This window comes from Medicago truncatula, chromosome 4 (genome assembly GCF_003473485.1).
Source record: "Medicago truncatula cultivar Jemalong A17 chromosome 4, MtrunA17r5.0-ANR, whole genome shotgun sequence".
In the NCBI taxonomy this organism is placed as follows: domain Eukaryota; kingdom Viridiplantae; phylum Streptophyta; class Magnoliopsida; order Fabales; family Fabaceae; genus Medicago; species Medicago truncatula.
The window spans coordinates 61,491,981-61,557,522 of NC_053045.1; the positions used below are offsets into that span (position 1 = coordinate 61,491,981).

At 31.9% G+C, this 65,542-nt stretch overlaps 5 protein-coding genes across 7 annotated transcripts; 2 read left to right on the forward strand and 3 right to left on the reverse strand.

Annotated features, from left to right (window-relative positions):
- The first annotated feature begins 802 nt into the window (after positions 1–802).
- Positions 803–2,553, forward strand: LOC11446041 (uncharacterized). The gene is made up of 5 exons (XM_039832833.1): positions 803–947; positions 1,227–1,420; positions 1,554–1,651; positions 1,747–1,964; positions 2,215–2,553. The coding sequence occupies exons 1-5, from the start codon at positions 803–805 to the stop codon at positions 2,478–2,480; spliced, it is 921 nt and encodes a 306-aa protein (XP_039688767.1). The 3' UTR covers positions 2,481–2,553.
- Positions 2,554–13,116: 10,563 nt separating this feature from the next.
- On the reverse strand, positions 13,117–15,549 carry LOC11441773 (uncharacterized). The gene has a single exon (XM_003610077.4). The coding sequence runs from the start codon at positions 15,223–15,225 to the stop codon at positions 13,318–13,320; it is 1,908 nt and encodes a 635-aa protein (XP_003610125.1). The 5' UTR covers positions 15,226–15,549; the 3' UTR covers positions 13,117–13,317.
- Positions 15,550–16,942: 1,393 nt separating this feature from the next.
- Positions 16,943–20,673, reverse strand: LOC11424727 (uncharacterized). Of its 3 annotated transcripts, none has more exons than XM_024782049.2 (6): positions 20,353–20,673; positions 19,761–19,875; positions 18,922–19,608; positions 18,660–18,771; positions 17,694–17,810; positions 16,943–17,329 (listed from the first exon to the last, which is right to left on the reverse strand). In XM_024782049.2, exons 1-6 carry the CDS (start codon positions 20,433–20,435, stop codon positions 17,313–17,315), a joined length of 1,131 nt encoding a protein of 376 aa, XP_024637817.1. In that variant the 5' UTR covers positions 20,436–20,673; the 3' UTR covers positions 16,943–17,312. The 3 variants fall into 3 exon arrangements, with proteins under 3 accessions (XP_024637817.1, XP_003610127.2, XP_003610126.1); XM_003610079.4 differs by lacking the exon at positions 17,694–17,810 and adding an exon at positions 17,996–18,055 and having other exon boundaries at positions 20,353–20,669; XM_003610078.4 differs by lacking the exon at positions 17,694–17,810 and having other exon boundaries at positions 20,353–20,666.
- A 4,389-nt stretch (positions 20,674–25,062) lies between these two features.
- On the reverse strand, positions 25,063–36,113 carry LOC11428366 (uncharacterized). The gene is made up of 12 exons (XM_024782566.2): positions 35,885–36,113; positions 35,201–35,274; positions 34,664–34,792; positions 34,110–34,404; positions 33,865–33,983; positions 33,183–33,315; positions 30,660–30,736; positions 27,463–27,660; positions 26,575–26,764; positions 26,256–26,434; positions 25,825–25,925; positions 25,063–25,424 (listed from the first exon to the last, which is right to left on the reverse strand). The coding sequence occupies exons 2-12, from the start codon at positions 35,270–35,272 to the stop codon at positions 25,274–25,276; spliced, it is 1,644 nt and encodes a 547-aa protein (XP_024638334.1). The 5' UTR covers positions 35,273–35,274; positions 35,885–36,113; the 3' UTR covers positions 25,063–25,273.
- Positions 36,114–46,496: 10,383 nt separating this feature from the next.
- Positions 46,497–48,514, forward strand: LOC11431063 (AAA-ATPase At5g57480). The gene has a single exon (XM_003610084.4). The coding sequence runs from the start codon at positions 46,784–46,786 to the stop codon at positions 48,347–48,349; it is 1,566 nt and encodes a 521-aa protein (XP_003610132.1). The 5' UTR covers positions 46,497–46,783; the 3' UTR covers positions 48,350–48,514.
- The last annotated feature ends 17,028 nt before the right edge of the window (positions 48,515–65,542 follow it).

A 65,542-nucleotide genomic window follows, 5' to 3' on the forward strand; every position in this document is an offset into this window, starting at 1 on the left:
AATAAAAAGTGGTGGGGTAGGGTGTTGAATGAAAAATCATTGGAGAGGGTAAAAGTTAAATGACTGTTGAATAAAGAGAGAGAAAATGATGTGAAATGTTGATAATTGAAAAAGTGGATGTTAGAAAGGTATTGAAAGAAAAGAAAAAAAAAACTATTGGGGATGGTCTTAGGAACATGTAGAAGGAGTGAGTGTTACACTTTCATAGTTTAACCAACAAACGGTTCGTTTACATCATACAGTATATGTTGGTCCGCTTGTACGATACTAGGACAATCACAAAGAGCCAATAATATGATGCTAGGACAATCATAAAGAGACAATAATTTTATCAAACAATTGAGTTCAAGTGATTAATGAATTCCACCAACGATAGATTATTCACAAGAACCTAAGTTTAATTAATGATGAAATAATTCTTGATCATACTTTATGCCGAGCTTCGGATTATCGGACCGTTTTTCCCAAGATCCATAGGGTTAAAAAAAAAAAAAAGAAGACAATGATTTAAAATAGCTATAGTGAGCTTAGATTTTGTCAAAAGAAACATTAGAATTTCAGCTATTGAAAGCCAAACATTAATCTTTTTTTTAATTAGGGGAACATTTTAGTACACATACTAATCACTAAAAGTGATTACTTGGGATATACCTGATGTATTCAAGAAATGCCATTTTGGAATATTATATCCGGCACTGTCATTCTTCACATATTAATTGTCTTGAACTGCTAATGTTTAGTATTAGAAAAAGTGGAGTTTGTTATTTTGGTAGGGAAGTGTTTCCCATCATTCACAATTTACATGGTACTTCAGAGTGTGGTTGTGATCCATGATGCATCTAGAGAAATCAATTCCAAAGTTTTTCATTGGGCTCCTAATGGATTATCACTCAACTCAGGAGATAACCTCACTCTAGTTGTAGTTCTTCACCAAGTTACCGCTCCTTGTACGTATATAACCTTCCTTTAATTATATTATTAATTTAATTTGTGTACAATATATGTATAAAACATTTTTATACATCTATCCAATCAAATTTTACTATTTGTGAAAATATTTTAAGAACTCTCGTATTACACTGCACAAAATTAATCTCTTACATTATACCGTCAAAAACATACTACAGTGGTAATCAAATTAAAGTCTAACTTGGACACGTGAAATCGGCTATATGGATCAAACCATACCATAAAATTTAGATATGCATTTATGTATGGATAGACAGTATACTTATGTGTCTCTTTTGATTATTTATCATCAATTTTTCTTCTGGAAGTGGGATACAAAATTAGTGTTGACAATAGATTAGCATTTGGAGCAAATCAGAATATCATTGAGGCAGAAGTTGCAAAAAAGAAGGAAGAGTATATGAAAAATGAGGAGCTTGCTCATATTTATAAACTGTATAAATCAATGAAGGTAATATGAATACTTTCTCTATTTGGATTTGGATATAGCAGGGTAACATTAAAATTTGAAGAAAATGTCACATGTTAACTATATTTACTGTAGCTACTAGCTAATGATACAATATTGTGCGACATTTTTTCAGATTGGATTTAATATAGAAATAGCCATGGGATCTTCACCTAAGACTGTTGCATTAAAATCAGCCACAAAGTTAAAGGCTACTTGGTTGATACTAGACAGGTAAGATGAAATCAAACTCATCAATCAAATTACTTTTATTCTTAAATATGAAGTTATGCATTTGTTGATTTACAATGTACCTTAAATGGTCACAGGAAAATGAAAAATGATGAGGATTACTTCCTTCATAAGCTTTCTTGTGGCATATCAAGAATAAGGAGTTCCAATAGAATTATACGTATAAGAGGACCAATAGACACTCCCCAACAACAAAGAAGATCATATAGAAGTTCTGAAACATATGCTAGCAGTATACAATCACATGACTTGTCAACTGATTTAGACCTTTTAACCATTGACATTTTCTCCAATAGTAAGTCCTTGAATGCTTTTTGATTTCATCTCATGCCATTTAGTAATTGTTATCAATTAAAACGACATTATTGACCATTTTATAAATGCTTATGGTGAAATTTGAACTACGTTTCTTGAGATTATAAGGCTAAACTCTTACAGTTGATCTACCACCGGACAAAAGATATTTTGATAATAACAATAATAATAATAATATTAATAATATCGAATATGTTATTAGTTAGAATCTGCTTACATTGTATTGATAGGTCATGTAAACTATCAAATGTATCATGATCAAGGACTGAGACAAAAGATAGCCCTTGAAGAAAACAGACACAACGAGCAGAGGAGGGACTCAAAACAGAAACAAGAGTTCAAAGAGAACAATAGCAAAATGCAAGAACATGAAAGTTTAACCTCAAAGGTGTATCAGAAAAGTGACAGATACTTGTACTCTGGTGGAGCTAGGAACTTTTTCCTTGGAGGGGCTGAAAAATATACAATATGTGAACAATTTTTCAAATTTGAGTAATTTGCATATAGTAAATTAATTTCAATCACTTCCTCCACTTGGGGGGAAAAAAGGCTTTTAAAATTTATTTTGTTGTATGCTTCTATGGATCATTTAATACATCAGTTTTGTCACACTCTGTCCTGTATAGTTACCTCCAAAATAATGTTAGAAGGATAACCATGATTTTCCTCTCAGCCACAGTTCTAAGACCAAAAAGAGTAATCACTCACATTTAATAAGCAATAACGTGAAGGAGAAAAAAAAACTGGCATATTGCATAAAGTAGAATCAACTTAATAGATTTGTCAAATAAATTCATACAGCAACTCAATTCTCAGAAAGAAAAAACTAAATACTGAAAAGTTGCGACGCAAACACCGTAAGCTTTTTACATCGTGTGGGAGCTTGTCATGCAAGTTACTGTTATCATCGTTGTAAAATCAACTGAAGTCAATCAAAAGACACGGATCCATCAAGTCATCAAGGTTTGCTTCAACATCGTCCTTCAAAGAAATTGGCTTCTTTCCTTTTTCATCAACCAAATTTAGCTCAGAGGAGTGCACACGACTAGCATCGAAGCCTTCCCAATTCTCTTGTCTATAAAACATAGACTTCAATGAACCACTTTTATATGGAGAACTTGATTCTGACATCTGATATTGAGTCTCCATAGGTGGTGGAATTTGAGGATACTCACCAAGCATCTTACGTGAAGGAAATGGAAGGTATGAACATTGTGGGGGTGGAGGCAGATCTGATACCATAGCCATAGGTAAATTTCACTTGCGGTATATTAAATTCATCATCTTGTGAATCCTTAACTTGTTGGCTATTTGAACCACTTTTATTCAACTCATCATTCAGTTCCATCTTGTCAGGAAAGGGTGACATACGCTTTTCAAGTTTTCTTTTTCTTGCATTCCAAAAATTCTTGATGTCATTATCGCTTCTTCCAGGCAACTATCACAAAAGAAAGAATACAAATTAACGATCAAGAAAATACAATAACATGTAAAGCTAGATTTTCCAGAAGCTCTCTTAACCTTATACACATGCAACTTAAAACAATCAATCTCTACTAAACAACTTATAGACATGGTAATTGATAAACTCCGTGGCTTCAAACTCATAGCACAAATTGGTAACTAACAAATCTGTTTCAGTATGTTATTGTAAAAGACGTGGTAAATATGTGAGTCTCCTAAGAACAAATACAAATTAATGACATGATCACCAAAATAATCAACAAGGTATAACACAAGTGGTAAACCCTAAATTGCACAATGTGTGATCTAACGAATATGGTTGCAATTGTAGAAGGATAGATAAATATTTCAAATAAAACAAAAAGAAAAGAAGTAAAGCATGAAGATAAAACCTCTTGAGCCAGCTTAGACCATTTGAATTCACCAAAGTTGTTAAAGAACCGAAAGACTTTGGTTTTTTCTTCTTCACTAAACGGCCCCTTCTTCACATCTGGTCGAAGGTGATTATACCATCTTAGACGACAACTTTTACCGCAACGTATAAGCCCCGCATTTCTTGATACCTCGTTCCATTCCAATTTCTGGTTCCATGTTTTTCCACATATGCTTTTAACATTTCATCCTCTTCTTTTGACCATTTTCCTTTTTTCAACCCTTTGTTAGTATCCGATGATGAAGACATTGTGATGATAAGTAATAAGAACGCTTAAACTTTGAGAAGAAATATATGAAACTATGTAAGCAGTTCAAGTTTATATATATTGCACTTTTAGAAGAAATACAATGAAACTGTATTTCCGCAATACCAGGAAAATGAGAGAGTTTTAACTAATGATTAACTATAATACGAACTAAACCTATGATTTAACTAATGATTAACTGTGATTCAAGTAAGGCAATATATTTTATCCTATACGTGATTGAATTAACTACAGTTTCTTCTTTAGGCAGATATAGTTGTTAGTTAACTTTTCACATGAAAATTCTTAGATAAGCAATATAACTTGTCCCATCCCATCCCATTTTATATGAGTAATGATACATAGACACCCTTTATTTTCATACACCCTTGTACACCTAGGAAGAGAGAAGAGGAGAGAAAAGAGAAAGTATGCTTGTGCGGGGTCCACTTAACTACGTGTCAGATTTTTGTGTAGGTGTTAAAGAATGTATTGCACCTAAGGGTGTCTATGTATCATATAAGGCATATAACTTATCCCAATTATATTACCATGTATATCGCACAAACCTACCTTCAAACCTAAATAATTAAAAAAAAAAAATTACTTTATAAATTTGTTTGTTACAATCATATCTTTTAAATTTGAAAATTATATGAATTTTTTTTAGATTTGTTTGTTACAATAATATCTTTTAAATTTGAAAATTATATGATTATTTTTAGGGAAAAAACTTATTTGAATATTATTTAATTGTTTATAACATAATTCAATTTTAATTTAAAATGTTGATTTCCACTATTATTTTTCATTTCAAAATTTAATTAATATTTATTTGAATTATTTATTTATAACTAGCAAAAAGATGGGCACTCACGTGTCCATCTTTCCGCTTTTTTTATTGCTCTAAGGCCCCGTTTGGATTGGCTTATTTTGAGCTTAATTATATGGGCTTATCTACTCCCATATGTCTTTTTAAAGGTGTTTGGGTAAATAAATAAAAATAGCTTATCATAGTTTCATAAGCTGCTTATGCCATATTTTAATATATAAGCCTAAATTTTCAGCTTACCCTCCGGCTTAACAAGGAGCTTATGGATTTATGTAACCTCCTTCGATTCTCTCTAAATCCACTTTTTCAAAACATATATTTTAATTTTTTTGTTTTTGTTTTTAGAAACAAACATATATTTTAATTATAATGTTAGTTGTCTTTGGCGTGCATGAGTAACAAAATTGCTATATTATCTTACCAAAGTAAGACACATAACTAAGATTTTTTTTTTTAAGGAAGATTTTTATTATTTTTTTGTTACGTAACAAAATGAAACTGAATAAATAAAACAAACTTAACTTGTCTTTTTTTGGTAACAAACTGTACAATATTATCTTTGATTTTTGTGGTTTGATTCTTTGATTTTTTTGTTAAATTAAAAATATTTAAAATTTCGATAATTGCTTATTTAATGTCAGATCCAAACACTTCAATTTATATAAGTACTTTTTAGTGTACATATCCAAACATAAATATGTTATTAAGTATAAGAGCTTATGACGTAAGCTCTAATGTTATAAGCCCTAATGCCATAAGCATCTATATAAGCTGTTTATCCAAACAGGGTCTGTCTAACGCGTGTAGAGTATCAACGATATTTAATAAAAAAAAAATTGCATGTAAATTACAGACGATATTTTATATAAAAAAATTATATAGATTAAAATTATAAGTATAGATATTTGTGAATTTCAAATGTAACAAATTCCACAAACTATAATTATCTTTTTCAAAGATAACAATTGTATAACAAATATAACAAAAATTATTTTATTTTATTTTATAGAAATTTTGCATGTAAATTACAAACGATATTTTATATAATTTTTTTTTATAGATTATAAATATAGATATTTGTGAATTTCAAATGCAACAAACTCACAAAACCATATTTATCTTTTTCAATGACAACAATTATATAACAAATATAACAAAAATTCTTATCTTTTTTAATAACATCAACAATTATAGGAAAATTTGTTTAAGGGTATAATTGGAGGAAAAAAAGTCAGTCCAAAACCCATCAAAAATCTCCTATTCTCTTTATTTATTTATTTTGAAGAGAAAAATTTGATGTCGTTTCCTATTTATTTAGTATATATTGACTAATATAAATTATTTTAAATTTAATAACATCACTATCACGACTATATTAATATTAATGGGATGACGGATGCCAATGTATTTGTCATTATGCTTTTCTATTGTGTTTAGTGGTATATCGATATTATCACATCTCGTTGTGATTTTTTTAGTTTAGGTTATATAACTAGAGATTCATATTTTCGAGTTGGCAGTTTTAACCTAAAATTAAAACTGAAGAGAGTAATGGACTTTAAAATTAAAATAGACAACACTCATGAGAACAACACTTAACCAGTGCGCATGCCTCTACGCATAAATCGGATTAGTCGTTCATCTTTGATGGGTCGGAAATCGATGAAAAAATTAAAAAAAAAAAAAAAAAACAATGAGAAATAGTTTCATCATTTCCAACGCAGAAAGGGAATGTAGGAGAAATACAGTATTAAATTAAAACCCTGATGTGATGTTACAAACTTGGTTGGAAGAGAGTTATGACAAATCTGTCAAATAAAAAATTGAATACTTGCACTAAACTCAGAGTGAACGAATGCCTAACTGCCAAATTGTGCATAAAAAAACATCAGTCCATAACTTATGCGTAATTTATTTTTCTTTTGACACCATAAGTCCATAACTATGCTTAAATAAAAAAAAAAAAATTTGTCAGGTAGCCTAGTGGTTAGAAATTCATTTTTAAAGTAAATAAGTGGGGTGTCCGGGGTTCGAACCCCGGCCCCTGCATTGTCCCTACCAACTGAGCTATGCTCACGGGGACTGCTTAAATAATGTTTTTACCATGAAAAATGATTTTTTTTTGACTTAAATATGTAAATTGTCCCTGTAATTTGGTGTGTTTTTTGTTTTTGTCTCTGTATTTTTTTTTGTGTTCTAAAACAACCCCTGTAAGTTAATAACTTTTTGATTTTCGTCCCTCCCGTCAACTGCCGTTACAAAAACGCACATGTGGCAAACGGAGGATGATGTGGCAGTGCATGACGTGGCAAACTTATTGATGAGTCACACAGTGAGAGGGACCAAAACCAAAAAATGAAATTTGTAGAGGGACCAAAGCCAAAAAAACAAAATTCGTAAAGGGACCAAAACCAAAAAGCGAGAAAAAAATAGCTTTCTTCATCTTCTTCCTTCCACCTCTTTTACATCTTCATCATTGTCTTCATAAATTCATCAAAAAACCAAGGAAAAAATACTCAGAAAAGAGATAAAAAAAAACTCAAAATCATCATCTCACTCTCAATAGACAACTTCTCACAAACCCAAACAAAATCCCCATTGACAATGGTCAGATTGACATCTCAACACTAAAATCCACAATGTTCATAGTCCCAACTAAACTTTTATTGATAATATCGAAATCAAATTATAACAACAAAATCCTCATTGTGAATGCTCGAATTCCCAATATTGAAAAAATTCACAAAATTCTCAAATTGAAAAACCTAAAGAATGATTTTTTTCATTACCAACTCTCGTCTCATCATTGATCTCGCATCTCTGCTGTTTCTTGGTCACTCCAAATGCTTTCTTCGTCAATTCTTTGAACTCTAATATCATCATTTTTGTTTCGAACATTTGGATCGTGTTCTTTATTTTCGGTTGATTTGGAAGATTGTTGTGTGAAATTGGATTATAAGAGAAAGGTTTAAGTTTGATATGAATATTCTTTTCACATGAAGTTCTAGAGGGATAATAAATATAATTGAAAAATATGTTGGAATGTTGAATTGAGATAAGTTTTATTTTAAAGTGTGTGAAATTGGATTGCACGTTGAAGAGTGGGTATATTGAGATAAGTTCTAGAAGGTATATTGCACACAAAATTACAGAGACGATTTACATATTTAAGCTTTTTTTTTTAAATAAAGCATGAGTATGAATTTGCATCAAAGTGGCAAAAGACATTCTATCTAGGTGCACCTTTAGAACCACAAATCTCTTATCAAAAAATTATTATTAGAATAAAAGTCAAGAGTAAAATAGAACGCAAGAACATAATAAAGAAGTAAGGGAACCGGGAATTGAGCAACTCTAAACGCAAGAACATAAATGAATTTAACTTTTTTTTAGGGGACAAATGAATTTAACTTATTATCAACGACAAAAATTTGTCTTATTTAAGAATTTATAGTAAATTATAATTATCAATGACAAATATGTCTTGTAATTTTGTAAGTTTCAACGTCAAATATATGTTTAGTGTTTTTTTTTTTTTATATTTATCAATGACAAATGTTTATCCAACTTTTTATGTATTTGTAAATAAAAAAATTGTCTCTTGTTTTTTTTTTTATATTTATCACTGACAATCATTTGTCCTGTTGTTTAAAAAAAACTATTTGTCTCATTTTTGATGTATCAGTGACAAAAAATTGTTGCGTGTTTTTTATTTATTTATTAGTGAGAAATGTTCATCTTATTTTCTTATACATCATTGACTAACATTTGTCGCATACTTTTTATTTATTTATCGCTGACAAATTCTCATCTTGTGTTGTTACGTATCAGTGACAGACATTTGTCCCTTGTTTTTTTTAGTTGTCAACGACATATTTATTGTGTATTTTTCAATGTGACAAATATTTGTTCCATATTTCTTTTTTCTATGAGTAAAAGAGAGTAAGTGAAAACAAAAATGTTTACCGCAAAAACAGAGTAGAATCTAAATAGAGTAGTGATATATGTACAACTCTTTGGTACAACTTCTATGACAACTTTGATTGTCTCTCATTTGATTGGTCAAAAATAATAGAGAGAAAAAAAGGAGGAGAGAGAATAAAAAGATAATGTGAGTATGAGAGAGAAAGTTGTCAAAAAATTGTTAGAAAATAGTTATACAAATATCATTTCTCATCTAAATAAGGATAAGATTTCGCTTGTTTAATAGAATAAAAAGAGGAAGTCTAGCTTTAAATCAGTTATTTTGACAAAATTGCCCTAATTTTGCTTATGTATTATCAAACTAACCCAATTTAATCAGTCAAATGAGTCTATTGTTTTCTAGCTAATGAGACACATTTGGATCCTTTGGAGCTCAAGGAGATAATCTAGAATCAACCGGTTCCTTTGAAAATCTCTATTTCATATCTATGAAATAGAATCCTTACTGTATTAGTTTCTGTAAAATCCTGTGTTCAATCAAATATAAATTATATAAACACCAACTTGAGTGTTATCATTCTATGATTATGGTCAAACGAGCCACATACATACAAAGGATGTTGTGGCCAGCAAATTAGTCATTTCAACATGACTAGGGTGACTAAACCTATGCATTTGTTGGAGGCAAACATTGAAGAGTTGGAGGCCAGAATTGAGGCTCAAATTGGGGAAGAAATAAAAAAAGACGGAAAGTATAGAAATTTCTATGACCGAGAGGCTGTAACCGAAATGAAGACGGTGCTAACGTGTGGAAGAAGACCATGAACATATTCTAACCATAAGAGAAAAAATCTTACAGGAAATGGGATTGATTCAGATCATCATCAGAAGGCAGTCAAAAAGGTGTAACTGACTGTCTTTGATGGAGAAGACACCATTAGAGAATGGATTACCAGTGTTGTGACATTATGGAAGTGCAAAACATTTCAGAGGAAGTGAAATTAGGTTGACTAAACCATATAAAGAAGGATCAATTGATCTCACTTGAGAGAAATTGAAGAGGACGATGATAGAGCAGAATTTGAAAATCCATATCGAGAATTATCTTAATAAACAAATAAATTAGGAATAGTAGGAATATACTGAAGCTTTTGAGTTTTTTTCTCTTCACAGGTTAATAGGCTGCCTGAAGTGCAATATCCAGGAGTATGTTTTCCGGGTTTCAGGCCTTAATCTCATCTTCAAGCCATGCACTTAGCTGAACGTATCAAGGCAGGGAAAATTGCATTATCCTATGGTCATGGAAGTTATATATGGCAAACAAGGAATTAAAGTGAAGAAAGTTTTGAAAGACCAGGAAAGGCAGCGCAAGGGTGAGAATGGGACAGCATAACTCTAGCTACATCCACCTTAACAAACAAAACCAATAACAGATCATGAGCAGTAGACAAAACTAAATGAAAGCGATCCAGCCTCTTCTATGGTGTCATGACCGAGGTCAGAAGAAACAGGACATGATTCTACTACCTGAAACAACTGACAAATATGAAACTAATTGAGAGAGAAAGCATTCCACCCATTAATCATTATATCAGTGCAGAAACAATTAGTATTGGTGATTTTGGGAGTTTCTGAAACACTAAACAGTGGGTAAATTATTTTGGTATGACTTGCATACTTGCATTTAGATGTGCCATATTTGCTCTGGTCAGCAATAATCTTTCAAATATTCTCGAGTTATCTTATAAAGTAAAAGTGCATGATTTCATGGCAGAATTAAGTGTGCAAATGGTTTTCAGCATTTCTGCCCACCGCGACCCTAGATATGCTGACTGATCAATAATGCGTGCATGTCACTACTTCTAAACTTCTTTAGCACAAAGTCACGCCTCACTAAATACAAAGCTACCTATGTTGGAACACCCCTCAAAGGGCATGATGCAAGCTTTACCAGCATAATACTCCTAGTAACTTTAAAAATCGAAATTTGCTCGTGCCTCCTGAAGTGGTAAAAGTAGGAGTGTCAATATTTTGTACAAATCCCTAACTCATTAGCCAAAAAATCCAACCCTTTAAGCCAACTTCGCTGACTTTATTACATTAAAAGAGCATGATTGTCCATGTAGCAAATACATCATTCTAGACAGTAAAATGAGCTTGATGTCCTCTCCTTTTAACCATGCCTTTCCGCAACCCATTGACATAAACATTATATTAAGAAATTTTTGAAGCGTAACTATCTTTTTGATGAAAGAAAACAACGAAATCCATAACCATCGGTGAAATCGTAAATTATCATTTTTCCTTTCAATGCTAACAATCAATTACTTGCTTGTAAATCATCATTTTGCCTCTCAATGCTGACAACAAATGACTTGCTCATAAGTAGAATATTGCCTGTTTTCAGTTTACGGTCTGTTGAAGTTGCTGTTTATTCAGTTTTGCGGTTGAAGTTGCTTCCCATTTCAGATCCCGATATGATTACATCAAAAACTTCACTATGAAGGGAAGATTTGCTCTCTTGTAAAAGCATAACATTTATAAAAGATCTATAATCTAAACAGATTACCTACAAAAATCTAAACCATTGGAATTTTAATCAATAAATCAACGATGTTGCTTATTATCAAACCACTAGTCGCATTTGTGTGTGGCTGCTATATTTGCTAGGGAGGTAGTTAAATTGGGATGGAATTGCAATCCATCTGCAATGATCATGATCCTCAGTTTGAGAGAAACTTATGGCAGACGTTCAAAATACAGGACACTCTTTAAGAATGCCCTCTTCTTAGTTCTTATCATTCAGAAAGTGGTGGCCAAACTAAAGCAGTCAACTGGTGTTTAGAAATTTGTTTAAAGAAAAACCTAAAACTCTGGTCTTACTGCGATGAAACTTTGGACAATACTCCATTCGGTCACATTTATAAGCAACATTTGCGTTTTCAGATTCATTAAATAATTGATGTAAGTGAAATATAATATAGTCCAGATACATCATTTCTTTAATGAATCTGAAAAAACAAAAGTTGAAATGTGACCTGACGGAATAGTAATTTATAGGTACACATAACTCTTAAAGCGGTACTCTGGAAGACCAAATCTGTAACATCTAGGAAGATGCCTGGTACTAGGGACGAAGATAAATTTTGAAAGAAAAAAAAAATTGATAGAATTTGAATACTTTTCAAACCTTCAATATGGTCCCTAGTACCAGACATCTTCCTAGATGTTACAACATCCTACTGTTGTTTGATTTGTGGTAGGTGAGACAAGGCGGAAGCTGTGGCATGGGAGTTACAAAAAACTGAAGAAAAGATTAAGCCTTCACTCAATTGAAATACATTTATCCAAGCCAAAAAGCAGATGAAATTTTATGCAAATGAACAAATAAACGATCACTAGTTTTCAGTGGGAAATTGGGTTTTCTAAAAGCCAAAAGGATCAACCAGAGATTAGCCTCATGCTAATATGGACCATTTCAGATTGTACAGAAGTATGGGAAGGTGTCCAACAAGTTTCTGTTAGCAGCTTAGATGAGCACTCTAACTTATTTGAGGAGTACTTTGTGTGTCCTACAAGTTTCTGCTAGCAGCTTAAATGAGCACTCTAACTTATTTGAGGAGTACTTTGTGTGTGTCAGTAAGGGGAATACCCTTGCAAGAGGAAGAGGAGTGTTCTTCTGTCGTTTAACACCAAATGACTATTATAGCATAATTTATATCCCATGGTTCACTTCAATTTCTGTGATGATCACAAATATTTACAATCTCTTTGTCACTATTCACTCATTGTCAAATTGGAGACGATAAGTACAATATTTTTCTTGAATAATTATTTGGATGGGTGCAACATGTTCAACTCTCCAAAAGCTATGGAGAATGATGTAATATGTGGAGAAGTAAATGTGTAGTTTATTATTGTTCTAATTAAGAAATATTATGTTATCATTCAAAATTTAGGACAAAAAGTTCTTAGAAAAAGTAGTACTGTAATTCAGGCTTTTGGTCTAATTAACAATTAATGAAACTCGAGTAGCAGTTTAGGTTTATCAGGACTGTACTCAAGCACAAAAGGAGTACTATTGGTTTATTTAGTGTGGGAGTACTCTCTCAAAAGGAAGAACAGTACTCCTGTATTGTTCTGCATTGATGACAATTGTAGCATCAAATAAACTTAATGGACAAAAGACTTCCCTAAACTGAGAGAGTAAGAGAATTTCTAATAAATAAGAAATTGCGAAGACCAAATACAATCCATTGATGAAGACCACATACAATCCATTGATGAAAATTAATAGCCGAAACACACAAACAAATTTTCACAACTCAAAGGTACATGCTAAATATCCAAGAATGTTATAAACAACCAAACCATACAATCTCTGAACACAAAATGAAAAACTACAGATCCTAATAATCATCTATGATTACAAATCAGTTACACATGTAAACCCCACTCTCAAGTTTGTGACTAACCTCATAGAAGTCTGTCTTTCCCTCCGAAGCCGGCCGTATAGAAACTCCGGACAACGTCTCAGTTGTTTGTACAGAAAATTTCACATAACCAACTACCTCAATTTCTTCATCATCATCTTCGTTAGAATCCACTGGCATCCTTACTCTCAACCTTCCAGGAGAGCCCTTCAACGGAATCGCTGGCACAATCCATTTAATTTCTTTATCAACCCTATTCAAAACAGCTTTTGGAGAAACCTTCAAAAGAGTTGGGTCAACTGGTAGTTTCAAAATGAATGTAACATCAGTCAATGGAGCAAGCAAATCAGGGTTTGAAACATATTGTATCATAACAGAAATGAAACTCCCCGTGTGTCGTTTTATAAGTCGAACCCTCAAAGGCAAAGGTGTTAACTTCGGAAGTAAACTAAATTTCATAATTGGTATAGGCTCCTCTGACGCTGCTGTCCTAACATGAAACATCCCATTCTCAAGGCTACTAACACGAGAACTCTGCAAAGCAAATCGTTTAACAGCTTTTGTTCCCTCAACTCGGAATGAGAATTCAGTTTCTTTATCACCATCGGAACTTTGAGGTGGCAAAGTTTTGATGTAAACAACACCCATAAATCCAACCCTTGCAAGCAGTGATTCCCTGAACTCTACACTAATTTCTTCCGAGATATACATCTCAGGACCCTTCATTTCGGTTTTCTTCACCAAATTCTCAAGTGCATCACCTTCCCCAGCTGTTCCCTTAGGTGCAACATCTGGCCCTGTCTGCAAGAGCTCAACTCCACCAAGACCTTGAGGTTTTGGTGCCTTGGTTGGACCCACAAACTCCGAAGCATCGAGTCCACCACCCCAAGCATCATTGAAACCTTCAAAAGCTTCACCAATTGAAGCTTGTTCCATTCCAAACTCAACTCCACCATAATTCCCTTCAAATCCCTCCACATTTATATGAGTCGATTGTGTTGCCTCTGGAGGCGGCAATGTAGTAACATCAAGACCTTCCAAAGCTGTAGCCAAATCATTGGAAGAACCATCCTTAGTCTTCTTAAACCCACTCACAAGCTCTTGAGGTTTGTTAATGGCATCACTAGCCGCAAATGGATCCTTTTCCACTTCAACCTCTTCCTGTTTCTGCTTCTGTTGAATCTCTTCATTCTGTTCACTGGTCACCGGAGCAGCAAGGCTAGCCACCACTTCATCACCGGCTTCAAGCGTCTCCTGAGGCAATTCAAATCTCGCATTTGCAAATGCATCAATGCTCGCTTGATGTTCGACGGAATGCACCTCCGCGGAAGACCAATTATCCGCACCACGGATCTTATTCTCTGTATCAATTGCAGAATGCACCATCTTAGCAATACTATCACCGTGCATTGTGGCAAGCATCGCGGCAAGACGGATATTGCTAACACCACGAAGAACAATATCAAGTGCCATATAGATCTCGGCGTATTTCCGGCCGAGCTTCTCCGGCGTGACGTCAACGCCACGGCAAGCGGTGACGACGACACTAACAGCTTGATTAACAATATGAATGCATTCGAAAACATTGACGGAGTTATCGTGATCGGCGACGGTTATTCCAAGGACGTAGATTCCGTTAACTAAACGATAAACGATGCGGTAACGGCTTTCGACTCCGACGATGACTTGACCACTGGAAGCGGCGAGGGGATCGTCACCGATGGATTCGGCGGCGTAGGCGTCTTCGGGGGCGTTGATTTTGTTGTTCTTGGTTGCGGCGAATGCGCGGCGCGTGTGACGGAAAGCGGAAAGAGCGCCGAGGGCGCGTGAGGGTGGGAACCACTCGCGGGTTTGAAGAAGGATATCGGATCCATTGGTTGGTTGTAGAGAGAGTGCTAAACAAGACATTGTAATGAATGATTCGGATCGGGATTTTGGTTAGGGTTTTCTGATTGAGGGAGGTGTAAGGAAAATGAAATTGAGTTGTGAAGAAAAATGGTTTCGTTTGTTTCAGATTTGAATTTTGGTGAGTTGAAATTTTGAATTTGAGATATAGAAAATTGAAATTGGATGTTGAAAATTGAAGGATGGAAAAAGGAATAGAATCGGAAAAAGAGTTGCAGATCGGAGTGTGGTGGTGATGGTGGTGGTGGAAGAGGACTGATTAGACTCGCTATCACACCAATCGGAAATTTTGTTTTCTTTTTCAGTAAAGTAATTGGGCCAAACGATCTAGATATGAGCCCATCACCTATAAGTTACGAGGGAAAACACTTTTTTATTTTATTTTATTTTAGGGACGGAAAATTATTTGTGAAATTAAGTTTGATGACTTTGATGTATTTTGATAAAAAAAGATCGATAGATAAATAATTAAAATAAATTATTTTGATGAGAAAGAATAATTGGTTTAAAAAGATACAAACAAAGTCACCAAAGCTCAAAGTTGCACAAGTGAAACTCAATTATAACCCGTTAGTTTCAATGATATAGTATTAAGTTCCATCGACAAAATACAAATATACAAAAGAATGTATATAGCAATCACGTTAGGAGCGGGAGTTGAATTAACATATGTTATTGATTTGTCACTTTATACATTAAATTTAAAATTCAGTTATTACCTCACAGGGGAACAGTGAAATTACATGTAACCATTCTATCAATTATTAATTTGTCACTTTATACATTAAATTAAAATTCAGTTATTACCTAAAAAAAACAGTGAAATTACATGTAATCATTCTATCAAAGAGTGAAATTACAATACATCTATAAACTCAAAAAATTAAAATTTTAAAATTACTTTTTGGTAAAAAAAAAAAAGAATTCAGTAATTACTTCCAATTTATAGGAAAACACTTGACCACAGTTCCTCTTTGCTTATAAATGGATGTATACATAAGTGGGTTTGGTGAGAAATCATGATGGAATTTTAAAATTTGGCTTATATTACAGTGAGTTTGTCCAATGTGCTTCATGTAGAGGTGTAGACCATTTCAGTTGATATTAACTTGTGTTTGAAGGCTCAAAAAAATAAAAACTTGTGTTTGAAGGCTGGATTTAAAGTACCGTGTTTCTCATACGCCATCCATGTGGTTAACTTGATGATAAGGGTTAATCCCCTTTAACAGAGCTATGTGGTTAATTTGTTTGAGGTCATTTGAGATTATATGGCAAAGGATTGGAAAACAGCTCTCCATCATCATACTCTCTTGTTGAGGGGAATGCTTATGCAATTATGCATGCAAAACCGAGAGATAATGGTTTGAAACCTCTACTTATGGTTCATGAGCATCTTTCCAGATTGTACTCCACTCAGTTAGCAGAGTTTTGATGTTTCATTTGTTTTTTGGTTTCTGTTTCTGATGTAACAGAAAAAGTAACACTTGAGTTTGTAAGTTATAGATTTATTTTTTCATCGTTTTTCTGAAAGCAAAAGTTCCTTAAATGTTGAAGTGGGAGTTAGAGGGTGTTAGATTAACGAAGGAGACTAAATTCATTACAACAGCTAGGGAAGGAAAGGGGCCAGAGGTGAAGACAGATAAGCGATATCATTACAATTTGTTAAGGTGCAGCAGTCCACCTAAAAAATAAAGTATTCACTATAAATAAATACCGAATCTTGACACATAAACAACTTGAAATTTAAGCTTGCATTATCTTGCAACCAATGCAAATAGTAGTATAGTGGAAGTTGCATTAAACAATATTTTACGATGAATGTATATACACTTAGTAACAGACCCATGAAACTAAAGTAGACATACACCTATCCTATTCCCATCGTTTTAGAAAGGAGGTTGGTAATGTGTTATGATGTCGGCTTCCACACACTACACATGTGGGAGTGAATTCATTCATCTTAATCTTATAATAATAACAACCACTAAATACAAGAATGTGACACTGATTGGTTGGTTGCCCTTGACTGACTCATTTTTCCAGCACATGCAGATATATCAAACACCCATTTGACCTTTTATCAATCACCATCAGAACAAGGAAAGCCCTGCAAAACCACAACATTCATTCATACTCATCCATTTATTTATTGCCTTCAAATAAAAGTCTAGGTTCTAAAAAGAATGATTTCATTGTCCAATTTATTTAAGTTTTCTACATCCTAGATATATAATATCAAAACAATATTTTTTAAGTTGCTGAAATAAATTGAACAGATTTTAATTGAGATTTTGACTTTGCTTTTGAAAACTCAATGTAAATGTTTTATACATATATACTAATTTAATAAGATTGTTTATCCCTTAAAAAATAATAAACAACCATGTTGTAAGAAAAGATATATAATAAGATTTTCAATAATCTTCAAACACAGATGATGTTATAAATTATTTGTGATGTCCCTATCTTACAGCCCCAAAAGTCAAGATTTGGCTTGAATGAAGAGCTTCTACTTTCGGGCAGCAGATGAAGGAAACGTGAATAAACTATTTTGCTGGTAAACCAAACCACAGTCCACAACAATCCATCTGAGGAAAAAGGAAAAGCAATCTTTCATAGTTTCCAAACATGTTTTAAGGAAAAAGGAATTATCTGTATGTTAGCTTACACCATAAACATTCTTGACAGTTGCCACAATTTTCAGATTTATTTTATTTTTATTCATTACAAGAATACAAAAACATAATCCGGGCTTCGGACCTCTATGTAATACCTCTTTAACTGATTGAGTGAAGAAGCCATTTAGCTCAAGTTGAATAAAATACAAAGGGTACTACATACAATGGAAAGTAAATATTCATAATTAGCGATGCTTAATACAGTAATTAAGAAAGAAAAGGTTTAATAAAAGAAGTATGAAAAAGCTGAGAAAACCAAAATGATTAATCTATTGCCAAAACATGATTGGCAGCATGCAACATGAAAAAATCAGAATTAATCCAGCTAGCTAAAAATATTCCCTCAATCATGCAAACGCAAACCGAATATATAAAAAAGATCTCGCCTCCATGTGAACAGGTACAGATAAAATATTGGGGGCATAATGTGTTGTAAAATTTTCTGTACGGTGAAGAAGATTTTGCCTCTATTTTGTAATTTGGACATTATGCGTAAAAGAAACACGCACAAGAGGGCCTTGGTCACCAAATTTCTAAAGGAGACGCAACAAAATGAAATGATTGATTGTTTTCAAAACCATAACGATTATAATTTTAAACCAAAACTAGTTACTCGAATATTCTTCCCTAGACAATGCCATGCTTTTTATTTGATTTGTTGATATGAACATGAGAATAAAGCAGAAACAAGCACAGATTGATACGTATGGAATTTCCGGCTGTTAAGAATCTTTTAGGAGAAGGAAACTGAAAGCTTACCAAGTAGAAAAATGATCATCATTAGAGCAAGTGTAACTTTAAGAGAACGACCATGTCGCAAATGCAAAGGACTTCGAAGCTGTCGTTGGCATAGACCGATGCGACCAAAAACCTGCAGAGTGCAAAAACTCATAAGCTTCGCCTTGTAAGGCATGATATTTGTCGGGACACGTTTCATAAATCATGATTGTAAGCAAAGTAGAAGGAAAAAAGTTCCTATCTTTTATATGTCTCTTTCTCAAAATTTATACATAGATCTAACCTGATTGAACATATGAACAGCTCGCATGGCCTGAGGATATTCTTCGAATTTTTGTTTCCAGAAGAGAGGTTTGGATCCTTTCTCTTTAGGGGTGGCATCAACGGTCCGTGTAAGTTGATTTCCCTGCTCATCTTCATCAGCAATTACAATTCTTAAAGCAGCATAATTAGGTGGAGGACTCCATGTCTTCCTTGTACTAGTTGTTGTATCTGTTTGATAAACTACATCATCACTATTTCTAGAATCGGCATCTGCTTTTATTTCTATTGCGTAATCTCTGTCTTTGTTAACGGCAACAGCATCCACAGAAGCCTTTTCATTAGTAGAACCATCCCAACGGTAAAAAGCATTTACATTTACATTTACATTTTCATCTTCTTTGCTAACTTGTTTCTCCCGAATTGAGGATTTCATCAAAGGAGAAACATCCACACATTCATCTTTAGTGCTTTGCACAGTCTCACAGGTTCCAGATAGAAACGCAGCAAAATCATCTCGCTCTTCTTCGTCCAAATTTACCCACCGAAGGGGTTGCTTACCTTCCTCGATATTAGATTCTCTCAGATCTGCTTCAACCTGGGAAATTTGGCTTTCAATGGCAGATATAAACTGCCTGTGCCTAGTGGCTCGGTTGTCATCACCAAGATGTCGGTAGCTTAGCCTAATAGCTTTTTCCAATTCTTCCAACTGTTTTAAAACAGAAAATTAGCAGTTGAAAAGTTGACTTATCTAAGAATCTACAATAAGAAAAATAAGAAAACTTAAGAAATTTGGGAGAAAGTCAAAATTTTATAAAGAAATATATCGACACGCGGAAATGAATTCTCTAGCTTTTATACCTGCCATTTAGCAGTACCTAAAGCAGTTTGAAGCTCCCTGCATAATTCATTTAATTCCTCAGGATTTGACCTTTCTCTCCTCTCTCTTAACCATGCCCTGTATGCTGATTCCATTCTGTATAAAAAAATAAATGAAAATTATTGTACTAAGACAGAAATTTAATTCATTTAATGAATAGGCACTGTTGACATGATCACTCTACCTCCTAATTGCACAATCACTCAAGCAATATGAATACTCTTCATGTGATATCATTAAAAGTGTGAACTTACCAATAGTTCAAACTTTCGAGATATAGCCGAAAAACATAATTAAAATTTCATAGTTCTTAGTCCCCTTTTATCTATTGTTCCATTTAACTACCACAAATTAAAGCAAGTAATAGCTTAAACAAATTATGAATTTGAAGTTGAAACCCAAATTCACTACCATGAGTGTTCAAAAAATAGTTAATAATTGTTTTCGCAGAACAGAACCATTGATGCAAACATAGACAAGATCAATTCAATCCCACAATATAACACGAAATTAATCGAATTTTGTATAAATAAATAAAAGAAAGTGAAGAGGGTTTGAAGAGAGGAAGCGTACATATCAGCGGATTCCTGAACCTCCTCGGCTGCAGAGAAGAAAGCATCTTTTCGCCATAGATCGAAACTATTAGCTACCAACATCTTCAAAAGGAAAATAACAAAAAAGAAAGAAACTTCGAATATGGTTCCAAGATCAAAGGAAACTCGCTATAACACATGAAAAACAACGAGAGTAGTTGCTTGTGTGTATATGGTTTCTTCTCTCTCCCTATACTTCTCTTCAGCGAATCAAAGCAAAAGAAGAAGAAGAAGAATGAAGAGAGAGAAAGAAACCTTCAGAAAGAAACGTTTAAGCGAACCCTTTCTCTCTTTTATGCAAAACCAGTTCTCCTTTTTCGGTTTGGGTTTTCATAACCTACGGTACTCTTCACAATATCTTAAATACTTGAACCATATGTTATTTGACACGTGTAACCATATTTTTAGATTGGTGTTTGAGAGCTAGGGTCGGCTTGCGATAGACTTGAGATCTTAGAATATACTTCTATGAAAGTTTTAATTTTAGGTGCACTTCTATAAAGTTTGAGTACTCATTGCTCTAGATCATGTCTTGGGTTAGGTCCGTCTATATGGAATTAGTTTCAGTTTCGATTGAATGTGTTTCTATCAAAATTGCAAGGTCATGTGGTGGGTTGGGTTAGTTTATATGTGCTTCTATCAAAATTTCAGTTCTGGTTGATGTTGGATTAGGTCTAGGGTTGGAAATGAGTCGAGTCGAACCGAATCTGCCTGAGTTCGGCTCAACTCGATAAGAATTGGTTCGGCTCGAAACTCGGCTCGAGTTCGACACGAACTATTTTTTCAGCTCGAGTTCGGCTCGTTTAAAGTTCACGAACTGTTCGGTTCGGCTCGTTAGGTTCAGTTCGGTTGCTCAACTCGTCCAAAAAAATTATAAAAAAAAAAAAGTTAAATTATAGATCTTTGATATTATATATATATATATATATATATATATATATATATATATATATATATATATTTTAAAATTAAATATTGAATTAAAATAAAAGTTCCCACAAGCATGCATATAATAGACATAAATTATATAAAGTTAAAGGTTGCATAAATACGAAAAAAAATATCTGATACAAGTAACAGAGACAAAAAAATCCAACAAAATTCAATTAGCTGTGAACAAAATTCATAATATTCTTTTACTTTTAAACTCCAACTGCTCTTCCTTTCAAGACAAAATTGTATTCAACCACATTTGCCACATTTGAATTAATTTTTTTTAAAAACTAACTCAAATTGATTTATATATATAATCGATAATCGAGCCATCTCATGAACCTAACGAGTCGAACTATATGTAGCTCAAGTTCAGCTCATTTAATTAACGAACTTAATTTTCAGCTCAAGTCCAGCTCAAATTATCGATTATTCAACCACATTTGCCACATTTGAATTAAAATTTTTTAAAAACTAACTCAAATTGATTTATATATATAATCGATAATCGAGCCATCTCATGAACCTAACGAGTCGAACTATATGTAGCTCAAGTTCAGCTCATTTAATTAACGAACTTAATTTTCAGCTCAAGTCCAGCTCGTTAGGTTCATGAACCAAGTTCAACGGATTAAATATCGAGTTGAATGTCGAACTATAATCGAGTTGGTTCGGTTCATTGCCAGCCCTAATTAGGTCATTACATATGGAATTTTGATACTCACTCATTCCTTTTAAATGTCGTTTTTGAATATTAACACAAAAATAATAAAGTGTATTTTTGCACCTTTTATTCCTATTATACCATCATTCTAATCAACCAATATATTCATAAATTTGCACAAATTTTCTCTTTTCAATAAATTTAATATGTTATATTTCTCTCGTAATAAACATTTGTTAGTTACTATCTATTATTTTACTCTGCACTTGAAATTTTTAACGATGACTACTTATCTTATTTATAGAATTTTAACTATTCAAGTAACCATTATTATAGGTAACAAACTTTTGTTTAAATTTTAAGATAATAAGAAACAAACTTTGTTTTAAACAAACAAACAAACTTTGTTTTAAACAAACAAACAAACTTTGTTTTAAAAAAAAAAAACTTTAGTTTTCAAAATATATAGCATTAACTAGATTTATTGAAAAAGATAAAGAGCAATTGATAAATCATAGTCTTAAAATACCAAAACGGATAAATAGGAACGTTCCTTCAAAAAGAAAAATAGAAACGTCAGATTCGCATTAGAACGACACTTGAAAGAAACAAAGAGAATATATTTTTAATTGGATCCCGTTTATGATCCTTAGATCGGATATTGGATTTTTTTAATTGAAAAAGTACTTTAAATATGACGTGTTTGGTTTTGATTGGAGGGTGTATGGTAAAGATTATGTCGATGTTTGTAGAGGAGTGGGAAGTGGAGGACTAAGAATGATGATGAGGGGAGATAAGAGAAGCGTCGGCGGTTGGAGAGAGAAAAGGACAAGAAGAGGCCAGTGCGTATATGGTTGTTGCCTCATAGGATTACCAATGCATTTCTAATGCTTTATTTTTTTGGGGCCCTTATTCCAATTACTGCTGTATTTTGTTTTATTATTGTCTAAATACTGGTATATGGTACCAAATATATCCTTCTTATTGGCTGTTTCGAAACATGATTTGGCTAGTATGATAATGCCATTATGCCAGTTCGTGTTTTTATTTTAAGGAATAATATTAAGAATTAAAGTTCGTGTTTTTCTTTTATTTTTTTACTTATTATCTTTCCCCAATAATCTACCAAACTTTATCAATTAATGTTGTTACTATATACTTTATCAATTAATGTTGTTACTATATTATATAAATAATTTTTTAAATTAAGAAAATTTATGAGATTTTTTTTTTTGCATGCATCTATCATCAAACGAAAATAACTATCAAGGTATTTTGATATATAATTCATTATGATCAATGATAAATAAATTAAAGTAATTTTTTTTGATGAAGTCATTATATATATATATATATATATATATAATAAAATAACAAATTATTCTGGGCAAGTAATGTTGTTATGATGGGCAAGTACTTGTCATACTCTAGAGTTTATATCTGCTCCAGTGCTTATATGCTCCGTTTTTCCGATTCGATTCATCGATGCGTGACACGTGGCGAATCAAAAATCAACGGTTGAGATTAAAAATAATAAAATCAACATTCCACTACTCCTTCATCTTCTCCACGAATTTTTCATCTCTTTTACTCCTCCGCCGCCACCTATCTCACGACTACCTCCTCCCCACTCCGACCACACCCAAATCATGGTTGTTCAAATCAATTATATTGAAAGAGGAAATCGCAAATAGTAATGATGATGGACAAGAACAATATGAATAAAAAGAAGAACCTTGCCATTAATTTGAACATATTCCGACGAGACGAAACAGAGAAGGAATAGAGAGAATCACAGGTGGAGAGAAGAGAAATAGTTGGATATGGTTGGGGTCAGCGATGGAGAATGGAGAAGAGGAGTAGTTGCTGTGATTGGAGGTCAGGGATGGAATTGATTCTCTATGGCTTTCATCAATTGATGTGTTTAATCCTAGCCATCTGATTTTTAGTTGCCACGTGTCATCCATCAGTGAAGAGAACCGGGTAAATGGACAGCTGCATAAATGGAGCAGATCTGCACTCCATACTCTATGGGTGTGGTGAAGCAAAGAATTATCCTGAAATTTGGCAACATTCGCATCCTCCTTGGGTAACAATTGCGGATTATATTAAGACTTACACAATGACAATGAGATCCGCTGAAGTTGGGTGCAATGGTGTAAGTTGCGGATTATATTAAAACTTTACATAGGAAAATCCAAATTTAAGGTTGAAACTCTCATCAAGTGGAGTTTTCCTATGTAAAGTTGGGTGCATTGGTGTATAGATGAATCATGCAAAGATGAAAATCGAGACGATTGTGGTGGGATTAATTAAAGGGAGTAGTGGAGAGTGGCTTGGAGGATTTCCCAAATATGTGGGGGTTGCAGCGCTTGTGCAACGGTTGTGATTTGTTAGATGTTTTAGAAGGTTTATATAATGCTAAAGGCCTTGAATTTTAATACGGGGAGCTTTATATTTACTTTTAAACCATGGTTAAGATGTTGACGAGTGATGAGAAGTTGAATCATTCTTGTCAAAGCTTGATTCAAAGGATTCATTGTCACATCTAGTTGGTTTGGAAAGTTATTGTTCATTTAAGCTAACATGGGGCCAACTATTGCACTAACTTAGGTGCTCCTTTGATTTTTTGAGTCGTATCCGACTTCTATTTATTTTGGAAACCAAAAATAATAGTTTAAAATTGAAAACAATTTTTTTTAACTTTTAAAAAATTAAATTTACTTCTTTTCAATACAATTCTTCCAAAAAAAAAAAAACACTTTACAATATAATAATTTTATTTTGGTTTTTTTAACTCATGCCCTAGCGACGCCATTTCGCATTTTTCCATATATAATATAATAATATTTTGGATGTTGCCTAGTCAATTCTTAAAATCTTAAAACGTGATTTTTTTTCCAATAAAAAAAATGTTTTTTTTTGTTAAGCATGATCCATATATTAGGACACTCGTGACCATGCATTTCAAAGGTAATGCAATGAACATGCTTTTTTCGCTAGGCAAATCGCAAGCATTTTAGATGGTAGTATGTCTACACGTACTAATCTACACAGTAAATGCTTTTCAAAAGAATTTGTGGCGTCAATAGCTACAGCAAGCAACTATTTCTTACCGGAAAAGAAAATTCTGGAACCAAATATTTTTTAACCTAAAGAAAAAATTCCAAGCTTCGCTGTATCATATGGTCGAGGCAGCTAAGCTCCACCATATAGCAATGACGGCAAAACATTATTCCGACTTTTACCATCAATATGTCAAAATCCAAACTAAGGTCCAAATTAAATCTGCCGCGTGGATCGATTAACCTACAATATCCTCAGCCAAACAATTGTGCAGTTCATTCTTCAACATGTTGATCCCAGTACAGCAAGAAGTTGAAACAGAATGTGCTATTCGTCTTTGTAGATTTTTACAATCCACAGCCAATTTTTCATCCCAGGTATAGCTTTCTCTGAGAAGCAAAAAGATATCATGTCAACAGAAGATTACATGATTTGTTTCAGTAAAGGACCAACTAATAGCCCGTTTCGGTAACAGCTGAACGCTGAGTTAGAGTTCCATTAGAGTCTACTAAAATCAATTATTGCAGTAACTTGGTTGCTTGGATATTTGGTGGATATGTGACTAGAATTGATTTTAAGAGAAGTAAATTTTTTTACCTTTTATGTGAGTAGAATTGATTCTTCTAGACCCGATTTTTCATTTTTAGACCTCAAAAGTGTTTATCCAAACAGTATCAAATATTAAAATAATTCTTTTAACCTCCACTTTTTTAAAAATCAATTATTTTAGCATCAATTCTTTCAAAATCAGTTCAATTAAAACTAAAGCATGAACTCTAGGGCCTTCACCTGTTATCAAGATCGACTTCACCCATACTGTCCATCATGTCGTCAAAGATGTCTTTGAGATCTCCAAGAACTTCTAGCTCATTTTCCAAGTTTCCTTGCAACTGTGGAAGAAAAATATTTGGAAGATTAAAAATTCAGCTGTAAAATTCGGTGAAGTGTGTTTAACTTTATGTAGAAAAAAATAACATTTAAACTGTAGTAGGAATTTTGCCTAATATGCATTCAAGTAAGCATTTAATTCAATTTAATTAATATTTTATTTCTCTGCAGAAGGTCAAACAAATTAAACTATGCAATGCATAGAAAACTTTCGGATTGAAAACAAAATAAAAGAAAAAACTTGAGGGAAATTTCACAACAACAGAATGCGGGATAATACATGAAATACAAGTCTGAAAACAAATTAAGAGTCGAGGGAGAAAGAACAGTACGAAAGTCTTTGTTTGCATCACAGTACTTCGAGATCTCCGAAGATGATCCAATAATGGAGAGGGAAGACCATAATAGAATATGCTGTGATTGTTGGAGAGCCAGGTACCACGCACCATGTGAGTCGTCCAGTTGGACACAGGTTTATCCTCAATAGAATCAACATCAGAACTATCGATGTCTGCAAATGACAATTAGGATATCTATTGACAGACAGCACCAGCTCAGCAAACTTACAACAAAGAACCATTAAATTCTAAAAGGGGTGTTACTTAAGAATTGAGATACGTATAGATAGAAGGAATAGGGAAATAATATTACCTAAAGGAATGACATCATACGGGTTGTCTCCTTGAGGTAAGAAGCCATAAAATGTAATAAAATGAGAGCTGGAGAAGTTCCCATAGCTTAAGCAGCATTCTTCTCCAGATCGGCATGATCTTGATAGACAAAATTTCAATGAATTTGTTGAAGGATCTACTTTGCCATAGTGTGTAATATGTGGGCACAGCTGTTGTCACAAACCAAAAGTGAATTAAGAAAAATAATATATTGAGGTCTCAAACATTGCTAGGTTACAGTGCAAATTATCAGGCAACAATATTATAAACCACAGAAATTGTCTTTAAATTTTAGGGTCTTGTTAACCGGTGCCCCCGGGGCACTAGTTAACAAACTAAAAGTGGAAATAAAAGTAAAATTTTGCATTTAAAAAAACACTTTTTCAACTTTTAAAAAGTAGAATACACAATTTCCAAGAGAATATTTCCTTTTATATTCCCTTAACAAGTGCCCCGGGGGCACTTGTTAACATTTCCCTAAATTTTATAATCCAGGCAATTCGCAAGCAAGTAAACAATTGTAAAACATAATCGCTTAATATCACAGAACAGCTCCCACCAGTACAGAAATTAACAAATGGTACTTAAATCTCACCAATCATGGGTGCCATCTACTTGCATTAATGATCTAAATTCTAAATATGCAGAAAAACAAATAATGGGAGCCCAGTCCTAGAAGAATGTGCTATTCTTGAAAAGGTAATTAACAGCCATTTTATTTTGAAATTCCATCATCTTTTGCTTCCTTATTGAAAGTGATAAATTACTATTCTAAAACACTTTTACCTAGATATTCAAAACCAATGATGGAGGAAGAAGAAAAAAATTACAGACAACAATATCAATAGAAAAATGAAAATTTACATACTGAATGATTAAGAAAGCCAGCAAGAGGTATCAAACATGTCCTCAGTTTTCCATCCGAATACATTATCTTCATGCTATTGGAATACCAAAGTTCACAAGCCCATAAAAAATTCTCCCAAGTGTAAATCTCTGGAGGAAATATATCAGGAAAACCATTGCACAAAGCAGGAACCAACTCATCATACTGAGCATGCAAGTGCTGCCACAAAAAAGAAAGAACAACATAAACGTCATCATTCATTAAATGCAGGTAGGGGCTGGAGAGGTTTTCCAAAATCCATACCAAATCCATCTTCTATCCATTTATGGATTGGATATTAAATCTAACAACTTTTTTCTCTTTGGACCGAGTTCCATGAATGGGTTTAGAAACATTTAAGGATAAAACCAAATTTAAAAATGGCTGTGTGGAAATGTTAGAACTCCAAGGATTTTAGTAAGCTCCAAAATTTACCTACTAGAGGAAGGTACTGTACTTCTCTCCATCCACATGGCAGATGATCAAACATGTCAGTGAAGCATCGAAAAGAACAGCACACAAACACTTTTATCATTATGTTTCCACATCCAACCGAGTTATTTTTTTGACTTTATTAATTTGTCACGTAAAAATTTAACTAAACGCAACACCTGTGTCACTTACTTCTCCCACACATAGGCACATAAGAATTAATCATATGTCAATTTCAGCATCACTGGCATCACATCACATTATCAAGAACCAAACTAAGCATTAATCATGAGAAAAAAATTAGAACCACACTATAGGTCTGTCCTCGTGGCATCACATACTCGCAAGTAGAATATATTTTTTAACCTTACCATTTTTTAATAGCATGTATCTTGTTTCATTTTTAAGTCTTGACATGATGTAATAATGTCATTCAAAATGGAAAATGATTCAAATCCTATTATCCTTTAAAATAAGGGTTTTTTTATCATGTGAAAATTTGCACATGTTAAGAAGTTTAAAATAAGAAGTTTGTATTAAAACCTGTGCATTTTATATTAAATTATATAACTTTTTAATAAATGATTGTTGTTTTTCAATAAAAAAAAAGAAGCTATTTTTAGTTCTTTTAACATGTGCAATATTGCACATCTTAGACAAATCCTTAAAATAATTAGGGTTGTTCATTTTTTTTTGGTCAAGTAGTCTAGTAGCTAGAGCTCACACGATTTAATTGTGGAGAAGTGGAGTGTCCGGGGTTCGAACCCCGGCCCTTGCATATAACATGCAATATCCCTACCAATTGAGCTAAGCTCGCGGGGATATTAGGGTTGTTCATTTTAACCAGATAAAAGTAAATATGTTTATAATCCAATCCATATCAGGCTCTGGCCGGATACACATATCCAAGTACCTAGATATCCAAAACCAAAAAGAGGAACCAGACGGTAATTTTGACTTTCTCCATTGCTGACCCTAATTCTTTTGCTCGACGCTCGATTGGGTACGGTGGATTCATTTGTTTCCTGCTGCTGCTAAACACCAGTTTTACTACTACTGCCTGCAATCTTTCCTAGAGTAATAATATTATAATATGTCTCTGTTCTTCAGCCTTTAGCTCTATAAATAAGTACAAGTTATCAGTAATAAACATGCACAAAGATGAGATGATTGTCATTTCTGAGTGATCGATGTTTTATGAAAGAATAATAGATAGGAGCACAGGTGCTGCTAGATATTATCCATTAGGATAAATCACATTCCCCTTTCCTTGGGTGAAGTCTAAATTACATGCTCATTCCCTAACGGATTAATATATGCTCTGTTTTAATGTGAATAAGCCTCTCCCACGAAGCTTTTATCTTTTAGAAACTCTCGGCATCATTAGTAGTTATAGTTTTAAACTTCATCTATTTTGGAACTTTAGAAGGTGGAACAAATTTTTTGATACAGACCCAAAACTGATAGCAAGGGTGATCAAAACTTTATTTCACTTTCTAAAGTTTCAATTTCCAAAGTTGAGGAAGGAACAGAAAATTAGCAACAGGTGACATTGAGTAATTAAGACAGAGAGAGAACCATGCTAGGCGCGAGATATAGGTAGCTCTTCTAACTAAGCCGTGGACCTTGGGTCTGGAAGACCAATATCAAAAGAAATATTTAAGGAAAAGGGCACGGGTAGAGGGTAAAATGGGAGGTAGCCATGTAAATTATTGAACCCACATGTATCAACATTATCAGGGAAATGATAAGTGGAGAGCGTACTTTTCAAGTTTTTGCTTTCCCTTAGTCGTGTTGAGGAGCATTGCCCTGGGGTGTTGCAGGGTCATCTGCTGTAATACATTAGCTTCTTCAATAATGCAGTTTCTACTCTAATTTTAATTTTAATTTTGAATTCTAAAAAATTGTCTTTAGGAAGCTAATTCATGGTTACTCATCGCTTCGAAATTCATTTATACTAAAATAGACATAAGTGTAACACATTATCCTCTCTGTAGTAAGGAAAGTGTAATTTTTCAAAATAAAGGAGGACATTTGTAATTTAAGAATGTTTTTGGGAAAGGATGTATTTGACGTTATCTATTACACTTTAACAATTTTTCTAAGAACAATAAGCTTCTTGGCAGATTTAAGATTTGCATAATAGTTTAGATTAATGACTTTGAGACAAGTCACCCAAGCAAATGATGCAAAGACATTAGGAGATTATTTTGAAAATGATGGATTTCGGTATCAGCAAAAAGAGTCAAGCAGCAGGAAAGACCCTTAATTGAACCATCATTTAAACAAGCTATATGCATTAGTGCACATATTGTTTAAATTATTAAATTAAATTCGTAGTTATCAGGGGCAGGTGTACATTGTGTTAGGATAAAGAATAAAGGGGGATTAGATTAGTTAGAATTACTTAGAATAGATGGTAAGTTAGAAGGGATATCATGTATAAATAGAAAAATAAGAATAGAAGGGAGTTCTACACATTTAATAGCTCGTGGGTAAAGGGAAAATCCTCAGAAGAGAGACTTCTATTGCATTAAATACAATAGTTCTCTATCTCTCTTTTCATTGTTTCTATTCATTTCAATCTCCCCGGGTTCCTTACACATTGCCACTTAAAATTAACAAGATCAATAACCTAAATACTGAATAAACAAATTGGTGAAGTTTAATGGGTTTACGACATCTCAAAGAAAGGCAGAACCTTCAATGTAAAAACAATAGAAGGTCAGAACCTGGGCATAATTTACCTGTCTTGATTGCATTATCTCTTCAAACAGCAAGGTTCCATCTAGCATTGTAATCGCTTCAATCCCAAAACTCAATCCTGCAAATTAAATATCAAAGATATTTGAAAACATGGGAAAGAAAATATAATAAAGGTAACAGTGAACAGTGATTTCATAAAAATACGATATATCCTTTACTGTTTACACCTTTATTTACCTTAGCCTAGGTACCTGGTTAACCTTGCTCTTGATATATCATTTCGTGCAGTCAATGATTGCAATACAGTCAACCATAGATTTCAGAACAGACAAGAGATAATGAACAAATAGTTCATTAATGTCATTTAACAGTAAGAAATGAGCTTATTGATAACTGTAATTATAATAAAGGGAAATGCTAACAAGGGCACTTGTTAAGAAGTCTAACGAGGAAACTTTTATCTTGGGAATTGCGCATTCAATACATTGAAACTTTAAAAATTGACTTTTGTTTAACTCATCAATTATTTCATTTATCTTCTTAACAAGTCGAGCACTTGTTAGCATGACCCTTATAATAATACATCAAGAGGAAGAACATGTCAAACAATCAGATCTCTCCAAGAAAGACTAGCTAATAGACACATACCATCTGATGTACAAATCTCAACCTCATCATACACTGGCACTTAAGTTCAATTATCACATAGTTCTTCCATTTTGTAGATGTCATATATAATTCAGTAATTTCCATAGTTAAAACTTACCTTATCAAACAACCACAACCCCTTTTTTTGATCTGTTAATCCTGATCCCTTAGGATTGAAAGAATTTCAATAATCATGAGATAATCGAGTTGTTTTTGTTACAATATCTTTCAAAGTGCGTCAAGTTTCTTTTGCAATAAGCCAATAATGTGTGATTGTATAAACCATCATGTAAAACTTGTATGGATCACTAGCAGCTAAAAAAGAATTTAATCATGTATAGTGAAACAAGCAAAGCGTGTATGTCACAAGTCTCCTATATCAGGAAGCAAGCAATTTCCCAAGAATGATATCCCTCAACTGAAACCAACAAATAATGACAATGATGATGGTCTATTGGTCTCCACTTCCTCATGCTTAACAGTAGAGCCATACCACTCCAGTGTGTAAGGGCAAAAAAAAACTACACCAACGCATAAAATTGTACTTCACGCGTAACTCTTGCTTCAACTATATAGAAACATCACTAACTCTTCCATCACAAAAAAAAAAAAGTTCAGTACTCAACAGTTCAGCAACCCTCGCCTCTCACAATAACTTCCCTACACAGAACTTAAATAGATCTTGTAGTTCCTTTCTGGATTAAATTATCCAAATGGTCGGTTTTCTTGAAGTTGGACCTAGCTATTAGTTCTCTTCCAGTTCCAACACAGCAAAGTTATGGGATATATCAGTGTCAGTGACTAAGTTATAGGCCTACAGATATTAAATTCAATAAACCAACAAGTGGTAGATTGATACAACTGGTTTACACATAAATTGGTACATTTTGAATTAATGAAATTGATTATTTATGGGTGTGTTGATGGGTGTGGATTTGTGTTTAGATTAAAATAAATAAAAAGTAGATGCAATATGTTATGCCTCTATGCCGGCACATAACAACCAGATCAATTTTAGGAGGTCCAAAGCATTATTACACCATGATTCCTCTAGTATTTCCACTAGAAAGAAGGTAGAAACAAGTCAGATACTTAAAACCCCAAAATATTGAGTTTATAGTCCATTTACCCTTATAATTCAATCAACTATCATATTTGCCAAGTTTTTCCCCTAACAATTAAAACAAGGAAAGCAAACACCAAATTAACCATTTTTCATAAACCATTAAAAGGACATGAATAATAAGAAGTATCGCCTATGATTCCCACTGCTTTCTAGAGAGGGAAAATCGGCATGCAGATGTTAATCATAGAGATCATCAAACGAACAAAAGTAACAGGCCTAGAGTTAAAAGGGGGGATTTTTAGATGAAGAAAAAAAGGGACACCGAGTCATAAAGGTATCTTGCTCTAGCAAAGCTATTACTTAAAACAGTTCCATACGGTTGATGACGAAACAGACAATAGAGAAATTTGAGATACAGAAAGAGTAATTACCCAAGGAACCTATATAATAGGTCGTCCTTTGAATTTAGAGCTAATTTAGTATTTTCTTTGGTTGATACATAATTTCGAGTTACTTTAGTATGTTCAAAGCCCTATGAAGCACAATCAAGCAATTGGCCTCAAGTGGTTAATGAGCTCCACCAAGGACAAACCTAAGTTCGATTCCTAGGTGGAACAATTCTTGGCCAGGCTTTACTTACCTCCCGGCCAAACTACGGATTACCAGGCCCTTTTCCCCTAAGAACCGGAGGGTTAACACTAAAAAAAAGGCCTAGGAAGCGCCAAATAAATTCTTCAAGTATAAAGATTGTGTTGTGCATCGCAGTGACTTGCAATACTGGTGATTTGTATAAAACTTAAATCTATGTATGTGCGGCATATGCATAAAGCATGTCGTAAAGTAAGCTAACCTGTATTAAATTTTTCTGGAAGTGTGTCAAAGTAAATTTTGAATTTTGAATCACAGTTGTACTTCTCTTTCATACTCCACAACAACAATATTGTCTCAGATGATATGCCATCAACCTCTTTCAAGAGACGATACTGAATTGGATAAGGACAATTATCAGTTATTAAGAACACAATGTGTTTTAAAAAAAAAGTTATTAAGAACACAGTGGAGTGAACGTATGATAGTTGTCTTATTCAATTTATTTTAAGAAATAAAGTTGCTTAGGATGTATATGTTGTAATTCAATTATGTTGTAAGGGGTGAATATTCAATTATGTTGGAATTCGTCCCAACCTATGAAGCACGGACACTCCTCGGATTAGGTGTGTCCCGGTGTCGGATACGCGTCAGTGTCCGACACCGACACGACGCCTATAATTACACTGAATTCATTTTCTTAAATTATTATCGGTGTCGGCGTGTGGGTGTCTGTGCTTCATAGGTCCCAATAAAGAAAGAGTGGTTGCTCCTATTCGGTAAGGATGGACATTATAACTTGCATCCTATGTGACATTTATATTTGAAATGCAGAAGATAAGTAAGGTGCAGTAACAAAAAGTTTTTATATTCAATTCAACTCGGAAGCAATATAGCACCATTTTAAATAAAATACTTTCTCATTTTTTAATAAGGGCGCATACCATATCAGTTTCAAGCACAAGCTCCTCGGAAATGATAAGGGACACGGGAATCTCTATAGCAATATCTCCAACTTTTAGATCTTTCCCTGCTATCATTCCACGACCTGCTCCTTCAACATCTGTGTAGATTAAGGGGAGAAGAAATCTGTATCACACATCTTAAAGATAATACCTGTGCAAAGGAAAGGAAATTGTTCTCAAATGAGAAAGCAATTGAAAAGACACAAAATTACGATGAAACCCACAAGCTATCTTTAATCCTGTCTTTACGCCATGGCTTTTACCCCACTCGATCAGGTGTTCTTCTCTCTCACAACTGTGGTGCTTTTCAAGTACTCCCTTCATATTGCTTTGGTCCCCAAAATCAGAAATTAAATCAAGAATCTTTTGTTGTAACCCTTGCAGGACGTTTGTATGGAAATGTGGACAACTAGAAAGTGATTTGTCGGTGAGCGAAACAATTGAATTGAGAGCCTCCAACTCATTCCTGGAGCTGTAAAACTCCACCGAGGCATCGTCTTCAGCAAAATAGAGTTCCAGCTGAAGCTCAGTAAATCAATTAATTCATGAGTACTAGATGTCCCAAACGAGAGAGAGTGCAGTGCATTTCAGTTTTCTACTTGTTAAATACATAAGAAAATACTTTGATTGCATATTATTTGAAGAGTAAAAAGAATTTTTTAACAAGATGAGTGAGGAATCCAAAGAAGACTAACAGAACCCTCTAACTATAGTTTCTTCTTAGAGTTATACTGTGTATCTGAGTATGTCAAAGTCAGAGAGAAGAGAAGAAAGTAACCTCATTTAACTGTATGATTTTTGCAATCTGAAGTAAGATCTTTACGGTATCATTCATCCAAGAAGGTGCTGAGGAGCACTTGAGATGTATCCGTTCCTTGGGACCAAACCCCTTACATCGTAGTAATTTCTGATAAAACAAACAATCCAGATTAGTCAACAGTATAAATGGCTTTGGACTTGGTTCAATAAAACCATAAGCAGTTAAGGAAATCTCCAAGAGAGAAAAACCAACCAGAGACAGATATTATCGTAGCTAAGTCATTGTGAAATTATATTGCCTTGAATAACGTTGTAGTAGTTTGCTACCCTTAGCCGTTTAATTTTTCTCAAATTTGAAACAATTACAGAATTTTTTCTCATGAACATATATTTTGTTGAATCATACCATATGGAAGACTTACATCATTTTTTAGTGATTAAGGAAATTTATAACAAACACAAATTTGCTGTAAACTATAAAGTTCAGACACAAAAAAAAAAAAAAAAAAAAAAAACTTAAACAACATTTATAAAAACTCAATTATCTTATATTTACCTTCTTTTCATCAAAGAAAGGATCATTTTCAGATAACTCAAGAACAAGTGAGCACTCCTCATCACTATCCATGGCTGCAAATGCATTCAACAATTTTAAGTAAGACAATAATCATAAGTCAATAGTATAAGCATATACAACCATAATAATTCAAAATCAGAACATAAGCAGGATTTTCACATCAATACTTAATCACTGATTTATCATTACCAGCTATAATACAAAATCAGTAATATCAACGTATGAGGTAAACCGTATCTTAATCAAATAATTCCAAAATCAGTAATATAAGTTATTCCGTAAATATTTTTTAAATTCATTAAAAAAATGAAGATGCTAACAATACAATAAAAAATGAATGCAATAGAAAATGAAATTTAATAAAAAAATGAAGATGCATTTCTGGTAATTTATATAATTATATCATGTACAAACCCTAGGGAATGGCATTCTAATACGTAATTAACACAATCACGAAGAATTGAATATCATCTTCAAATCAAATTCATAAATGCGCGAAGCAATGTACAAATTGAATATCCAAGATCGTTGTGAACAGCGTTACTCGTTAGAAATTCGAAACATACAATAAAATGATTGAGCATTTTCTCGGATTGTTTTTCTGAGCAAACAAAAACGAAGACGAAATGAGAATAGAATTGAAGAAGAAGAAGAAGAAAGTACCACAACACGGTAGGTTCTAGAAGAAGTCGCGATTGCTTCGGAGATGCTTCGAATAGAGCAAAGTTCAGAGAAGCCCTCAGCTGAAGCCGCCACCAGTGAATGAAGTAAGAAAGAGTTTGAGCGGCAAAAAAAGAGTTATGTACTGTATTTGTTAAAGCTTTAAAGATCGAACGGCTATGCAGTTGCCATCATGATGGTCCATTGTACTCTATCAGTTATTCTACCCGCTTTATCGATGCAACGGGGTATCGTCTACACTTTATTCACCTTTTGATCTAACTTCAGATTACTACGCACCACGACCTTTCATCTAAGGATCAGATGATTAAAGAAAGAGCAATAATATTTGTACATCCATTTTATGATAACTTTAGTGACAATTTGTTTTTCTCTCTTCTTATTGGTCAAAAACAATGGAGAGAGGATAAGACCATCGTATGAGAGTATAAGAGAGAAAATTGTACAAAAGTTATTACAAATTGATTGTACAAATATCATTTCTCTTAAAGAAAATGTAGTGGGGGTGCGGTGAACAAGTTTTAGATGGACCTTTTTTTCTTCCGATATACTACTACTATCCAAATTCCAAACATATATTTCCACATGGAAATTTTACCATAGACATAGACCCCTGCACTTATACCTTCACCCCCTGCATGTTATAAAATATTCCAATATTGCCCTTTTTGTCATTTAACTTTTTATACAATTATGTTTCACCCCCACTTCCAACATTTCCGAATGCAGATGAGTTCACCTACAAGAAGAGTACGTGTATAAATTTTCGGAGACGTTTCTTCAACATTTCCGAAATTTATTTAAGTTTTTCTGAACGCATTGAAAATGATTTCAGAAATTTGCTGTATTATCGTATAGGCTTTACTAAGGAATCAACAAATAAATTCAATCTAAAAGTCCACGTAAATTACCATATAAGATAATAACATCCATGTCTGGGAAATCATTTTGAAGGAAATCTAGAACGTTATGCACCCCTTTGTAGACCATGTTGATACCCATCCCCATGGCATCATCGGTAGGTAAATCTCATATAAACATTCTTCCCAACCATAGCATACTGAACTAGAAAACATGATTTCCGGTGAGGGTGAATGTTGTAAACCGGAAAGATTGAGAAGTCTCTTCTGAAAATCTTATCTCAACCCAGCAAAATACAAATCGAATACACCCATAAATCTAATTCATGATTAACGAATACATAGTCTAAATGATAACCGCAACCAGAAATCAATCAGATCTCAACCCAGCAACCGATGATGATGATGCAACCTAGAAACGGTCGATATGCGCAAGCATAAAATGATGACCGCAATGGGAGAGGAACTTGATGAAAACCCAGGTACACGGTTAAGTGACAAATGAAAAAGAAAAAAATGAAATGTTTTAATATAAAGGGTAAAATAGGAAGTTCATACAAAATGTAAGGGTGAGAGTATAGATGTAGGGGTATAAGGTAAAATTTCCTTTCCACGTACCCTTGATTATAAAAAATTTAAAATATTTTATTCTTTCAAAAATCACATAAGCTGGACCAAAATATTTGGGATAAAAAGTAAAATTTTGAAAATACAACCATATTACCCACTTTTTATTGATGGGTAAATAAAAATCTGTCAAATTTTTTAATTATCAAAAGTGTCTAAATTAAAAAAGTTGTTATAAATATTTATTCAAAAGTCTTGTTTTCGAAAAAATCTTGTACAGATGTTTTTTTTTTTTTTTTACAAGAATCTTGTACAAATGTTATACTTAACATTTTGATTAGTAAAAAAAATTGAGTTTAACAATCTTGTCGTGTAGAATCCCTATATAATACAGGTTTGATTGAATATTAATACATTGGAAATCAATTCAACCTCAACACCGAACTGAACTGTATGTAATTTTATCTTTAAATCAAATGAGTTTTTACATCAAAACCGATTCAAACTGGACCGCGAACACCCCTAACGCTAGGCATGTTTTGTTATTTTATGCATCTTCAAAATTTCACCCAACAATACTCATTTTAAGAAACACTTTCGACAAAGAAAATTACTACAATTTCTTCACTAATTGAAACCACATCAATCACCTTCCAACTGATACATTAAGTAAAACATTGGGATGTTCAACCGGTATGAGAGTGAATAGATGAAACTCTTAATTTTGTTTTCGAGTTTGGAGGGGAGAGGATGGTTTTATTGTTGAAATTTGAGGTCTAACTCATCCTTACAAAACCGACTTGTAAGGTGAGGAATGTCTCCTCTTTATAAACTCTTAGTTTTTCCCAATGCACCCTCTCACGCCCAGTAATTTTTGGGCTTGGTGCGTGAATATGCAGGTGACCCTTGAATTCAACAAGCTCTGATACCATGTTAGATAATGGAATGATTACTTTTCTCATCCATGTGAATAGAATATATACAACTACTATGTAACGTTTGGTCAACTATCTAGTTATGATACAATATAATTACATGAAACTAATTACAGCCAATTATAACAAAATATTATACTCTATCATTTATGCGAGGGAAAGAAGAGAAAATAAGAGATAATTATTCTATTTTATTTGAGAGAATGGTTTTATAAAGAATGATTTTGAAAGTATTATTATGTGAAAGAGATTTGAAATATTTGTCTAAGTCTTCCTTCAGGGAACTTGTAACGCCCCTATTTTATTTAATTATTTTTAGTTGATTTAAAGTATTTTATATGATTTTTAAATCATTTATGTTGATTTGCGGTGTGGTGTATTTTATTAAATGGCTATTTTTAGTATTTAATAGAATAAGTGAGAATTATGATTTATTTTGGAGTTTGGGGATTAAATTAGAATTTAATAGAATTAAGAGGAGTTAAGGAATATTGAGAGGTTATATTTATTAAGAAATAGAAAATAGAAGGGAGACAGTTTTTCACGTACAACAGAGAAAAGGGAGAAAAAACCTTAGAAGGGAGAAGACCAAGAGAGGGCTGCAACTTCGATTATCTAAGGTAAGGGTGAGGCTAACTTGCAATGATTTTAGTTATATAATTCTGATTCTGTTTGGCAAAAGTTATGAATAAATTTGGTGAATTGGGAATTGGGGGTTAGGTTTTGGGAGTATGATTCTTGGATTGAAAAGTGTAGAAACCATGGCAATTGTGTTAAGAATTGATGTTCAGGTGGTAGAATAATCATAGGTTAAGTTTCCTATCAAATTTGGGGTTTGGGTAGATGAAAATTGGTTTTTCTGGGTGAAAATTGTGCAGAAATCGTAACAGTAAGGGAAAAACTCGCTAGGAGTTCGCTATTAGCGAAACTCCCTGTAACTATTTCGCTATTCGCTCAGTTTTCGCCATTAGCGAAATTGTCCAGTGACAACATTCCCTGTTTTATGTTCTTGCGTCTGTTTCACGTGTTTCTGCTTTGAACTGGGTTTTGGTGTAAACATGAAAGTTGTAGATAATTTTGTTAGCTTTCCAATGGATTTGGTTTGACGTGAAAATGATTTTTGGTTTTTGAGTTATCATGAAAATACTCCAAGGAGGTCTTACTGAAATCTTATGAAAATTCAGCATAACCCTTTTTAAGTTAATCCAAAACTTATGGGATAATTCCAAGACTCAAAATTAGAAGTAATATGAGTTCAATTAAGGTGTCTAAGAGTATTTAACCCATGTTATGAGTAGACCCTTGAGGTAGGAGAGAAGTTATTCTTGATTATACAGAGATTCGGAGAGAATGTTTATAATGTTTAATGACGTCGACTTAGGTTGATGAACAAATGAGGAGATAGTTATATAATATGAAAGATGTTGATATGAGTCCTACTTGTTGTATATGATGGTTATTATTATTGTTGTCTCGCTGCTTGTTATTATATGTTGCTGTTGATTGAATATGATTTGCTACTGATTGTTGGTGTATGCATGCATGCATTCAATTGGATTATACAAGATGTTGGTTCAGGTTGTAAGGTTGCAAGTTGTCGTTCTAAGTAACGGAGTCAGAGGATGTTGATGTTGGCCAAGTTGGGGAGTGAGTCATAAGTTATTATGCACAGTCGATGTCGTTGCCTATGTTGTCGTTGTCGTAGTTGAGTTGTATGTTGATATACACAAGTTGAGTCCTTTCATGATTAGGAAACCGTTGAGGGCTCATGCCCTGGAATGCTTTGTCATTCAAACTGTTGAGGGCTCATGCCCTGGAATGCCTTGTCGTTCAAATTGTTGGGGGCTTATGCCCCGGAATGCTTAGTCATTCAACACGATGGAAATGGTGTTACCTCGATGTTGTTGTTGTCGTTGTTGTTGATGGAGAATTTTTCGTCGTTGTCGTTGATTGTATTGTTGTCGTTGTTGTAGAGGGAGTTGTTGTAATTGTTGTTGTCGTTGAGTGAGTTATTGTTGTGGTCGTTGATTGAGTTGTTGTTGTCGTCGTTGGTTGATTTAGTAAGTGTTTTTAAAGATGAAGAAGTATGAATATTATTGTTGAATATATGCTGCTAATTATGTTATTTAATTAAGTTGATGATTTATATAACTATTATTATTGTTTATGAATCTCACCCCTTCTGCTTGGAATTGTTGCCCTTCGTATGGGTAACTTGCAGGTATTAAAGCTTATTAGAAGTGGTGGCTCAAGTGTCTTTGGGCTCTGATACGTAACGGGATGGGAAATTGTTGTCGTGTTTTCATTCCTTATGTATCATTATGAAACTGTTGATGTTGAATTTAATCTTTACATATATTTTGTTGAGGCCGTGTGCCAAGGTTTTATTGGAAGTTGTTTAATGTTGAAAAATACTTTCCGCTGCAATGAACTGATATTTTATCAAAGTTGATTTTAATAAATAGTACTTTATTCTATTTATGGATTTTTGAAAAGCAGTGTAACATGTCTGTTAGGTGTTAAACTCTGATTTACTTTTATATTTATGTTGTTGGGAAAACGGGATGTTACAGAACTTCTATGGTACATCTGCAAATTAAGGTGTACCGGTACTCTCGTTTACATTTTTATAAATTAACCATCATTTTTTTATGAAAGAAATAGGTGTTTGTTGACATATATATTTTAGAAAATATCATTTTATAAGAAAAAACATCATTTCATTTTTTAGAAAAATCATACTAAATTTTTCTACATTTTATTGTAAAAAATAATCAAAATTCTCTATTATGAGTAATAGGAATTCAGAAAAATCAAATTTTATTGTGTTGACGTTTTTGATAAATAAGATTTAGTTATTATAATTATAGATGATAGAAAATATTTTTTTTCCTACAAAAAATAACTCATTTAACTATTAATTTAAAGATTTAGTGTACCGATACACTCAAATTGTTTGATGTACCATAGAATTTGCCCTTCAAAAATACTTCGTTGATAAATTTGTTTTATTTTTTTTTTTGAGTAAATTTGTTGATAAATTTGTTGAGATCCCCATCCCCATATTAATAAAATTCTTATATTATGAAGAAAAATCAATCATTTCGTCATATTAGGTTACGATCTTTTCTCTTTCTCTTTATTTGTTTATTAATCTTTCCTCTCTTTTTTTTTTTTTTTCAAAGTCAGCATTTGTCTCTAACACTCAAACAGAACCTTAGAATTGTTGTGCATCCAACTCTGGGCCATACAAATTGCCTCATTTGCTACTTTGTAAAACTCTTCATCTTTTTGTTGAAAAACAATTTAATTTCTTTCACATCGGCCTGTTCAAAAAAAAAAATTCTTTCACATCGACTAAAGACAACTACACAATTGCTCATAAAATATTCTCCCACTTAGATTTGGTTCATAACCAATAAAAATCAACATACAAAACATGAGAGTAAAATTGACCATAAAAAAAAGATGGAAAATAGTTTCATTTTTTTTATCAACTACATATTAGCTATATTCATACTATTTATGTGTAGTGAAATGAATAATCTCAAATTCAAACTCAAACCATACATATCAACATTTTTACATCTATTAACTTAGTTGTACCTTTCCTAAAAATTAAAATCAGGTGTACTTACAAGTTACTCCTTCCTTCCGTCCCTACATATAACCACCATTTTTCTCTAATAAAAGGGTGCTTAGATATAGAAACAAAGAGAATACAAGGCAAAACAATTTCATGTTTTTCGCAACCAAAAGAACAAGTAGACATATCCTATATTTAATTAATGAGTGTTGTTTACGAGTGTCTTTGGAACACTCTTTAAGGATCTCAAATTAAAAATTATTTTTTAAAAAAAATTTAATTAAGGAGTATCTTTAGAACACTCTTTAAAGATCTCAAACTAAAAATTATTCTTTAAAAAAGTCAAATATCTTAATTTCAAATATACTCTTTCGCCGCCAATTATAAGCAAATTACATGGTTGAAAAATCTTACAAAAGAATGTCCTGCAACATAATGATCTTACCCAACCTTCCATGATTATTTGAATGCCTCGTTAAGAATTGATCTCATTTATCCAACTTCAATCACTCATAACATTATAAAATTATGACTAATAAAAAAAAGAGAAGAAAGAAGTGTATGGGCACTTTTTTGAAAGGAGAAGTGTATAGACACTTGACATGCCTGTGAGAACACCAGATTAAAATAATTCTCCCTAGTTTCTCTCTTTTTATTCAGACAGAAAATAATTCCCAGTTTTATGCTCCTAAAAATGGCTTCGAATCTGATAGAAGGAGAGGTGGCCAACGAATCCCACCATCTTGATTCTCTCAAATAATAATTTACTTCCTCAATCTTTTATCAACTGACAAGCAAGCCATATTATGTCCAGTAAGAAAGATTTGGACAATGATAATGAAAAGAAATGATTCAGAGATAAAATAATTAGAAAAATGTGTATACATGTGAGGTTAGGGTGGTGGGGGTCACATTCCCCTTCCAACTCCAATCAATTCTTAGGTTTCATGGGGCCCAATTTTTATATGCCTCTGTTAGCTAGCCCTCTGTTAACGTGGCAATGATAAGTACTAAAACATCAAAGCCAAGTCACAAACACATAGTATAGATTAAGTACCTAATTAAGTAATTAAAGGAGTTGAAAATAAAACTCCACACTTACAAAGTGCATGAATTCCACCAAGAGTGACATAATTAAAGTGCCAAGTACTCTCCACTCATTCTCTAAAGAACGTCATTATATCCAAAATCCAATAGCATATGATTTTCTCAGGTATATAACTAACTCCTGCAAAACTCACATGCATATTGTACAACCCTATCAGCATTTTTTTTTTTAAGGAATAACCCTATCAGCACTTAAAAAAAAACATTTCTGATTTCAACCATTATGTATTAGAGAAATGTTAATAAGTGTCTTTGGGCACTCTTTAAGTATCTTTAATAGTAAACTCTTATAAAAATATGTGCAATCAATGCATTGAAATTTGTAACATTTGACTTCTTTTAAGAATATTTTCTAAATTTAGTATTCTTAAAGAGTGCGTCTGAATGCGCCAGGAGCATTTGTTAACAAGACCCTATGTATTATGAAAAACAGATCCTGTCAAGTTTTTATCATTATTGTTTATCATGTGTTATTAATCTAAGATAAGGTTTTAATATAAAATATAAGAGTAAAAAGATTAAGATTTAGGAGCAATTCTTGTGTGGTCATAACTACGAATACATTTGGTTTAGACGCACATACAATGGAAATAAGTGAAAAGAAAAAAATCAATTTATTGTTATTATTATTAAAAACATTGATTAATGTGTATTATTGTGTCGGTGCCTAAATGATTTGGATTTGTGTTTCTAACTATATTAGAATTTCCCAAGTTTTAGTTGTGAGACTAATAATACATAAAAACATGAAAGAACAAAACTTAGAATCCATTATTGTACATTTTTTGAAGGGAGGGAATCCATTATTGTACTTGTATATTTAAGTTTCAAAAAATAAGAATAAAATTCATCCCTCCCTCAATAACCATTAAATTTCACTATAACGCTCGATGCTAACGAGGTCGGGAATGATCAACGATGCACATCAGAATGAGAGAGATCTTGAAGTTGTAAGAGTATGAGACTGCATGGTTGAAGAAATGCTTATAAAAATTGTTTGATACCATCTATATCAACAAGATACATATTTTTTTCGGTAGTTCAGACCATAAGGATAAAACAAGTTGATAAACTCGTGCGGGTCTGTCGGATCAATCGACAATCCTAAAAGTAGTATGAGATGTAACATACCATTTTAGACAAATTAAAATTATGATAAATAAGAGAAATAGGATTATAATTTTTTTAAGACTGACGATATGATCACACAAATGGAGAAATTATAGAGATTAAACTAATAAAAAAAATTGACAAAAATTGAACTAGAACTTGTCTTCAAAGAGAACTATAATTTTATTAAATTACTTTTACCAACCATTTACCAGATTCTTATGTTTTAGTTTTCTTTGATTTTTTTTTCTTATAATTTGGAACGGAGGGAGTATTTACTAGTATTTGATTTATGATTCTTAATATATTTAATTAGTAAGTTGATGATCTTGAAACTTTAAATTTTTATTATTAAATGTATTGAAAATTGAAGTGTTTGAATTTTTTAGTGAATAGTTTCCTAATTTAAAATCCTTAAAGAATGCTAGCAAGAACGTTGATTAAATGATAAAATTGAGGGGGGGAAAACTAAATTCAAAATAGTACTCCTTCCGTTCCTTTTTAAGTGTTTTTTATGGTGAATTTTTCGTTCCTATTTAACTGTCTTTTTGGTAGGGGTGTAACACGGTTTGGATCGGTTTTTGGTCAAAAAAATGTCCGAACGTATGAAATCTTCATCGGTTCGATTTGGTTCGATTTTTACTTTTTTTAAAAAAAAGAAACCAAACCAAACTAGTCGGTTTGGTTTGGATCGGTTTGTTTGAAAATACAATTAAAAAAAAATCTTATTCTCACAAATTTGTATTTCATGCATACAACATATTCAAATATTTCATAGAACTTTATTTTCCATGTTCTCTGTTTTTCAAAATACTTTGTATTACTAACATGAAAAAATTAACAAGAGATGGACGATCCAAGCGGCGCCGAGGAACGATAGGTTAGGTGTGACTAGCGGTCAACGTTCTTTTTTTAATAGAAACAAAATAGAGTGTGAGTGATGAGATGATGAGATGATGATGACGATGGGAGAAAGTGAATGAATTATGGAGCATTTTATGTTGACCTTTAATTTTGAGCTTAATCAGAAGTGTGTGTGAAGAGGGATAATATTACTAAAATGGAAAGTGAGGTTAGCATCGGTTCGGTTCATCGGTTCATTGGATTTCAAAGTTATAAACCGAGAACCGAACCAAACTAGATCGGTTTAGGTTGGTTCGGTTCAGTTTTAAACCGAACCAAACAAGGTCGGATACTTTTTTGGTTTGGTTCGGTTTGGATTTTCGGTTTCATCGGTTTTGTCCGAACCACTTACACCTCAACTTTTTGGTATTTTAAGGATATGATTTGTCAATTATACCATTTTTAAATAAAACTAATTAATGCCATCTATTTGGAACAAAATTTGTTTTTTTTTTAAACAAAGTTTGTTTCTAGTTATCTTTAAATTTAAACAAAATTTTGTTACAAACAATGGTTCTAAGAAGAGTTAAAATTTTATAAATGAGATAAGTAACAATTGTTAAAAATTTCAAGAGCAGAGTAAAAAAAAAAAAACAAATTTGAGAGAAGAAAAATAAAAGACTCCATAAATGTTCAAAGGGAAGAAAAAGTTGAAGACTTATTGAAAAGATACAAGAACAAGAAGACAATGAAAAAGAAGAAGTTTCATCAATATAATTTTTATATTGACTTAAAATAATTAAAAAGATGTGCACAAAGTTTAGAATATTGATAATTGTTTGTTACGAGAGAGTGCACAAAAAAAAAATGAATTTGTTGGAGAAAAGATAATAACTGACAATTGTTTATTACAAGAAAAATATAACATATTAAAATTATTGAATAGATAAAGTGTGTGCAAAATAATAGGAATTTAAAGGTGGATTAAAATAAGAGTAGAATATGAAGAAAATGTGCAAAAATACACCTCGCTAGTTTTGTGTTAATTTTCTAAAAAAAACACTTAAAAAGAAAGGAGGAGGAAGTAAATGAGAATCTTTAGAAATATTAATTAGGTCTTGTTAACAAATATATTAGAGCATTTGTTAAGAATTCAAAAATAAAATAAAAAAACTTACCTTTTAATCTTTCAATTTGTTAAATGCATGATTCCAAAACAAAATGTTTTCTTAACAAATATCCGCACTTTGAAACAAGAAGAAAACGAGTACACTAATTTTAACCCTGTTTTATTTACAGACCTGCAAAACCAGTTGTACTCCTCCATCCTTACGATTTTTCAAACCCAGTTGGTTGTTGTCCAATTCCAAAAATCTTGAAACAAGCCATCGGTCGCAACAACAACAAGGTTCAAAAAATTTCCATACCAATGTAAAAGTAAAAATAGAATCAATCGTTGGTTGCAGTCTAAACACTCAATCACCTCTCTCTCTCAACCCAATTTAGATTTAGGCCCCATCTCTGATATCTCCCCAACCTAAACACACGTAATTCCAAATACCCTTTTTGTTTTTTTTTCCTTCTCCTCTTTGCTCTGCTGTTTTCGTTTGTACTTACATGCCCCACCCACTCATTCACTTGCATTCAATTCAATTACACCAATACAAAACAGACAAATCAATATCAAACCCCCCCTTTTTGCCTTTTCCCTTTCCTCTATTCTCCACAAACTCCCCCCTTCCTTCATATACCCCCACCCTCACTCACAACTCTCTATAAATACATCACCACCTTCTCATTAAAAATTACATTATTTCATATCCTCTCTCAACAAAAAATCATCATTCCTAAAACCAAAACCAAAACCATTAAAATGAAAGAATATTGGACTTCTCTTGCATCAATTCTTGGTGTATTTGCATTCTTTCAAACAATCCTCCAAACAGTTTTTCCACCAGAACTCCGTTTCGCTTCCGCTAAACTTTTCAACAAACTCTTCAACTGTTTCTCATCTTACTGTTACTTCGAAATAACCGAAATCGACGGCGTTAACACCAACGAACTCTACAACGCGGTTCAGCTTTACCTAAGTTCCTCCGTTTCCATCACCGGGAATCGTTTAAGCTTAACACGCGCCGTTAACTCAAGCGCCTTCACTTTCGGTCTCGCCAACAATGACAGCATCATCGACACGTTTAACGGCGTTAACGTTGTTTGGGAACATGTTGTCACACAGAGAAACTCTCAAACATTTTCATGGCGTCCATTACCAGATGAAAAACGAGGTTTCACTCTTCGTATCAAGAAAAAAGATAAACAATTGTTGTTAAACTCTTATTTGGATTACATTATGGAAAAAGCTAGTGATATACGAAGAAAGAATCAAGATCGTTTATTGTACACAAATTCAAGAGGTGGGTCGTTGGATTCAAGGGGTCATCCATGGGAATCTGTGCCGTTTAAGCATCCAAGTACTTTTGATACATTGGCTATGGATCCTATGAAGAAGAAAGAGATTATGGAAGATTTGCAAGATTTTGCAAATGGACAAGGCTTTTATCATAAAACTGGTAGGGCTTGGAAAAGAGGTTATCTTCTTTATGGTCCTCCAGGAACTGGAAAATCTAGCATGATTGCTGCTATGGCTAATTTTCTTGGTTATGATATTTATGATTTGGAGTTAACTGAAGTTCATAATAATTCTGAACTTAGAAAGCTTCTAATGAAAACTAGTTCTAAGTCTATTATTGTTATTGAGGATATTGATTGTTCTATTAACCTCTCTAACAGAAAAAACAATAAGAAAAGTGTTGGTTCTGTTTCTGTTAACTCTAGGAATTTCTATGAGAATGGTGTTGGTGAAATGAGAGGTGTTGGTGAAGAGAATGGGAATTCAATAACTCTTTCTGGGTTGTTGAATTTTACTGATGGGTTATGGTCTTGTTGTGGGAGTGAGAGGATTTTTGTGTTTACCACGAATCATATTGAGAAGCTTGATCCTGCTTTGTTGAGGAGTGGGAGAATGGATATGCATATTTTCATGAGTTATTGTTCGATACAAGCTTTGAAAATTTTGTTGAAGAATTATTTGGGGTGTGAAGAGGGTGTTGATTTGGATGACTCTGTTTTGAAGGAATTGGAGGAAGTTGTTGAAATGGCAAGGATGACACCAGCTGATATAAGTGAGGTTTTGATTAAGAATCGGAGGAAGAAAGAGAAAGCTGTGGATGAATTGTTGGAGATTTTGAAGGTGAGAGCAGAGAGGAATGCAAAAAATGGTAGTGTTGTGAGGAGGGAAAATAATGGGGTTGGAGATGAAGATGATGTTGAAGATGAAGAGCAAGAAAAAAGGGCACTTGATAGTGATAGTCCTAAACAAGAATCTGAGATTGAAGATGATTGCAAGGAAGGATCAGAGGAAGAAGAGAAAATCAAGTGATTATCATAAAAAGTTAATTGTAATAATATGCAGCAGCATGCAGTGTAGTGTAATTCAACAAAAAATGAATATTGAAGATGGCTTATGAAATACAGGGGAAGGAAGAAGCTATAGCTTCTAAATTTTGAACTATGGAATTAATCTGTCTTATATTTTAGTTTGTTATTTTTTGAATGATTATGATAATTTTATGTTATTTTTTGGTTTAAGATTTGTTCCAAGTAAGTATAGTTATAGTTAGGCCTTTACAACCTGGGTAGCCAGCTGGGAGGTTGGTAAACACCTGGGGTGCACATGGAATGAAAAAGGCTATTAGCTTTGATAGGACCACGTGTAGGGAATATGAGTAATAATAAGTAGGGTAGCAGCACTGTTAGCTAATACTAATAGCAAATTTAATTATATATATATATATATATATATATATATATATATATATATATATATATATATATACTAACGAGGTTGGGGGCAAGCTAATCTATTTTGAGGCTTCTATAGATGGCTATAACGATCGACATGTGGGTGGGTGGTTTATCAGCCAACTTACCATGCTTAACTTAAACTTGGCTGATTAGTAGTAAATTTTATTTGAAAGAATTAAGTAATTTTAAAATAGTGCCGCGGATATCGGAAACTTAAATCCTAACTTTTTATGAAAGTTTATGTAATAAAGTGCATTAGAAATTATTTTTTATTTTTTTTTATAAAATAATTATTTAATTTAGAATGTTTAAAGAATATCTAAAACACTCGTTAATAAGACCTTAAAAAATATAAAGAGTAATGTATAATGTGTGTGGAGCTCACTTATATATATCCAAAAAAACTGGACAGTTATCTTTGGATGCTGATGCTCTAATTGTAGTGACTCAGATTTGCAATTGTTGTGCAGTGCAGATTACGTAGTAATAAAATTAATAGTTACGTTGGTTAGGTAGATGGAAACGGTTTTTCTAGCATTGTTATGAGTTCGTCATGTACTGTGATTGATGTAATGTGTTTATTAATTCCAACTAACTAATTTTTCTTAATCTAAGTTTGCCTTAGGTTGGTGTCTGATTGGAATGATACCGTTAACCTTTTTAATAATTTGATTGTTTAAAAAAAATACTGTGCCAGTGGATAGGATAAGAGGGTGTTTTGGGAACTATGATCGGAATTAACGAGTGGAAACAGCTAAAGAGAACCCAGATTTTGTGTTAGGAAAAAGGAGGGTAAGAGGCTCAAAAGCAACTAGAAAGTCTTCTCATACATTAAGAAAAAGTTGACAATATTTTGATGTTGAACTGTTGATTTTGATATTGAGTTGTAAAAGGCTATTAGGTTGTCAAGCTAAGAGTAGTGGTATTGCATTGCTATGTAATTTTTCCAAAAAAAAAGTGGGATTGTAGCAAATTAATAATAAAGCTGATGGGAAAGCTAAGCTAAAATCAAAAGTTTGGTGGATGGTTGTCATGGTTATTCCTCTTACTTTTTTGAGCTGGGGTGCATAATTAACAATAGTATTTTTTTTTTTTGAAGGAATTAACAATAGTATTAACAAACAAATTTTCTCATGCTAGACTTTATTAGAAAGCAAACTAATGCAATGGTACAAGTTTTGCTCGGATGACTGCATTGCATATACGACTAATATTCAATGTTTTTGATGGTTCAAATTTGATGTTGTTCTACATTGTATTCATGATATTTGATGTTGTTCTACATTTGTATTCATGATATTATCTTTAACAAAATCCAATATAACGCCTAAACATTAATAAACTTTTTGTGTGCCTAAACATTTTCTAAGCCTGCAATATAAAATCATTCTTATTTTATTCTAAATTATAAAGAGTAAAAAAAGATTTTAGCTAGTTAAAAATATTATAAACTCATGGGACAATCAATGTTATTAAAAAGATTCATACAATTTTTTTCTTAGAAGATAGACGAAATGAAAAAGTCATTATATACTTACACACACAAGTGAAAGTATCCGAGTTCGAACTCCGGTCATGACATTCAGCCTAACAATTTCAACATTTTGCCAGTTGAGCTAAAACTTGTGGATAGATTCATACAATTTTATTCGCTATAAATATAAAAATAGCCTTGTCAAATCTTTCATAAGGGGATTAGGAGAGACCTTTTCTTCTTGACACTTGCGGCATAAGAAGAAGAAAATAAACCTTTTTTAAGCATCAAGTCTACGGTGTGTGGCGTGGCGTGGCGAATTTTATTTAACTTTACCACTTAATATTCACCAAAAAAAACTAATTGACCAGTATCACTATAAAAAAAAATATATAATGATTGACCACTTAATAAAATCAACAAGAACATTGTATCTCTCCTAATAAAAAAACAAGAACATTGTACCAAAAACATCTCAAAAAAAGCATAAAAGCCTTAATTGTTCTTGTTCATATTCATTCATTGTCATTTCTACACGCCAAATTGTTTATGTCCGTAAACTTGTTTCCCTTCATTTTCAAATATTGCTTTTACTTTTTCCACTTATTGAAACCAGAAAATTGCACTCAATTGAATTGAATAAATTATAAATAGTACTATAGGATAAGCATCGTTGACATTTAGTTTATTCGTGTTCTTGCAGCCTTAGTATTAGTTTTACCGGAATTAAGTATGATTAGTTGGAATTATTCAGCTCATCTAAAGTCTAAACAAGTATTTTTCTTTTGTTGGGATAAAAATTTAGCAGTAGCAACACGTGCAATACAACACTTTGAAGATTAGAAAACACGTCCACATACATACTCATGCAAATAATCCACAAAAAAATAAGCTGCAAAATCCTTTTACTTAGCATGGTCTTGATACGATTCATGAAGCTACTACATTACAAACAAGGACGATGTACTGAGTTCTCTCTTTTTCTTGCTAGGAGATCAAAGCAAAGATTTTTTATTCTAATGGTTCCCCATTGAGGCAAATTAACTGTCCCACCAAAACCACATAGAATGGATGTGATGTATTTTTGGCTTCTTTTCTTTGAATTTAGATTAATTTGCCGTACTTTTTTTATCCTCAAGACAACAAATTGAAGTACGAATAATTTCAACGGAGTCGGCTTGTTTACAACGACGTTACTTTCAACGCAGTTAGTTTAATTTGAACATTTCATAATTCATGTGATGAGGTAAAAGGACTAATAAAAGTGGTGTGCAATTCTTTATTTTATAAAGTTTTTGGAGAAAAATTTAAACACATCACTAATTAACTGGATGAATCACCGCCTAAAAATAAACTTTATTTTATAAAGTTTTTTCAGTCGGGCAAATTCACATATTACCCCACCCTAAGATATCGTTTGTTTCAAGAGAAAGTTTAAGGATGGATAGTTCCAAGGAAAGAAAGTGTGTTGATAAACATTCCTTCCACCGTTTGGCATGTCCATAAGAGAGGATGGAAAGCTTTAATTTGGTGGGTCTCGCATCTGAAACCTTTCCTTCTTAAATTGCGCAGAAAGCCTGAAGAAACAATGTTTTGGGCATCTAACATGGGAAATGACAAAAACAACCTCACTTTTGAAACACTATCTTTCTAAAACGGCGCAGTCCATTTTTTCCCTTCCTTAAATTATGTTCAATGTTTTTAATATAATGTTCCGTTTTTTTAAGTGACTATTGTTCCAAAAAAAAAGTCTATTTTAATTTTGTATGGATATACACAATTAGGTTTTATCACACTATATATACATATATATATATATATATATATATATATATATATATATATATATATATATATATAGGCTTAATACATGCTTTGGCCCCTTAACTTATTTTTAGATTTCATTTTGGTCCCATAACTATAAAGTGTCTCAATTTGGTCCTATAAATCTTATGTCGTTTACCATTTTAGTCCTCTCCGTTAGATTTTTTGCAAAATCCGTTAGCTCCTTGCCACATGTCTTTTAGGATTGGTGATCAACAGTTGAATTTAAAAATTAGGTGGCATACCGTGGACTCACAACATGTGATAATTTCTATTTTTCCTAATTTCCCTCAAAATAAAAGTTAACAATCACTATCAATCTTCATCTTCTTTCCTCTTCATCTCCTAACTTCATACAAAAAAAAAAAAAAACAGCACACAAAAATTCATACCTAAAACTCAAACTGAAACAATACAATTCATCATCCATTTTTTCTCAAAACAATTCCAACAAGGTATTCAAGATTTATGTGCAGAGATCACAATTGTCGTGTGGTAATAAAATAGGATATTAGTGTAGTTTCTTCTTTTATCTACAAATGTTGATATTATCTGTCGATATTACTATCTACATCTAACTTATATTTGCTTTATAAGCATACACAAATTCTTTGCCCAAGGAAGTTGTTTCTCTTCTAAAAGGAATCAAGAGAGAAATTGTTCCAGAAGAGGAAAAAATATTTTCAATTTTTGACAAATTGGAGATTCAAGATTCTTCAAGTTGTAGAAGTGAGATTGAAAATCATTAAATTCAAAATCGAAATGAGATTGTTGCTTTGGTGCGACGACGGAGTCGACGGGAAATGATGGACGTTTACGGCGGAATCAGTCGTTGGAGGTGGTGGTTCCGGCGAATTTTTTAACGTCACTTATCTAATACCTTCACATCTCTGATTCTGCCTCTCTACTTCTGTTGAACCTTTGAATTTTGTGGTGGGGGTTGTTTTCTGGTTTGCCATTAAAAAAAAAAAATGAAGAGAAAGAGGAGATGAGGATTGCAAAGGAGAAGAGAGAGATAGAATAGTGGTGGAGATTGATTTTTGATTTTCAATTTAAAAAATAATGAATTTGAGTTTTAATTTTTTGATTTTCTGGGATTGTTATATGAAGATAATGGACAAAGATGAAGAAGATGATGATGAAGAAGAATAGCAGTGAAGATGATGAATAGAAAAAATTAGGTGTTAATTATTCACCGTATGTTACAATAGACCTACATGATCCAACGGTTTTCTATTTGAAAAAAAAGATCAAACAGTTAAAATTAAAAAATTTAATAGGTCTATGGTAGACCACTTGCAATGCTGTTACACATAGGACCAAAAGATAACGGCAAAAGAAATAAGGGACCAAATTGAGACAGTTTATAGTTATGGGACTAAAATAAAATCCAAAAATAAGTTAAGGGACCAAAGCATGTATTAAGCCTACATATATATCATTGTCAATATATATGTCCATATTAATACAAGGGTATTTATGTAAACTAATAATTATATATCTTTCTTTCCTTCAACTTTCTTATCACTTTCACTTATACCAAACAAACTAAAATAATCATCTCACTTTCCACTTAATTTCTACTCACTTTCATTCCTTTACCATTCTTTCCTCTTACTATCTTTCCTTCCACTTTCTTCTCTCATCCAAACAAAGCTTAAGGGGCTGTTTGGTTCTAAAAATTGAGGGAGGATGGATAGCAATATCATGGAAAGTTTTCTGCAATCCGTGCCTTCGATTGTTTGGTTTGCTGTCAGAGAGGAAAGAAAGGTTCAGTTTATGTGGGACCCATGGGTTAAAAGATTTCCGTCCAGTAATGCAAAGAAAATAGGGTGAAAAGTTTCAATGCACTGAAATGACATATCTACCCTTTGTTTTCCACATTTTACTCAACTTAAGAGGGTAGCTTTTGTTTATCATGGCAACCGTTGGTACAAAGAAATATCTGATACCTGCGCAATGTTGATACTTGGTGGGAACCATGCATAAATTGAACGGTGAACCTTTTATTAAATTTTAGAAGGCATAAATAAAAGAAATTTTGAATGGATTTTTCTAAAAAAAAATCTTATTAAAAAAATTGCACTGAAAGATGTAGGGTAAATGAACGATGGATGGCATTTACAAGTCAAGACAAGCTGTCAAAAAGGATTCATCAGAAGAAAGAAGATATGTTTAAGATTTGATTTGTCCAGTAATGAACAAATGAAGGCAACAGTCGTGTGCGGTGTTCCAACATGGTGACGATAAATGATTTGTCCGGTAATAAACGGATGAAGGTGACAATGGCGGGCAGTGTTTCAATACAGTGGCGGTGCAATCTTTACGACGGAGTGAAAGATTTTTGCATACACGTTAGCATTTCAACGCTCAAGTCGGTGCAGGAAATGAGGATGAATGTGTAAAAGTGTGTGGGAAATGAATCGTACCTTGAGGGTGACGCGAAATCACCCTTATATAGGAGAATGAGGCGCTAACGTCTTCCGTGAAATGCGGCGCCACACAAGGGTTTGGGGTCCACATGTCTTCATGGGATTGACGTTCTAGCCGGTTCAGAACAAGATTAAATCAATTGGAATTTGTAGAGTTTTAATATCTAGTTTGAATAATCTTTGGTCTAATTTTACTTAGCTCGAGATTTGTGTTGGTGTGTCGAATGTGATTTAGAATTCTCACATTTGATAAAAAAAAAAAAAAACAAAAAAAAGTGAAGGTTAAACGATATGAAATTACTTATATGTAATATTGGGAAATGCATTTGAAATTTAAAGGATTATTTTGTTGTAATCAATGTATTTGAATGATTATTATTGAATGATTATATTTACTCCCTCCGTTTTTAAATATAAGCCGTTTTTAAATATAAGCAAAATTGACTTTTTATGTTCATTCAATTAATGATGTATGTGGTTTATATTATGGATCACGTACATCATTAATTAAATGAATCTAGAAAGTCAATTTTGCATATATTTAGAAACGGAGGAAATATTTTTTTTGAGGGAGGGAAATTAATGATTATTATTGAAGCATTCTCGGATGCTCTACCGCAGCACAACACATATTGACATTGTAACCTATTCGTGATATCTCTGCAAGTAAGGTTAACACTGTGTTTGGTTGCAGTCAAATAGGGGAGAGAGAAATTGGAGAGAGATATCAAACTTCTCTTGTTTGGTATGCAGAGAAATAAGGAAGAGAGAAAGAATTTTGGTGGGACCCACCACTTTTTCATTTCTTCGCTGATCAGTGAAGAATTATGGGGAACGCTACATTTTTTTTTTTAACTTTCCATTGCATGCCCTTATCCCACCCACCCTTCCCTATTGTTTTGTATATTTTACAAATAGTTGTAGTGTGCGTTTGATTCAGCTTTGGATAGAATTGATTATGACATAATTGATTTTGAGAGAATTGGTTTATGTTTGGATACAATAATGCATAATTGATTAAACAAACTGAATGTTATTTGGATAATTTTTATCAAAATTGATTTTGAATGTATAATTACTAAAATGGACATGGTTAAATTCAAGTAAATATGCATAATTGAATGTATATGTAGATTAATACTAAATGTAGATATATTATCTAATTTAAATAAATTTTCTATATATTAGAACATAATAAATACGGTCATTAAACTAATTTTTTTTACAAAATATTTGTTCGTATATTTTATATTTTTTGATAAAAATATATTTAAGTTAAATAATACTAGAGTTAGTTGTAAAAAATGATAAAAGAAAGGTAAAAGAAAAAATACAGTAAATCTGAATGGGGACACCGTAAAGAAAAATTCAGAATTTGGTAACTCATGACCATAAACATTTTTCGGTGGCTAATTTGGTTCGTTATGTTTTCTGATTTGGTTCATCAAATTAATTACAAAGCAAAAAAAAGGAGAATTGATAAAGGATAATAAAGGAAAACAATAGGTTGTAATAATCAAAATATAAAATTTAATGTAAAATTGATTCTAGGAAAACCAAAAGCTAGGAATTGTAGCTTTAAGGAGAATTGCTTTTGGAGGATAGAAGCTATGCTTAAAAGCCAAACCAAACAACATTGAAAACTCAATTTTTTACTTTTAAGATTTGTAGAAGTGATTCTTGATGTTGAAAAGTCAAAACATACAGACCCGTATTCTTGTATGTTTTCATTCTACACATATAGTGGCATTCTTTTTTCACACACAAATATGTTTGATTAATTTAATTAATTTGATTATATTTTAGATTACCAAATAAAAAAACAATGATTTAATTTAATTACTGAAATTAATTAAAATAAAATATAAAAGAGAGGTTGATATGTTTTTAAATAAAGGGATATTTTAATATTTTTAAAAATAATCAACACTTCCCTCTCTTTTATTTCTCCTCTCTCTCTTAAACCAAACAACACCTCGAATATACTCTATTTCTCTTATGTTTCTCTCTCTTAGTATATTCTCTCTCCCATCAATTACGTAGGGCAAACGTTTTCCCAACTTTTATGTAGTATTTTATTCTGCATTTCCGTACATACCAATTCACCATCACTCACGTTAACCAGAAATGATGTTTTGCAGAATAAAGAGCACAGTGATGCAGTCATAAGTGCCTGCTGCAAGCGTCTTTCATTGGTTCTGTATACCGTACAATCTGTTGTAAAACTCACATGTTGTAAAACAATTAAAAAATACATTTCTACTGTATTTAATAGTTCTAGATAAATCTATTTGTAGAACGATTTGATGCAAATATATTTTGAAAGGAAAAATTATATTTTTGATGCAAATATTCTTTCACTAAAGGAGAAAAAAAAAAACGTATTTTCAGTGTGGTATTTGTTCCAAATTTATGAGTTATACTTTTACTATAAATATAGACCTTGTATCAGGCTAAACTTTGAGAGAGATAGAGGGGCTGAAACAAGGGTTTAGAAAGGCAACAACAAAACTAGGGTTTGTATAGAGTTTGTCTCTTTAGAACAAAACTAGGTTTTGAGGGTTGATTCACCTTGAGAAACACTATTAAGATTGAGTCTCTTGGTTACGGAAAGAGGCTGAGACTTTAGGTAGAATTAAGCGGGAGACTTATTCTTATTCTTGTAACCCATTGATTTCTCTTTTGAAACGATACTCATCATATAGTGGAACAGAGAGCTGCTCTCCCCCAGACTAGGTCAATTTGGACCGAACTGGATCAACAAATTCTTTTTTGTTCTTCTCTTCTTTGTGTTCTTTTCGCCGATGTTTTCTACTTTTGGCTTGTATTTATAACTTCCATACATTTTGTTTTGGTTGCTTGATTATCCCTTGCTCCACACATCAAGTTTATTATTGGTGTGATTTTTCATCGAATTCGCAACAATTTCAATAAATTATTTTTTTAAAACAAAATTCCTATATTTTGTTTTTGTTTTTAACATGTATCTTTGAGATAGTACTATTTATCAGAAAATGAGTGTTATTTGAACCACCAATATGGTTAATAACTTATGCAACAACTATAATTTACAAAGAAAAAAATAGATATTTGTACAGAAATCAAAGCAATAGAGAGATAATGTAAAAAATTATGTGAGTATGAGAGAGAAGTATTCACTAAATTGATGTTCAAATATCATTTCTCTTACCAAAACTCTTGAAACTAATAGTCAAGATAATTTTGAGACTTTGGTGGTTAAGGGAATGAGTTTTTTTTTATGGTACAATCAACCAAATGAGTTTTAAAATTAAGGTTAAGGATTTAAATCATAAAAACTAACAAAATCTTCTTAAGTGGATTTTTTTTCATTGGAGAATGTCCAATGGTGATGTTGGTCCTTAAATTATGTAGATCCATTGTGGCAAGTGGCAACGGTGAATTAGTGGCTGAAATTTCATTGCAGAAAATTTACACGACATATGATCTCTTTCTTAACTCAACAAATATTTTCCATTATTTCTCCTCAATGGATGGAGTAGTTGAGATAATCTTCATTTTTATAAAGTTCTATTTGTACGAAAGATACCCACAAATGAAATATAAGTAAAACTCGTTTTTTTGACAAGAAGTAAAACTCATGTTAATGAGTGTGTTTTATTATTGGGTTCCTTTGAATATTTATTTATATCTATCAATCTCTCTACTAAATAAAGTCATCAGTTGTTAAAAAAAAAATTGTAGATGACAAAATATAGGTAAATACTTGGGTGTCATAACTTTTTGATGCCGTTGGTGATACATGTTCATTTTAGATGAAAGAAAATGATGAATAAATAATTAAAATAAATTATTTAGATAAGAGAAAATGAATTGTTAAGAGAGAGATAGACACAAGGTATCAATGACACCAATGGCACCCAAATGCTATCCCAAGTTAGATCCTCTCATTTCCTTACTCTCTCCTCCAATTTGTGTCTATCTCTCTTTTGAAATTCTCTCTCTTGATCTTATTTTTAATTCTCTCTCTCTCTCTTTCTCGATCTTCTCTCTAAAATTTAGAGAGAGATAAACACGATTTGACGTTGGAGGAAGAAGGAGACTACGAGAGAATGAAGAAAAAAAGAGGATCCAAATCATGAAGATGATATCTACTTCACGTATGGAGGAGTAAAAGTAAAAGGTTGTTGTTGAATTGAGTACCTTTGATAAACACTCTTTACGTGGAGTCGCACAATTTTAATATTAAAATAATTGAGTATTTTTTTTTTTTTATAGAAAAAAAAATGAATATTGTTGAAATGTAATGATAGAGTCTTGTTTATGGACTCTATTTAGTAATTTTTTTAAAGTTGAATTGAAAAACTTGAGTGATTATTAAATATTATTAAAAATTATAAATTAAATAATATACACGTGATATTTATTTAAAAATTTAAATTGGAGAACTCTATTGTAGTTCTTTCTTACGGGTCTGTTTGGTTAACCCCAAAAAGAGCTTTTAGCTTTTAGCTTATAGCTTATAAGCTCGTTTGACAAAAAAAGCTCTGTTTGGTAACACTTTTTCACCATGAGCTTATAGCTTATTTCACGAGCTTATAAGCTATTTTTCAGAAGCTATTCCAAGTAGCGTTTGAGCTTATAGCTTATAGCTTCTCACTTTTTCTTCCAATTTTACCCTTATTATTTCATTTAAATTGTATTTTTATCGATTATAATTTTTATAATAAGCTACGTAATAAAAGACTACTATCTCTTTATTCCAATTTTTGTATATATATCAGCTGGCCTTTTTTTTTTTTTTTTTTTTGAAAAAATATATACCTTCGTTTTTTTTTTTTTACGAAACAAAATACTATTATTCTATTAGTGTTACTTTTTTTTTTTTTTGAGGTAAGTGTTATTTTCTTTATTCTCTGTTATTAGTATTACTCTATTAGTGCTACTTTTTTTTTTTTTTTTGAGGTAAATGTTATTTTTTTTTATAAAGTGGGAACACTTAAATGATAATAAATATAAGATAAAATTTAATTTAATTTATAATACATAGGATATATTAAATTAATAAATTTAAAGTATTTTTTTAAAGAAAAATTAGTTTACAAAATTACAAATACTTAAATTAATGATATAATTTTTATTATGAATTAAGAATACCCTTTATGTCATTTTACATTTATCAGCTAGTTGAACCGCTATTTTTACCAAACACTTCAGTTAGCTTATCAGCTATAAGCTATCAGCTAGCTTATCAGCTATCCGCTATTTTTACCAAACAGAGCCGATACATATAATATTTGGAGGTTGAGACCCTCTCTCTTTGATGGACACATGAGTTTGTTGACCAAATGAGTCAAATTTAAGTTTCATATAATTCGTCTCGTTTGGTTTATGAGCTAATTCAAAAATATGTATAAGTTCATATAATTGATTTTATATATTCAAATAATTTATGCTGAGCTTGTTTTAAAACTTCTCTTGTTCCTTAAATTGAATATTTGAAAAAGCATTTAAAAATATGCAATTTTTCGTTTATGGTAAATGGATTTCCGAATAGCATATTATTATAGTTAAAGAAAAATGTTAACATGTATCATAAGAGTTTAGGGTTAACTTTCATAGTCTCATGTCGGATACATTAGCGGAATGTAGAGAAGAAGCTAACTATAGAAACAGTAATGTGCGACGAAGCCTCGCATATTTGTAGTTGAGGTTACACGGTCTCATTAATAATTTAATGCATTGTGTTCTCAACAAAATTTCTCGTTAACGCTAGCTCAAGTTTCAATTACTTGATTATGGGTCAAATTTTAACTTTTTGAGTTTTAAATTAATTTTTTAGCTATCGAGTTGAGTTGTTCACGAACTTCACTCAAGTTGAGTTTGAGTAAAAAAGAAGATTCAAAAAAACCTGAGTCAAGTTTTGAACTGGGCTAATTCTTATCGGATCGAGCCTAATTCTACAATGTTCTATTCAATTCCAGTCATTTTTAACCATCTAAAATTTCAAAGCAACCGCTCTAGGTTTTCTTTACTCTAGTATCCGTTGAAATTCGGTCTTATCAAAATGCGTATGGCTACTTATAGGTAGGTTGAGCAAAAGAATGATTATACCGTAAGAAAAAATATATACAACATGCCAACTACGACATCACTATATTCAATACCAGTACTCATTGTTTGACCCTACATACGAACTAGCATGAAAGGCCAGCTTACGGCAAAAAATTGGACTTATTGCCTATAGTTCGATACATGGACATTATCATGTTTAGTACTTCCTGCTCTCAAAAAAAAAAAAAATGTTTAGTACTTCCTCGATATAAACAAGTGTCTTTGGATATTGTTTAAGCTAGATGCTAACTTGTGCCCATGTTAAGCGACTTGTTATAGAATATACGTATCAAAAATTGTGCAGTCAATTTCTGAAAAGTTAAGTTATCATGTTTTCCAATGCAAAATTGTTCATTTTAGATTCTTAACGTGTGTTATTAGAATACAAGTTAACATAATCCATTGTTTAAACAATCAATAGTAGTATGTGATTATTACTTTTTCATATATTTGATTTATGATTTCAAGAGAATATTTTTATTTACTGTTTCTTTAAGTAATGTATTTAGGACACTTATTAGCAAAATTCTATAAATAAATATTTCTCCTGTTCTTAAATATATTTTACAACGTATATTATTATACATAAAGAAATTCAATTAACGAATGCAAAACATAAAGAAATTCAATTAACGAATGCAAAATATAACTAATGTTTTCGATGTAGTATACATAGAGAGTACAATTGAAAACAAGTAGTTAATATAACAATTATTATGAGATCAAAATCAAAGATAATTAAGAGTAAAAACCTCATTTCTTAAAAAAAAAAAAAAGTAAAAACCTCATATATTGCTTCAAATGATCTAAAATGTGAAGTAACTACAACTTTGCTATATATATATATATATATATATATATATAAGTGAGTGTGACTAAGACTCTGTTTGGATTGGCTTATTTTGAGCTTATGCGGATTTATCTACTTCCATAAGCCTTTTTAAAGGTGTTTGGGTAAATAAATAAAAATAGCTTATCATAGTTTCATAAGCTGCTTATGCCATATTTTAATAAGCCTAAATTTTCAGCTTACCCTCCGGCTTAACAAGGAGCTTATGAATTTATGTAACCTCCTTCGATTCTCTCTGGATCCACTTTTTCAAAACATATATTTTTATTTTATATTTTTGTTTTTAGAAAAAAAAACATATATTTTAATTATAATGTTAGTTATCTTTGGTTGTGCATGAGTAACAAAATTGTTATATACTTATCTTACTAAAGTAACACACATAACTAAGATTTTTTTTTAAGGATGATTTTTATTATTTTTTTGTTACGTAACAAAATGAAACTGAATAAAAAAAACAAATTTAACTTGTCTTTTTTTGGAAACAAACTGTACATTAATATTTATATATATGGTAAGTTTACGATCATAATTTCTCAAATTTATATTTATATTATTATACTTTTTTTTAAAAGAAAGCTTATCATATATTATTATACTTGTGTATAATGATGTTTAGACTATTTATTTACACCTCGAATGTTAATTTTGTCTTATATGAATATTGATATTTTTTAAGGACGAATATTGATTATACTATATATATAATTATAATTAATATATTATAATATTGTTTTTTACATCTTGATTAATTTTATCAAAAAAAATCTTGATAATTGTGGTTCGATTCATTGATTTTTTTGTTAAATTAAAAATATTTAAAATTTCGATAATTGTTTATGTAATGTCACATCCAAACACTTCAATTTATGTAAGTACTTTTTAGTGTACATATCCAAACATAAATAGCTTATCAAGTATAAGAGCTTATGATGTAAGCTCTAATGTTATAAGCCCTAATGCTATAAGCATCTATATAAGCTGTTTATCCAAACAGGGCCTAAGTAGACGCGAACTTGTGACATGAAAATATTTGAGCAAGTATTATTGCCATTGGATTTCACATGATGCAATAAGAAGTGCTATGCTTAACTTCAAGTTGGCATTTAGCTTGGACCTATGTAAGTATTGGTCTATAATGGACCAATATTTATAACCATTGGATTATATATATGCACAATAACATAATGCACCTCACACGTTTAATTATTTCTTTTATTCTTTCTAAACTATTTTCTTGCCTTCTTTTTTTTTTCTCTCTTGTAATTTCAACATTCAATCTTCAATTGTTTTCAATAAAAACCCATCGTTTTCAATCAATATTTAGAATTTAATAATTTAACATATCTTTTATATTATAATATTAAATTGATATTTACTCACAAAAAATTATTTTCATTTACTTAAACATAGCAATGAGAAAGTTTATTTTATAAAAGATACCAATGAACAGTTAGAGAATGTACTATTTATTATTACTGCTATTATTAGTCTTTTGGAAAGGATAATATGACTATTCTAAAAAAACAATGAAAAAAAAAATAATTGATAACGGTAACTAAATTAAACTTTTCAGGTAACATTAACATGTATTTTTTTCTTTCAAAAAAATAAAAATAACATGTACCTTTTCTTATTTTAAAAAAAATAGCATGTACCCTTTCTCCTATTTGGAAAAAAAAAAATTCTCCTTAAAAAAAATTTGTACGTTTTCGTAAAAATAAAATAATAATATGCAGCTGTCCAACATTTACCATAACAAATTCGTAAAAAAAAGTGTAAACACCAAAAAAAAAAAAAATACTGTAACAAATTTTTCAAGAAAAAAATTACCATAACAATATGTAATATTTTAAATTAAAATAATTATAAAGGGTAAAAATGAATTTTTTATAAAATAGAAAGGATGGGTTAGATTGAGTGTTTATAGATCATGATAAAATTTTGGGATTCATTTAATCTAACCGTTGAAAAAATTGATCCATCTTAAATCAATATTCTCATGGGTTCATTTTATAAGGAACCTAACTTCAATCGATCACCTGGACACAATACTTTGCTTCTTAGATCTCCAGCACACAGGCGATGGGTCATTCCCAAAAAGAAGGACAGTCGTGACAAATTGACAATTATCTTCCAGTATTAAGACAACCTGCCCAATCTTTTATGGTTATTCACAAAAATATGTTTTCAATTGATTTTCCTACGGTTTCTAATACTTTTTAAATTTAATGACTTGTCGATTTTCTTGCAATTTTGTATTGAAATTGTTTTATGCTGATATCCATACAAATTTTAGCACGTTCAAATTTTGTTTTAAAAGTTTTTTTTGCATATTTTTTGCAGGAGGAGAAAAAAATACAGTTTCTTGCGGAATTTTTTCGCACGAAAATATGCATGAGAAGCTTGTCAACATGCACTATCATAAGGGTAAAGATCATCTCTAATCGCCAAAATAAACGGAGTATAGATTTAGAGAGAAAAACACAAAAAAAAATGATAGTGAGTTATACTACTAAGTGAGTTCTATGCAAATGAAAGAAATAAAAATGATATTAAATGGAGTGATCTTAACTGCTATAACCACACCAATTAAATGACATGCTTCTGATAGGTAAAAAAAAAAAAAAAAAAAGTCATTTTAGTATATATTTTTCAAAGAAGTGAGTTATTTGATTATAAAAAAAAATTCTGAAACCTAATGAGGTCATACATTATTTTATTAAGTAACGTAGTGACTAATAATTCATCTTTTTAAGATGAATAATTAAAATATTCGGGATTCAAACCCCGACCCTTACATATATTATGCAATGTACTTACCAATTAAACTAAAGTCATAGAGATTTTGAGATCATACATTTAAATACAACTTATTGGATACCGTCGCAATACACAATCTAAATTGATATGGTTACTCCCTTATATCACTATTATAAGTAAAAATCTAGTTTTTAGATTCATTGAATGAATGATGTACTCCTTCCATTTTTTAAATAAGCAAAATTGATTTTTTTAGTTCATTCATTTAATGACGTATGTGATCCATATTATGAATCATATACATCATTAAATGAATGAAACAAAAAAAATAAATTTTGTTTATATTTAAAAACGGAGGGAGTATATAACTTATATTAATGATCGCGCACATCACTCATTCAATGAATATAAAAAATAGTTTTGTACTTATAATTATTTCCGAATGAAGTACGTTGTATAGGACCGTTTATAGCCTCCAATTAGCTAGCTAGTTGGTGAAAGAACTCACGGGGTCAGTAGCTCATTTACGTCCACTAAAAATTTAAGTTTCAAAGCATCTCTATTCTAAATCATAATCATATAGGACAAAGATTTGCTCTCATCTAAGTTAAATCAAAAGTGAAATGAGTACTTACTAGTAGTAAATGTTGAGGATGGGGCAACTAGTCTTTACAAACGGAGCCAGCAATCTATATATAGGGAAACAATGAATGCTCTAATGTCTCCATCCTATCCTACTAATCCTAATTATTGAAACTTTTCTTAGCTTTTTCGGTTATGAGATTCCAACATGTATATAATTATTGTCGGATTGGATGTGACTTAGGAATTGCAAAGTAAATGGAATTTCATTTCAATTCAACTATTGCATGGTCAAAAAAGAAACAACACGAGCCATGTATCAAGTTGTTGCTCACACAATCAAGAGAAGCACACTAATACACACATCAAAGATTTTGGCAGTGAAATGAAGATTGCGCGATTTATATGATATTTTGTATGGAAATATAAAAAAGAAAGCAAAATACTAAAGAATGCCTTTAAATTAGGGTTAAAGAAACAAACAAATTGAAAATATTATCTTAGTAAATGGTGAAAAGTGATAAATTCAATTTTTTAAAAATTTAAAAGTTGTGTGCTAAGGAAAATTGAAAATATTAAAAGTTGTAATTTCTAATATAAATATGCTATTTTTGTCTTCTTTAACAAGCATAAACAAGAAAGATCCAAAAAAAATTAACCACTCTCTCCGTCTCAAAATAATCATCTCTTTAGCATTTTTTACTTTATCTTAAAATAATTGTCATTTTAGAATACCAATGTAACATCTAT

Excerpts from the sequence above, each read along its gene's own strand:
- LOC11446041 (XM_039832833.1), top strand. The coding sequence starts at position 803 with ATGGTACTTCAGAGTGTGGTTGTGATCCATGATGCATCTAGAGAAATC. Across the intron at positions 1,421-1,553 it reads AACTGTATAAATCAATGAAG|ATTGGATTTAATATAGAAAT; the intron begins GTAATATGAATA and ends ACATTTTTTCAG. Across the intron at positions 1,652-1,746 it reads ACTTGGTTGATACTAGACAG|GAAAATGAAAAATGATGAGG; the intron begins GTAAGATGAAAT and ends AAATGGTCACAG.
- LOC11441773 (XM_003610077.4), bottom strand. The coding sequence starts at position 15,225 with ATGTCTTGTTTAGCACTCTCTCTACAACCAACCAATGGATCCGATATC.
- LOC11424727 (XM_024782049.2), bottom strand. The coding sequence starts at position 20,435 with ATGTTGGTAGCTAATAGTTTCGATCTATGGCGAAAAGATGCTTTCTTC. Across the intron at positions 19,876-20,352 it reads GTTCAGGAATCCGCTGATAT|AATGGAATCAGCATACAGGG; the intron begins GTACGCTTCCTC and ends TTTTTTATACAG. Across the intron at positions 18,772-18,921 it reads CTGTTCATATGTTCAATCAG|GTTTTTGGTCGCATCGGTCT; the intron begins GTTAGATCTATG and ends TGCACTCTGCAG.
- LOC11428366 (XM_024782566.2), bottom strand. The coding sequence starts at position 35,272 with ATGGATAGTGATGAGGAGTGCTCACTTGTTCTTGAGTTATCTGAAAAT. Across the intron at positions 26,765-27,462 it reads CTGGCTTTCTTAATCATTCA|CTGTGCCCACATATTACACA; the intron begins GTATGTAAATTT and ends TTGTGACAACAG. Across the intron at positions 26,435-26,574 it reads GTATGATGTCATTCCTTTAG|ACATCGATAGTTCTGATGTT; the intron begins GTAATATTATTT and ends TGTCATTTGCAG.
- LOC11431063 (XM_003610084.4), top strand. The coding sequence starts at position 46,784 with ATGAAAGAATATTGGACTTCTCTTGCATCAATTCTTGGTGTATTTGCA.